At 38.7% G+C, this 54328-nt stretch overlaps 2 protein-coding genes and 1 pseudogene across 2 annotated transcripts; 1 reads left to right on the top strand and 2 right to left on the bottom strand.

Moving 5' to 3' along the window:
* The first annotated feature begins 13305 nt into the window (after positions 1–13305).
* On the top strand, positions 13306–14539 carry LOC101108485 (E3 ubiquitin-protein ligase RNF130-like; annotated as a pseudogene).
* Positions 14540–14633: 94 nt separating this feature from the next.
* On the bottom strand, positions 14634–19725 carry LOC101114017 (olfactory receptor 2C3). Its single transcript, XM_004009414.6, has one exon. The coding sequence runs from the start codon at positions 19723–19725 to the stop codon at positions 18766–18768; it is 960 nt and encodes a 319-aa protein (XP_004009463.3). The 3' UTR covers positions 14634–18765.
* A 12614-nt stretch (positions 19726–32339) lies between these two features.
* Positions 32340–37381, bottom strand: LOC101114270 (olfactory receptor 2C3-like; the record flags this gene model as incomplete). Its single annotated transcript, XM_012179236.3, is given in 3 exon segments — positions 32340–32362; positions 36513–37063; positions 37065–37381. Coding segments are annotated over 3 exon segments (891 nt in total), but the record flags the coding sequence as incomplete, so codon positions are not given.
* Between the last annotated feature and the right edge of the window lie 16947 nt (positions 37382–54328).

The raw sequence follows: 54328 nt of genomic DNA on the forward strand, positions 1-54328 counted from the left end.
GGACCTATTCTTTAACTTGTGAAATCTGACACTATCTCCTGGCAGATAGTGTCAGTTAAATTGTAAGGATATTCAACTTGTGTCAGAGAACTGGTTGATGTGAAAAAAACACCCACACAGAAATGCATCTCAGATCAGTTTCCTGATAGATGGAAGGGAAGCATCTCCACTGGCTTCCATCCTGTGGGAGAAGTGGCTTCATTTCCAGACTGTGCATGCTTGAGTAAGCATGTGAGGAGACCCTGCGGGAAAACTGGGGAGTTCACAAAGGGAGCTTGGGTTGACTCAGGGTCTGTTTGCTTGGGTGAGAGGGCATCAAAACCTGTGTGCAACTGTTGGCTACAAAAGGGGGCCAAGGTGACAAGGGTTGTCTTCTAGTCTCCACTAGAAGATTCTGATATATTGGGCAGGAAAGGCACATGATACAAAAAGATAAGTGGCTAGTTTCGAACAGGTCATGTAAGCATCTTTTTCCTTTTCACTGTAACTTAAGGACTTACTCTCAAATAGGACAGAAATTCACTCTATTTAGGAAGACGTTCCCTCACTATCCCTCTGGCTGCACTGCCTCCAGATGGTTCTATTTGTGGGTATGCGACACTTCTACTGGATGTGAGGCCAGAAATTGTGTAGAATCACTGGTGTCCTTTCAGTCTTGACTTCATTCTGAGGCAAAAAAATCACACTTCAACTGTATCTCTGGGTTCTGGGAGGATGTCTTCACTGTTAAGCATATGTAACAGAGAAAGAATTAACACTGTGTGGAAATTGCCTTTCTCATCCTTTAACCTAAGTATTCTTTTACTTCAGCCCTTCATGTTGAGTTAAACATTAGAAAAATGTTGCTTGTACTCAAATAACTCATTTAGTTTCCTTAAGAAAGTTCCCAAACCTCAGTTCCAGTTTAGTGATGACTATTATGTCTTGGGGCTTCCCATCTCCAAGACCAATGCCATGAAGGCTTTCCTTCATGTTTCTTCCAGGAGTTTCAGATTATAACATGTAAGCCTTTAATCTATTCTTAGTTTATTTACGTGTATGGTGTTAGCTAGGGCTTCAGTTTTATTCTTTTGCATGTGGATATTCAGTTTCCCCCAAACTGTTTACTTAAAACACTGCCCTTTTTACATCGTGTATTCTTGGTCTCTTTGTTGAAAATTGCTTGTCTATGAGCATGCATTTGGACTTCTCTGGTAGCTCAGCTGTTAAAGAATCCACCCACAATAGGGGAAACCCTTGTTCAAATCCTGGGTTGGGAAGATTCCCCTGGAGAAGGGATAGGCTACTTACTCCGGTGTTCTTGGGTTTCCCTGGTGGCTCAGACAATAAAGAATCTGCCTTCAGTGTGGGAGACCTGGGTTGGATCCCTGAGTTGGGAAGATCCCTTGGAGGAGGGTATGGCAACCCACTCCAGTATTCTTCCTTGGAGAATCCCCATGGACAGAGGAGCCTGGCAGGCCACAGTCTGGGATCACAAAGAGTCAGACACGACTGAACGACTAAGCGTAAGACAGCATTACTTCTTGTAGATAAATGCTCTTTTAGTCTAGAAACCTTGCAAATAGGAAGAGATAAGAAGGTCAAGTAAAATAACTGCCAATAACTTGAAGTTTCATAGGAGTCTTTTTAAAAATTATTTTGCTATTGAAGTATAATTGATTTACAATGCTGTGTTAGATTCTGCTATATAGCAAAGTGAGCCCATTATATATATGTATATATATTATATATATTTTAAAATTATTTTTTAGATTCTATTCCCTTTCAGTCACAGGAGTTTTTAAATTCAGGTTTGTGAACAACAAAGACTTGTTATTCACAAACAAATTCAGGTTTGTGAATAACAAAGAAAGATTATGCTTCCCTTGAAGGTCAGGCGGCAATACACCTGTACCCTTTAATCTTGGGTCCTCCTGCTTCTGTGTTTCTCATAGCATAGAAGAAGCCTGGATTCTACTCTGAGTTGAACTGGCTCTTTTGGGCACTAGGCCATAATCACATTTTGTTGGTTTTTTGAATAAAGTCTTATTCCTTGCACCAAAACCTTAAAAAATTTTTTTAATTTATTGTTTTAAATATAAGTATAATTGTTTTACAATGTTGTGTTAATTTCTGCTGTACAACAACTTGAACCAGCTATGCTGCTGCTAAGTCGCTTCAGTCGTGTCCGACTCTGTGCGACCCATAGACGGCAGCCCACCAGGCTCCTCCGTCCTTGGGATTCTCCAGGCAAGAACACTGGAGTGGTTGCCATGTCCTTCTCCCAATGCATGAAAGTGAAGAGTGAAAGTGAAGTCACTCAGCCGTGTCTGACTCTTAGCGACCCCATGGACTGCAGCCTATCAGCCTCCTCCACCCATGGGATTTTTCAGGCAAGAGTACTGGAGTGGGTCGCCATTGCCTTCTCCTGAACCAGCTATATTTACACATATATTCCCTCCATTCTGAGCCTCCCTCCCCACCCCACCCACCACCATGAGTTCCCTGTACTATACAACAGCTTGTCTCTAGCTATCTGTTTTACAAATGGTAGTGTATATATATGTCAATGCTACCCTCTCAATTTGTTGCACCCTCTCCTTACCCTATTGTGTCTAGAAGCCCATTCTCTATGCCTGCATCTCAATTCATGTCCTGAAATAGGTTCATTAGTACCATTTTTTAGTTTCCATATACATATATGAATAGATGAATATATGATATTTGCTTTTCTCTTCCTGACTTACTTCACACTCTGTATGACAGATTCTAAGTTCATCTACAAATGACCAAATTTGGTTCCTTTTTATGTGTTGAGTCTGGCTCGACAAGCAGGGTTTCTGAAAGTAAGATGTGGTGGGAGAATGAAAAACAAGACACAGTTCAGCTCAGTTCAGTTCAGTCGCTCAGTCGTGTCTGACTCTTTGCGACCCCATGAATTGCAGTACGCCAGGCCTCCCTGTGCATCACCAACTCCCAGAGTTCACTCAGACTCACGTCCATCAAGTCAGTGATGCCATTCAGCCATCTCATCCTCTGTCGTCCCCTTCTCCTCCTGCCCCCAATCCCTCCCAGAATCAGAGTCTTTTCCAATGAGTCAACTCTTCACATGAGGTGGCCAAATTACTGGAGTTTCAGCTTTAGCATCATTCCCTCCAAAGAACGCCCAGGACTGATCTCCTTCAGAATGGACAGGTTGGATCTCCTTGCAGTCCAAGGGACTCTCAAGAGTCTTCTCCAACACCACAGTTCAAATGCATCAATTCTTCGGTGCTCAGCCTTCTTCACAGTCCGACTCTCACATCCATACATCACCACAGGAAAAACCATAGCCTTGACTAGATGGACCTTAGTCGGCAAAGTAATGTCTCTGCTTTTGAATATGCTATCTAGGTTGGTTATAACTTTTCTTCCAAGGAGTAAGCGTCTTTTAATTTCATGGCTGCAGTCACCATCTTCAGTGATTTTGGAGCCCCCAAAAATAAAGTCTGACACTGTTTCCATTGTTTCTCCATCTATTTCTCATGAAGTGATGGGACTGGATGCCGTGATCTTTGTTTTCTGAATGTTGAGCTTTAAATCAACTTTTTCCAGTAAAAGATGAGGATCAGGGGACCATCACCACTCCAAGGTGAAGGTGCTGAAACTGAATCCGTGCCAGCTATATTATACTCTCAGCTGTGAAGGAAGGATTGTGCAGGGAGTTAAGCCATAACTCATGTGGCCTTCAGGGCCAAAGAACAAAGTGATCATTAACCACTGAGTAACCAAGAAACAGTAATCAATAACAAATCAGTAACTAAGACTAATATTCTTATTTATAGATTTTCCTCCAGATATGTAAAAAATGTGACTCTGAGACTCCAGTTGGAAAACAGTCTGGGGTCTGTTTTCCGACCCCAGGATCCTATCCTGTTTTCAAGATTATGAACTGTTCCCTCTGGACTTGTTCCAAGAGTCTCATGCCTTAAAACATCCAGTTTATCATTAATTATAAATTCCTTCTGCAGCCCTTGCCGGGGCCTGTTTTTCTTCTATTCTTCCTGTCTCCTACATTTATGTCTGAGTAACAGTCCATTATGTATTTGTGCCACAACTTCTTTATCAATTCCTCTATTGATAGACATCTAGATTGCTACCACATCGTCACTATTGTAGATAGTGCTGCAATGAACATTGGGATGCCTGTGTCTCTTTTCTTTAATTAATTTATTTTTAAATGAAGGATAATTGCTTTAAATAAGCATGTGTCTTTTTGAATTATGGTTTTCTCGGGGTATATGCCCAGTAATGGGATTACTGTCATATGGTAATTCTATTTTTAAGTTTTTAAGGACTCTCCATACTATTCTCCATAGTGTTTGTGTCCATTTGCCTTTCCACCAAGAGTGCAAGAGGATTTCCTTTTGTCTACATCCTCTCCAGCATTTACTGTTTGTAGATTTTTTGATAATTACCATTCTGATTGGTGTGAGTTGATAACTCATTTTAGCTTTGATTTGCATTTCTCTAATAATGAACAATGTTGAAATCTTTTCATGTGTTTGTCAGTCATCTCTATGTTTTCTTTGGAGAAATGTCTCTTTAGGTCTTTGGCCCAGTTTTTGAATGGGTTGCTTGTTTTTTGATTTTGAGCTGCATGAGCTACTTGTATATTTTGGAGATTAATTCTTTTCAGTTGCTTCATTTGCAAATATTTTCTCCCATTCTGAGGGTTGTATTTTCAACTTGTTTATGGTTTGCTTTGCTGTGCAAAAACTTTTAAGTTTAATTAGGTCTCATTTGTTTATTTTTGTTTTTATTTCTGTTTTTATTTTGTTTTTATTCTGTTTATTAGATGCAGATCTAATAGCATCTTGCTGTCATACATCACAGAGTGTTCTGCCTGTTTTCTTCTAAGAGATTTATAGATTCTAGCCTCACATTTAGGTATTTTAATCTATTTTGAGGTTATTTTTATGTATTGAGTTAGGAGATGTTCTAATTTCATTTTTTATACATATCGGTTCAGTTTCCCCAGTGCCACTTATTGAAGAGGTTGTTTTTTCTCCAATGTATATTTTTGCCCAATTTGTCAAAGATAAGATGCCCATAGGTATGTAGGGCTTTCTACATTGTTCAAAAAAAAAAATCCATGTTTCTATTTTTGGACCAGTACCCTACTGTTTTGTAATAAACAGCTTTGATTATAAAGCTATAGCCTTTTTGTATAATCTGAAGTCAGGGAGCCTGATTCCTCCAGCTCCATTTTTCTTTTCAAGATTGCTTTAGTCATTCAGGGTCTTTTGTGTTTCCACAAAAATTGTGAAATTTTTTTCTAGTTCTGTGAAAAATGCCGTTGGCAATTTGCTTGGGATTGTAGTGAATCTGTAGATTGTTTTGAGTAGCATGGTCATTTTCAAAATATTGATTATTCCAGTCCAGGAATCCTGAAAGATGCAGCTGTGAAAGTGCTGCACTCAATATGCCAGCAAATTTGGAAAACTCAGCAGTGGCCACAGGACCGGAAAAGGTCAGTTTTCATTCCAATTCCAAAGAAAGGCAATGCCAAAGAATGTTCAAACTATCCCACAATTGCACTCATCTCACACGCTAGCAAAGTAATGCTCAAAATTCTCCAAGCCAGGATTCAACAGTATGTGAACCATTAACTTCCCAATGTTCAAGCTGGATTTAGAAAAGGCAGAGGAACCAGAGGTCAAATTGCCAACATCTGCTGGATCATTGAAAAAGCAAGAGAGTTCCAGAAAAACATCTACTTCTGCTTTATTGACTATACCAAAGCCTTTGACTGTGTGGATAACAATAAACTGTGGCAAATTCTGAGAGATGGGAATACCAGACCACCTGACCCATCTCCTGAGAAATCCGTATGCAGGTTAGGAAGCAACAGTAAGAACTGGACATGGAACAATAGACTGGTTCCAAATCGGGAAAGGAGTACATCAAGACTGTACATTGTCACCCTGCTTATTTAACTTATACACAGAGCATATCATGTGAAATGCTGGGCTGGATGAAGCACAAGCTGGAATCAAGATCGCTGGGAGAAATATCAATAACTTCAGATATGCAGATGACACCACCCTTAGGGCAGAAAGTGAAGAAGAACTAAAGAGCCTCTTGATGAAAGTGCAAGAGGAGAGTGAAAAAGTTGGCTTAAAACTCAACATTCAGAAAACTAAGATCATGGCATCTAGTCCCATCACTTCATGGCAAGTAGATGGGGAAACAATGGAAACAGTGACAGACTTTAGTTTTTTTTTGGGGGGGGGCGGGGTGCAGACTCCAAAATCACAGCAGAAATTAAATTAGCCATGAAATTAGAAGACACTTGCTCCTTGGAAGAAAATCTATGACCAATCTAGACACTTTGCTGACACAGGTCTGTCTAGCCAAAGGTATGGTTTTTCTAGTGGTCATGTATGGATATGAGAGCTGGACTTTAAAGAAAGCTGAGTGCCGAAGAATTGATGCCATTGAACTGTGGTGTTGGAGAAGACTCTTGAGAGTCCCTTGGACTGCAAGGAGATCCATCAGTCCATCCTAAAGGAAATCGGTCCTGAATATTCATTGGAAGGACTGATGCTGGAGCTGAAGCTCCAATACTTTGACCACCTGATGGGAAGAATTGACTCATTGGAAAAGACCCTGATGCTGGGAAAGTTTGAAGGTGAGAGGAGGAGGGGATGACAGAAAATGATATGGTTGGAAGACATCACTGATTTGATGGACGTGAGTTTGTGTAAGATCCTGGAGTTGGTGATGGACAGTGAAGCCTGGCATGCCGCAGTCCACGGAATCTCAAAGAGTTGGACATGACTGAGCAACTGAACTGAACTGAATTCAGGAAAATAGTGCATTTCCCCTTCTGTTACGGTCATGTTTGCTTTCTTTTATCAGTGTCTTATAATTTTCTGCATACAGATCTTTTTTCTCATTAGGTAGACATTCCTAGGTATTTCATTCTTTTTGTTGCAATGGTGAATAGGGTTGTTTCTTTAATTTCTCTTTCTGATTTTTTATTATTAACTTATGGAATGCAAGAAATTTCTGTGTATTAATTTTCATCATGCATCTTTACTAAATCCATTAATTGGGTTAAGTAATTTTCTGGTGGCATCTTTAGGATTTTCTAAGTATGGTATCATGCCATTTGCAACCAGAGACAGTTTTACTTCTTTTCCAATCTGGATTACTTTTATATCTTTTTCTTCTCTGATTGCCATGGCTATCACTTCCAAAAACATGTTAAATAATAGTGGTGAGAGTGGACACTCTTGTCTTATTCCTGATCTTACAGCAAATGCTTTCAGGTTTTCACCATTAAGAGTTATGTTTGATGTGAGTTTTCATATATGGTCATATATGATCTTTATTATGTAGAGGGAGGTTCCTTCTATGCCCTTTTTCTGGAAAGTTTTTTTTTAATCATAAATGGCTTTTTAATTTTGTTGAAAGCTTTTTTGGTATCTATTGAGATTATCATATAGTTTTTAATCCTTTAATTTTTATATGGTGTATCATATTGGTTGATTTTTTTTAAATGGCCCTCAATCTTCAATAACTCCTTTCATGCCCTATATCCCAAGATACCTTTCATTTTTTAAAATATAAATTTATTTATTTTAATTGGAGGTTAATTACTTCACAATATTGTATTGGTTTTTATATTGAAGAATCTTTACATCCCTGGGATATATCCCACTTGATCATGGTATATGACTTTTTTTATTGTGTTGTTGGATTCTTCTACTATTTTGTTGAGGATTTTTGCATCTATGTTCATCAGTGATAACAGCATGTAATTTTCTTTCTTTCTTTCTTTCTTTTTTTTTTTTACTTTACAATAGTGTATTGGTTTTGCCACACATCAACATGAATCCACCATGGGTGTACACATGTTCCCAATCCCGAACACCCCTCCAACCTCCCCGCCCACACCATCCCTCTGGGTCATCCCAGTGCACCAGCCCCAAGCATCTTGCACCCTGCATCGAACCTAGACTGGCGATTCGTTTCTTATATGATATTATACATGCAGATGTCCATCAGCAGATGAATGGCTAAGAAAGCTGTGGTACATATACACAATGGAGTATTACTCAGCCATTAAAAAGAATACATTTGAATCAGATCTAATGAGGTGGATGAAACTGGAGCCGATTATACAGAGTGAAGTAAGCCAGAAAGAAAAACACCAATACAGTGTACTAATACATATATATGGAATTTAAAAAGATGGTAACAATAACCCTGTATGTGAGACAGCAAAAGAGACACAGATGTATAGAACAGTCTTTTGGACTCTGTGGGAGAGAGCGAGGGTGGGATGATTTGGGAGAATGGCATTAATTCTTTTTTTGTTATATCTTTTGTTTTGGTACCAGGGTGATGGTAGCCTCATAGAATGAATTTGGGAGTGCTCCTCTCTCTGCAAGTTTTGGAAGAGCTTGAGCAGTACAGATGTTAGCTCTTCTCTAAGCATTTGAGGGGATCCACCTGTGAAACCATATGGCCCTGAGCTTCTGTTTGTTGGAAGATTTTTAATAAGTTACAGTTTCGGTGCTTGTAATTGGTCTGTTCATATTTTCTATTTCTTCCTGGTTCAGTCTTAAAAGATTGTACTTTTCTAAAAATTTGTCCATTTCTTCCAGTTTATCCATTTCATTGGAATGTAGTTGTTTGTAGTAGTCTCTTATGATTCTTTCTATTTCTGCAGTGTCAGTTGCAACTTCTCTATTTTTATTTCTAATTTTATTGAGTTTTTTTTTTTGATGCGTCTGGTAAATGTTTATCAATTTTGCTTATCTTCTAAAAGAAACAGCTGTTACTGTCATTGATTTTTTTTTTTTACCATTGCTACCTTAATTTATTTTTCATTTATATCTGCTCTAATATATATGATTTCTTTCCTTCTACTAATTTTGTGGGCTTTTCTCCTTTCTTTCTTTCTTTTTTCTAACTGGTTTAGGTATAAGTTTAGGTTGTTGATTTGAAATGTCTCTTGTTTCTTAAGGTAGGATTATATTGCTATAAACTTCACTCTTACAGCTCCTTTTGTTACATCAAATAAGTTTTGGGTCATCAGCTCCAAACTGTACAGTGAGCAGTATGGACTTGAATTCAGTAGCACAGGTAGGTAGCAGTTGGGTTAGCAAATGACCTATCATCAGCCTGACCGTTTAAAACAACTGAAAGAAAGTGCTAGTAATTCTTATAATTCTTCTTTGTGCCAGAGATAGGCTAAGAGATGAGCAGAGTTCAATGCTGTCCTCCGTGGTTCTGGGGTGATGTGTTTGGTCAACTGTTTCTGAGTAAACTGAAGAATACCTGCACTACTGTCTTGAATTGGCATCCAGTCTTGAGATCAAGAGGATGATGCATGCTTGGGAAAATGGGTATCCCAGTGGGTACTTCTGTCCTGTTCCTTGCTTCTATGTTTGGAGGCTCTAAAATCTTGAGTACTAATTTTAAATTAAACCATGAACAGGCAAAGAAAATAATAGTACATTCAAATACCAGGAGATATTTTTTATTCATCTTTTCAAGGAGTCAGGAATATTTTTCAGTTTTCAGACTGACATCGTTCTACAGATCTTGAAAGTTTTCATCTAATGATTTTAAAATTATGATTTTCCACCATTCATTTTCATTTTTGGGTACTAAACAAGGTAAAAATTATCAGTGACTCCATTAACTCTTTTCCCAATTCATGTTACTTCTCTGGCTCCCTAGGTCACTACTGACCTACTTCTTTCTCTTACTGCCCTAAGCCCTCAAAATTTTTGTAATTTTCAACCAATTATCAATGGAGGAAAAAACAATCTATAATCTATTTATAGATTAATCTAAATTATACACAAGCAGTAGAAAAAATTGTCATTATTATGTCACAGCCCCCTCTGAGCATCCTGTAAGATAGTGGTATAGAGACATTTTATATCCCCACATTATAGATAGTGGGACGACTACAGGTAGTTCATCTGGCTCTTAATTTTCATGGAAGGAGATGTGCAACTGAGTTTGGATACACACTGATTTCTGGTCATTGCCTAACAGGCTGGTGCTTTGTTCAGGGATTTGACAAGAAAAGGGCTGGGAAGTTAATGACAGAAATCTGGAAACAGGCTGTAGATGAACTTCTTGAAAGAGGCACAGAACGTGATAACTATGTCCTACATAAATCTGCACTAAAGTACATCCACTGCAGAGCTGGATCTTGATAGTTGGTAGATAAAAAATCTTCCAGTAGATATTAGTCAGTCTCTTTTGCCAGTCTTGCTCCCAGGCCCAAGTAAAATTGAACACAGAAGCAGGGATGGAGGCAGTGAATTGCTTCAAATTTATAACATTTCTCTTATTAAGGCTGATCTCTTAATGGGCACATTCCCAGGGGACTAGGGAACCAACTAGTGGTGTGTTGATTACATTAGACTCCTTAGATCATAGAGTCAATAATGTTTATTTCTGTAGGAATAGAAAAATATTCTGGGTGACATTTTTTTCCCCTGCTCTACCACTTATTTTATTTTCTTGGGCTCCAAAATCTGCAGATGGTGACTGCAGCCATGAAATTAAAAGACACTTGCTCCTTGGAAGGAAAGCTATGACAAACCTAGATAGCATATCCAAAAGCAGAGACACTACTTTGCCAACAAAGGTCCATCTAGTCAAGGCTATGGTTTTTCCAGTAGTCATGTATGGATGTGAGAGCTGGACTATAAAGAAAGCTGAGCACCGAAGGATTGATGCTTTTGAATTTCGGTGTTGGAGAAGACTCTTGCAGGTTCCTTGGACTGCAAGGAGATCCAACCAGTCCATTCTAAAGGAGATCAATCCTGGGTGTTCATTGGAAGGACTGATGCTGAAGCTGAAACTCCAATACTTTGGCCACCTGATGTGAAAAGCTGACTCATTGGAAAAGACCCTGATGCTGGTAAAGATTGAAGGCGAGAGGAGAAGGGGACAACAGAAGATGAGATGGTTGGATGGCATCACCAACTTGATGTACTTGAATCTGAGCAAGCTCTGGAAGTTGGTGATGGATAGGGAAGCCTGGCGTGCTGCATTCTATGGGGTCGCAGAGTCAGACATGACTGAGTGACTGAACGGAACTAAATTCATATGAAGCATCTCTTCCAACCACATTGCTAGGAGATTAGTAAAAACACAAGCACATAGAGGCTTAACAATATACTACTGAACAGCCAATGGATCACTGAAGAAATCAAAGAGGAAATAAAAAAATACCTAGAGACAAATGAAAATGAAAGCACAGTGATCCAAAACCTATGGGATGCAGCAAAAGCAGTTCTAAGTGGGAAGATTATAGCAATACAGTCTTACCTCATGAAGCAAGAGAAATCTCAAATAAATAACCTAACCTTACACCTAAACTGACTGGAGAAGAAGAAAAAAAACAGCACCTAATGTCAATAGAAGGTAAGAAAACATACCATTCAGAGCACAAAAAATGAAACAGAGTTGAAGAATGACTAAAAGCTGGTTCTTTGAAAAAATAAACAAATTTGATAAACTTTTAGCCAGATTCATCAAGAAAAAAGGGAGAGGGCTCAAATCAATAAAATTAGAAATAAAGTGAAGTTACAGTTGACATCACAGAAATACAAAGGACATTAAGAAACTACTAAGAGGAACTGCATGCAAATAAAATGGATAACGTGGAATAAATGGAAATGTTCTTAGAAAGATACAATCTCCCAAGACTGAACCAACAAGAAATAAAAAATATGAACAGATCAATCACAACTAATGCATTTGAAATTGTGATTAAAAAACTTCCAACAAACTAAAGTACAGGACCAGATGGCTTCACAGGTGAATTTGATCAAATATTCAGGTGAGAGCTAACACCTATCTTTCTGAAACTGTTTCAAAAAGTTGCAGAGGAAGGAAATCTCCCAAACCCATTCTATGAGGTAAACATCATCCTGATCCCAAAACCAGACAAAGATACCACAAAAAACGAAACAAAGATCAATATCACTGATGAACATAGATACAAAATTCCTCAACACAATACTAGCAATCTGAATCCAACAATATGTTAAAAGGTTCATATACTATGATCAAGTGGAATTTATCCCAGGGATGCAAGGATTTTTCAGTATCTGCAAATAAGTCAGTGTGATACACCATATCAACACACTGAAGAATAAAAACCATCATCTCAATAAATGTAGGAAAAGCTTTGACAAAATTCAGCATCTAGTTACGATAAAAACTCTCCAGAAAGTGGGCATAGAGGGAAACTACTTTAACATAATAAAAGCCATATGTGACAAACCTACAGATAACATTATACTCAACAGTAAAAAGCTGAAAACATTTCCTCTAAGATCAGGAACAAGACAAGGATGTCCACCCTCTTCACTTTCATTCAACAATCTTTGGAAGTCCTAGCTACAGCAATCACAGAGAAAAAAAAAAAAAAAAAACCAAGTAAAAGGAATCCAAATTTGAAAAGAAGTAAAGCTGTCACTGTTTGCAAATGGAATGACAGTATACATTAAAAATCTAAAGATGCTTCCAGAAAACTGCTAGAGCACATCAGTGAAACCTGCTGCACACCTAAACACTAACAACAAAAAATCAGAAAGAGAAATTCAAGAAACAACCCCAATTACCATGGCATCAAAAAGAGTAAAATACCTAGGAATAAACCTACCTCTGGAGACAAAAGATTTGTACTCTGAAAACTCTAATACCCTGATGAAAGAAATCAAAGACAATAGGGGTGGAAAGCTGTACCTTGCTCTTGCATTGAAAGACGGATATTGTCAAAATGACTATACTACCCTAAGCAATCTACAGGTTTAATGCAATCGGTATCGTTACCAATGCTGTTTTTTTCCTTGGAACTAGAACGACAACAACAGTAACAACTTAAAATTTATATGGAGACACAAAAGACCACAAATAGCCAAAGCAATTTCCAGAAAGATAAATGGAGCTGGACAAATCAGGCTCCCTGACTTCAAACTGTACTCCAAAGCTAGTCGTCAAAATTGCAGGCATTATCAGTATTGCAGGCATTCTCCTGAGGAGCCCCCACTCAGCGGGACCGGCCACAGGGGATGGAGTGGGCCCGCAAACCAGGCCTTGGAGTGACCCAGAGGAGACGACCCGGCAAGTCCTGGAGGTTGGCCGAGCAGCGGTTCAGTGGCGCCGGCCCTCAGGAGTGCCGAATTTGGCACTGGTCTCAGGGCATGCGTCCGTGCTGCAGGGTCTGAGGCGCCGTCCCGCCTCTCCCAGCGGCCTGGGAGCCCCCTAGACGAGCGACCTTGGCGGCCCGGAGGGACTATGAGTGGTGCTGCGCTGGCGCGCCGCCTGGTTCGCCGCGCTCGCTCTGCTGACCAGCAGCCTGTGACCAGCGTGGTTGGACAATGCGAGCCAGGAGTGCTACACTGCGCTCATCAACGTGACGGTGCGGGAGCCCAGCCGCGGCACCCCTTTTTACACCCTGCATCCATCACGAGCGCTACGACCTTGCCCAAGGCCGTCAGTTCCCGGCACTGATGCCCATCCATGGAGTTGCTGATCATCTGGGCTGTGATCTTCAAACACGGTTCTTTGTCCCTCCTAACATCAAACCGTGGATTGCCTTGCTGCAGAGGGGAAATTGCACCTTTAAAGAGAAAATATCACTGCCTGCCTGTTTTCCACAATGCAGTTGCTCTAGTCATCTACAATAATATATCCAAAGAAGAGCCAGTCACCATGACTTATCCAGGCACTGGAGATATTATTATTGTCATGATTACAGAATTGAGAGGTAATGGTATTTTGAGTTATCTGGAGAAAAACATCTCTGTACAAATGACAATAGCTATAGGAACTCAGATGCCGCGGAAGAACTTCAGCCGTGGCTTTCTAGTCGTTGTGTCAATATCTTTCATTGTTTTGATGATTATTTCTTCAGCATGGCTTATGTTCTACTTCATTCAGAAGATCAGGTACACCAATGCCTGGGGGCAGGAACCAGCGTCCTTTTGGAGATGGAGACAAGAAAGCCACCAGCAAATAGACAAGCAGAACAGTGAAACAGGGTGGTAAGGAAACAGATCCAGACTTTGATCATTGTGCAGTCTGCATAGAAAGCTATAAACAGAATGATATTGTCCAGATTCTCCCCTGCAAGCATGTATTCTACAAATCCTGTGTGGATCCCTGACTTAGTGAACATTGTACCTGTACCATGCGCAGACTGAATATCTCGAAGGCCCTGGGAATTGTGCCAAATTTGCTGGCTACTGATTAAGTAGCATTTGATATGGAAACACTTACAGAGCCCAAGTAGTTAACTGAAAATCAGCCCTAGATGAGCTCTCCAGTGACAACTTGTTTGGCCTGGAGCCACAACTTGGGGATCTCACTTCTTCCTCAGGATGGGGAGCACACTCCTAGAACAAGAGAGATCAACATCATAGTAACAAAAGAACAATTTATTATTGACAGTTATGGCCTCCTCAGTGCTGTCACACTGCTACCTGATCATCAGAGCCACAGCTAGTTGAATGCTAATGAGGTAGAATAGTTTTGAAGAAGGAAAAACTGCTTTCTGACTGATTGCCTTGAAGGAAAAAAGAACCTATGTTTATGCATCATTTACCAATCATGCCACACAAGCATTTATTTTTAGTACATTTTATTTTTCATAAAACTGCTAATGCCAAAGCTTTGTATTAAAATAAATAAATAATAAAATTAAAATAATAACAGTATTGTTCTGGCACAAAAGTAGAAATATAGATCAGTGGAACAGCATGGAAAACCCAGAAATAAACCCATGTGTCTATAGTCAATTAATCAATAACAAAGGAGGCAGGACTACACAATGTTGGAAAGACAGTCTCTTCAGTAAATGGTGGTGGGAAAACTGAATAGTTACCTGTAAAAAAATGAAATTAGAATAGTCTTTAACATCATATACAAAATAAGCTCAAAATGGATTAAAGGCCTAAATGTGAGACCAGATATTATAAAACTCTTACAGGAGAACATAGGTAGAACACAGTTACATAAATCACAGTGATTCCTTTTTAAAATCTGTTTCCATTATCTGAGTAATGGAAATAAAAGCAAAAATAAATAAATGAGACCCACTTAAACTCAAAAACATTTTGTACAGTAAAGGAAACCCTAAAGAAAATTTACAGATAACCCACAGAATGGGAGAAAATATTTGCAAATGATATGATCGATAATGAATTAGTCTCTAAAATTTATAAACAGCTTAAGTGGCTTAATATCATCAAAACAAAATAAAAAATGGACAGAAAACCTAAAGAGACACTTCTCCAAAGAAGACATACAGATGGCTAAGAGACACATGAAAAGATGTTCAATATTGCTAATAATCAGAGAAATACAATTCAAAATCATGCTAATCAGAATGGTTACCATCAAAAAATCCACAAACAACAAATGCTGGAGAGGATGTTGAGAAAACAAAACCCTCCCACACTGTTGGTGGACATGTACATTGTACAGCCACTGAGGTGAACAGTATGGAGATGTCTTAAAAAACTAAAAATAGAGCTACCATATGACCCCCCAATCCCTCTCCTGGTCATATATCTGAAGAAAAAAGTTGTCCGAAAGGATATATTCACCCCAATGTTCATTGCAGCATTGTTTAGAATAGCCAAGAAATGGAAGTAACCTAAAAGTCCATCAACAGAGGAATGGATAAAGACAATGTTCAGTTCAGTTCAGTTCAGTTCAGTTGCTCAGTCATGTCCGACTCTTTGCGACCCCACGAATCGCAGTACGCCAGGCCTCCCTGTCCATCACCATCTCCCGGAGTTCACTCAGACTCACATCCATTGAGTCCGTGATGTCAGCCAGCCATCTCATCCTGGGTCGTCCCCTTCTCCTCCTGCCCTCAATCTCTCCCAGCATCAGAGTCTTTTCCAATGAGTCAACTCTTTGCATGAGGTGGCCAAAGTACTGGAGCTTCAGCTTTAGCATCATTCCTTCCAAAGAAATCCCAGGGTTGATCTCCTTCAGAATGCACTGGTTGGATCTCCTTGCAGTCCAAGGGACCCTCAAGAGTCTTCTCCAACACCACAGTTCAAACGCATCAATTCTTTGGCACTCAGCCTTCTTCACAGTCCAACTCTCACATCCATACATGACCACAGGAAAAACCATAGCCTTGACTAGGCAGACCTTAGTCAGCAAAGTAATGTCTCTGCTTTTGAATATACTATCTAGGTTGGTCATAACTTTCCTTCCAAGGAGTAAGCGTCTTTTAATTTCATGGCTGCAGTCACCATCTGCAGTGATTTTGGAGCCCCCCAAAATGTGGTGCATATATAAAAAGGAATATTATTCAGCCATTAAAAAGAATGAAATAATGTCATATACAGCAACATGGATGGACATAGAGATAGTCATACTGAGTGAAATAAATCAGGCAGAGAGACAAATACCATATGGTTTGTTAATATGCACAACCTACAGAAAATAATACAAAAGGACTTAATTACAAAGAAGAAACAGATTCAGACTTAGAGAATGAATTTATGATTACCAGGATAGAAGGGTAGGGGGAAGGATAGTTAGGGAGTTTGGGATTAACATGTACCCACTGCTATATTTAAAATAAATAGCCAGCAAGAACGTACTGTACAGCACAGGGAACTCTGTTCAATATTATGTGACAATCTAAGTGAGAAAAGTATTTGAAAAAGAATTAATACATGTATAACTGAATCACTTTGCTGCATACCTAGAACTAACACAGAATTATTAGTAAATATACTCCAATATGAAATAAAAGGTAAAAAATCAGTAAAATATCAAAAATTGTTTTTCTGTCTGATCAGCATTTTTCATCACAAAAATGTCAATATTATTAACTTTCCAACACTGTTTTGAGTTTTAAATCAAGTACTGTGATTGCTCTGTGAACTTGGTTCATCTTTTTAGAGCACCATTGTGTGCTAGTTTTCCTAACCTCCAGGAATAGATCTCATTTAAAGATCTCATTTTAAGAATGAGTAAATGCATGATTGGACATATGAAAAAAGTAAACATATTCTATTGAATGAAAAATAACTATATTTCTTGTAAACTGAAGGCATAGAGCTGAATACAAAAGTTGATATTTCTGTAATTAGAGATGAATCTGTATAGTATGTTATTGATGAAATATCTAATTGGCTGGATATCCAGCTAAAAGTTCTACTCTTGAGACATCTGCATCTTTATATTCCTCCTCCTGAAGCAGTATGAATTGCTTTTTGCTCAAAACATTTCTGGAACCAAATGTGTGAGATTATTCCACATCAATAACCAATATTCCAACTCTCCAAAAATCAACTGTATATCTGATAATTCAATTTAATTCTGACACTAAGTACACCTGAATTTAACACCAGACCCCACTGATTTAAGAGCAAAGTTCTGCACAGGACCCCTCCCCCTCACCCGACCCCAGTTCAAAAGTCAGTTGCAAGTTCTAGATTGCCACAAACCACCAACAGACTATAACCATAGATTGCCACGACCTGCCCTTTGTTCAGGTTAAGTGACTTCCTAGAATGACTTACAGAACTCAGGGAAACATTAAGTGTACTGGTTTATTATATAGAATATAAATGAAGAGGTACATGGGATGAGTCCTGAGCAAAGGAGCTTCTGTGTCTGTGTCTGCAAAGTTTGGTGTTCACTACCTTCTTGCCATATAGATTTATTCACCATCCTGGAGCTTTCCAAATCCCACTGTTTAAGGTTTTTATATAGGTCCACTGCATAGGCATGATTGATTAAGTAAAAACTGACCATTGGTGCCTTAATTTCTAGCTACTCCCCCTCCCCAGAGGTTGGATGTGGGGCTGCAAGTTCCAAACTTCTAATCATATGGTTGGGTCCTCTGACACCCAGACTCCATCCTGAAGCTATCTAAGGACTCTAGGTTGAGTTATTTCATTGTCATAAACTCAGGTATGGTTGAAATGGACTTGTTATGAATAATAAAAGTTGTTCTTCTCACTGATATCACTCAGAAAATTCCAAGGGTCCTAGAAGCTCAGTGCCAAGACTCAGGATAAGAAAAATATCTATTTCTTATTACATCACAGGGGATTATAAGAAAAATGGCAAAGATAACTATGGATAAATATGCTAGACTTATATATCAGCCTAAAATCTTGATTTGCTGTTCAGTCGCTCAGTTGTGTCCTACTTTCTCCATCCCCATGGACTGCAGCATGCCAGGCTTCCCTGTAGCATGCCAAGCTTCCTTGTTCTTCACTGTCACCAGAATTTGCTCAAACTCATGTCCATTGAGTCACTTTGTAATTCTCTAACTGCTATGAGGTCAATAATATCTACATCACTGAGTCACTACAAATATTGGGGGGAAAAGGCAAAGGACTTCACACAAATGAGGCACCCTTAGTGGCAGACATTCTATAAAATATTAACAAAATAATATAACAATTAACATGTGTAGCTACATAAAAAATTTACAATATCATAACCAGCATACATGTCATACATATAAAACTATATAAACAACCAAACAATATAATTATGAACGAAATATGAAAACAGAAAATACTTTATCTTGGCCTGAAAACAGTATGAGTACATCCAACTCAATTTGTCACCTAATTTGAACTCAAGAAATTTTGTACAGAGATGAAATCCCTAATATTCTGCCCCTCCAAATCATTTATTTCTTTTTCTCTCATTAAAAAAAAATAACTTTGATCCCTTTAAACCAGCTCCCTCCTCACAAGTGATGAGTTTCTAAATATCACCTCGTGTCCCTCCAGAACCACAATTCTCCAGTACAATGTGCCTAAGTGCCTTCTTCACAGTCTTGTTCCTTAGCGTGTAAATCAGGGGGTTCAGCATTGGGGTGACCACAGTGTAGAAGAGGGCTACAAGCTTACCTTCCTCACGAGAGTTTCTCCTGGCAGGCTGAAGATACATGAAAAGGATGCTCCCATAAAACAGAGCCACTACTGCTACATGGGACGAGCAGGTATTGAGTGCCTTTCTCCACCCTTCTGCTGACCTGATCTTCAACACAGCCCAGGCAATACGGCTGTAGGAGACCAAAATGAGACCCAGAGGCAAGACAACAAAGATAAAGCTGGCCACGTACATCTCTACTTCATTGAAGCTGGTATCCACACAAGCCAGTTGCATAATGAGGGGCATCTCACAGAAAAAGTGGTCAATGCGATTGTTCCCACAGAGAGGCAGGAGCATGGTGAGTGTGGAACCTACCATGCTGGTGGTCAGACCCCCAAGCCACGAGGCAAAAGCCAGGCTGCAGCAAAGCTTTGGATGCATGATGGCAGTGTAGTGGAGTGGCCTGCAGATGGCAGCATAGCGATCGTAGGCCATGACTGCCAGGAGGACACATTCAGTTGCCCCCAACCAGTGGGAGATATAGAACTGGATCACACACCCTCCATAGCTTATGGCTTTGTGTGGTCCCCAGAGATTGACCAGGAGTTGAGGGACGATGCTTGTGGTGAAGCTAATGTCCAGGAAGGAAAGGTTGACCAGAAAGAAGTACATAGGAGTGTGGAGATGCACATCCACGCAGGAGACCACAATGATGATGCCATTACCCAAGACAGACACCACATAAATCCCCAAGACAAAGATAAAAAGGATGGGTTCTAGAGATGGTCGTTCAGAGAAGCCCAGCAGTATAAAAACTTCTGGAAAACTTACATTGGCTATTTCCATCATACATACAGCTAGAAGTAGGGCAAATAAGTCCCCTGTAGATGAGTAGGGGGCACAGGGTATGAGGCATGTAGTGATTATATTAGTTAGCAAACTTTAAACATAAATTTATATCCTTTATTCCTGAAAGCATCCAATCAACTGCTCCATGGGTAATGGTCCATCAACTTCTTGAAGGTCAGCTTGGAGTGTGTGGCAAGTGACATGGAAATATGCATAGCCTGGGGAAAAATGGATGCATGCACAATTCTTGGCAATGAGTTTTTACTGAAATATTGCTTGTAGTAGCAGATGTGGGATCAACCTAAATTTTTAGAGATAAGGTTTTCATTGACTGGCGGATGACATTCCATGTGATGAAACACAGCACAAGTATTAAAATTGAGCCTGTGCTACTTCCGTCCTCAGTTAGTAGCCACATGAGTTCATCTGGACATTTCTCTCTCTGTCAAATCTCACAAACATTGGCAAATTTTTGTCTTATTATTAAATATAGCCAGCTTGTCTTCACTTCTTACCACCTCTGCTGCTTCTACCTTGGCCTTTGCTGTTATCATTTATCACCTGAACTGTTGCTGTAACATCCTAGCTTGTCTTCCTGCTTCCCTGTTACTTCCTTTCAAAGTATCCTCAACACAATATCCAGAAGATTATGTTAAAATGTAACATGGACATAATTGGTCCACTGCTTTCTTATCATAGAAAAAGGCTTGCAGTAGTTTTCCTCCAAGGTAGCCACATGCTCATATTCCTCTCTTCTTTAAGTCATCTTTTACTGAAGGTTTCCCTCACTGTGTTTTTAAAATTGAAAATAACGGCTCTCTTCCATCTCTCTTATCCCCTTTCCTGCTTAATTTCTTTTTGTCCTTAGTACTTATCTTCATAGAACAAATATTTTATTCTAATTTATTGTGTCTATTACCTGCCTCACTCCATTACAGTACAAATTCCATGGACATAGGGCTTTCTGTTACTTTATTTTTGAGTTCCCAGTGCTAACTCAGGGTCTGAAGCACAGAAGTTCCTTAATTGACAGTCATCAAATCAGCAAATTGTGAAGCAGTTTTGTTAAAATGTGTGAGCATGATAAAAGAAGAACTAAGGCAAAATAAAGGTATAGTTGAGGGACATGATGGAGAAGGGAATGGCAATCCACTCCAGTATTCTTGCCTGGAGAATTCTGTGGACAGAGGAGCTTGGTGGGCTGCTGTCTATGGGGTTGCACAGAGTCAGACACGACTGAAGCGACTTAGCAGTGGCGGTGGCGGCGGCAGAGGGACATGAAAGTGCAGCCTCAAGCAGTTCTGTCAAGAAGGAACACTTAAAGCTGTCAAAGTCATGCACAGCTGGCCCAGACCATGCCTTCCTTTTATAAATGTTGAATAAAACAAACCAGAACTGAGCACGGACAATGTGTGAAATCAGAAGCCCTCTTAAAGGGAAACAGACAAGCACTTTGCTTCAGGTATCTCTGAAAAGTTCTGGAACCTTTGTTTACAAACACATGAAATTTTTTCCCCCGGTTTTTGAAAGGAAAAATAAATGCATTATAATTAGAGTTCATTCAAGTGTGAGGATCTGAGCAGCTATAAACTCAAATATCAATGCTTTTAAAATTCCAGGGAGGGAAACTTATCCATTTCTATAACTGGAAGTTGACCAAGCAAAATAAATTGAACACAGGTATGTTTACAGTGTTTTATAATACATGTAGAATTTCCCCATGCATTTGTAGAGATGGGGTTCAGGGAGCTTCATGCCTTTCCCAAAATTCAGGCACAGAACTTGTACTGGTTTGGACTTTACTGAGCTAGAATGCTGAGAAAATCATCTGGTTACATATAGTTATATATATAGTACATATAGTTATATATAGTACAGCAGACAGTACTGAGCCTCTGAGAAAGCACCAGGAAGAGGATTCTGCACCCCTTCAAATTCTGTAAAAGTAAAGAGTGGCTTCATAATGTGAATGTGGGAGAGAAGAGGTGAATGAGGATGGTGCTGTGCAACTGATTCATGACACAATAAAATAATTGCCTTATATAAAGAGTCACCTCATATGAACTGATGAGTACATAGAAAAGTAAAAGGCTAAACTGAAGACTGCATTGTCTCTCATGGGCTTAAGTATCCTTACTGGAGATATGAAAATTTTATTAACACACATATGAATAAAATGTGTGACTGTCACCAAAAGATAAGGATCAGAAGTTCACAGTCATGAAGTAATAGTTTGGTAGAATTTTGGAGAAAATGGAGATCTTAGTGATAATTTGATTCATTTCTAGAAATGATCAGTGAAGTGAAAGTCACTCAGTCATGTCCAACTCTTTGCAACCCCATGGACTATACATTCTATGGAATTCTCCAGGCCAGAATGCTGGAGTGGGTAGCCATTCCCTTCTCCAGGAGATCTTCCCAATCCAGGAATCAAACTGGGGTCTCCTGAACTGCAGGTGGATTCTTTACCAGCTGAGCTGCCAACCTGGAGAATTCCACGGATTGTATAGTCCATGGGATCACAAAGAGTCGGACATGACTGAGTGATTTCACTTTCACTATGGAAATGATCAGTGGCTTACTCAAAGTTCAAGCCTTGTTCAGTGCAAGTACTGGAGCTACACTAAGCAACCAGATTCTTAGTAAAAAAAATAAAAAAATTCCAGTAAAGGAAGAGTTTTGCTCATTCAATGATTCACCAAAACATCGCAATAAAAAATCATTCTTGAAAATGTGACCCAGCCCCAAGTTCTGTGACATTGTGACAAAGAAAGATAGCATGGTGAGAGTTACAGGAATGAGTTCAAATTTTTTGAGTCAATTATGTCGTCACAAATTCTACCCCTGAATTTATCCAACCTGCTAATAAGCCAAAGACCCCCAAAAGAGCAAATCGACATGGTGCAGTGCTCTCAAACCTAATTAGAATGACCAGAAACTGTATGATTCCAGTTTATCTTAAATATCATCAATAACAAATAAATCTGAGAATATCACTTACTGATGGTAAGCTAGCAGTATCCTCTCTCTCTTTGCAGGGTGCAAATATTATATAACAAGTAGTATTTTATTTCAATAATTAATAAGATCCATTAATTCAATACACATGGCTTTGAAAAGTAGGAGAGTCGGCAAGGTATTTTGATGTTCTAAAATTGCTGGAAATCTCCAAGTCAGTGATGGTAGGTGTGCTAGATTCACTTCAAATGCATACGTAAGGGCAGTCTTAAGTTTTAAAATTAGAATAGGTTTAAATTAGAGAGAAACACTTATTTTTTCCTAAGAAAAGTGTAAGCAAAAGAAGTGAAAATGATTCACAGAATTTTCAGAAAGAGAAATATATGGCAGTCCCCAGAGATAAAGTGTGTCATAAAACAAATAAAATGACAAGACATTCATTTTATCCCCCAGAGCATTCAGGAAGGAGGCAGACTGTGATTACACCAGGGGAGTGAAGTTGGAGGAGAAAAAGCTTTGGGGATTTTCTTCCCTATTGAATAATTATAATTCTATTAGAATGTCTGTACACATAGAATTGTTCATATGTGTACAGAAGTGTGAGTTTGAATGCTATCTCAGTGTTATTTTAGGTTTTTATACTGCCAAACATTGATTGTCTACGCATCTATGCAATGGTGTCTGTATCTTGTGAAGAAAAGCATGAAATATTTGTTCACTACAGTAACTTCAGTACTTGTGTTACAGATTTTTTTTTCAAGATTCAATTATTCTATTATTGGAGTATAATACAATGATGAACTAATATACTGTAGTAAAATACATGTAACATAAATTTGTTACTGTAACCATTTAAAAATGTACAGATCAGTGGAATTGCACATTTACAAAATAGTACAACCATCACCCGTATCTAGTTCATGAACTTTTTTATAAACCCTACCAAACCCCTTTTTAGCAGTCACTTTCCATTTTTTCCTAGTCTTTAGAAAAATCTACTTTCTGTCTTTATGAGTTTGCCTATCTTGGATATTCCATGTAAATGAAATCATACTGTATGTGGGCTTTTATATTTGACTTCTTTCACTTAGGATGTTCTCAGGTTTTTCTATGTTGTAGTGTGTATCATTATTATATTTGCTTTTAGAGTTGAGTTATATTCTATTGTATGACTTTGACACATTATGTTTATCTAGTTATTTGTTGATGTCCATTGGAATCCTCCTGCAATGCAGGAGACCCTGGTTTGATTCCTGGGTTGGGAAGATCCCATGGAGAAGGAACAGGCTACCCATTCCAGTATTCTTGGGCTTCCTTGGTAGCTCGGATGGTAAAGAATCTGCCTGCAATGTGGGAGACCAGGGTTTGATCCCTGGGTTGGGAAGATCCCCTGAAGGAGGGCATGATGACCCACTTCAGTATTCTTGCCTGGAGAATCCTCATAGGCAGAGGAACCTGGTGGGCCATAGTCCATAGGGTGGCAAAGAGTTGGACAAGAATGAGCAACTAAGCACATTGGTTTATTTGTTGATGGATCTTTGTGTTATTTCCACTTTTCGCTATTGTGAATAGAGCTGCTAATGACATGTCTCTACAAATATTGTTTGAATATTTCAATTATTTTGGTGCACATCTAGGAGTGGAATTAATAGATCACATGGTAACTTTGTGATTAGAACTTATTTTGGGGACTTTCTTGGTGTGGTGGTGCAATGTATGAGAATTGACCTACAATGCAGGAGACCTGGGGTCAATCCCAGGGTCAGGAAGGTCCCCTGGAGAAGGTCATGGCAACCCACTCCAGTATTCTTACCTGGAGAATTCCATGGACAGAGGAGCCTGGCAGGCTACAGTCCATGGAGTCGCATAGTTGACATGACTGAGCAACTAACACTTTCACGCTTTCACACTATTATGTTTACTATGCTGTTGTTTTTCAGTGGCTAAGTCGTGTCTGACCATTTGTGGCCCCATGGACCTTAGCTTTCCAAGCTCTTCTGTCCATGGGGTTTTCCAGGAGAGAATACTGGTGTGGGATGCCATTTCCTTCTTTGGGGAATCTTCCTGACCCAGGGATTGAACCTGGGCTTCCCATGTCTCCTGCATTAGCAGATGAATTCCTTACCACTGAGCCATCGAGGAAGCCATAGTTTTGTATTACAGTTTGAGATCAGGAACTATGAGACTTCTGGTTTTGTTATTTTTCCTCAACCCCTTGGTTATTTGGAATCTTTTAAAGTTTCATCCAAATATTGTGATTACATTTTTTTTGGTTAAAAAATGACATTTTATTTTGATTGAGATTGCTGTGAAGCTACAGATGACTTTGGGTAGTATGGGCATTTTACCAAGATTAGTTCTTCTGATCCATGGACGTGGGCTCTTTCCATTTATTTGTGTTATTCCAAATTCTTCAAATTCTTATAGTTTTGAATATGCATATATTTTACCTCCTTGGTTAAGTTTATTCTTGAGTATATTATTATTTTGATGCTATTGTGAATGGGAAACAACCAAGCAACATATGCAGTGAAATATGTGCTCGACATAGTCTACAGCCTTACAATCCAATATGGGTCATTTTTACCAATAAATATTTTATCTTATTTTTGAGTGCAAATTATTCTTAATTTAACTCTGCAAAGAGCTATTATGAACCTCATTTTAAAGGTGAGGCAACTGAGGCTTTGAATGGGCAAATGACTTGCTCAAGGTCATGTGGCTACTAAATGGTGGAGAGATTTGCATTCATAAATATTTATTTCCTATCTCATATATTCCCTTAGTGACCTAATGTCGACTAATGGATTCAAATATTAACTAAATCCTGAAGACTCTTTGAATTGTATCCCTGGCCAGCAACTCAGTTCTACACGTCAGACTCAAACAACTCATTGTCTATGTTGCATGTTGATTTAAAGAGTGTTATGAAATGACTCTTTCCCCTAACCAGAATTCATATGTTGAGGCTATTAACCCGATTGTGACTGTGTTTGGATATGAGGGCTTTAAGGAATAACTAGGTTTATATGAGGGAGCTCATTTGTCACATTCTAATCCCACAGGATATGTGTCCTTATAAGAAGGCGGAAAATACCAGATCTGCATCTCTTTCTCCCTGTTTCTATCCCCCAGGGTGCAGAGAGGAAAGGCCATGTGAACACACAGTAAGAGCAAGGCAGTCTCCGAACCAGGAAGAGAGACCTTACCAGCAATTAACCTGATGACACCTTGGTGTAAGACTGATCTGTCTCACAGGTCCAATGTCTGACCTGTGAGAAAATATGTTATTGTTGTTTAAGCCATTCTACATGTAATATTAGTTCAAATTTAAATACAGATGGCTAATACACATTCTTAACGCTTCTGAAAATGAACCCTGTTTCCTACCAGACCCTCTCTAGCTTCAGGATCCCCATCTCACTTGATGACAACTCTATTCTAACTTGTTTCTCAGGATAGAAACCTCAAAGTCAACTTTGACCATTCCCTTTTCTCTTTCTGATGGTTGTCAACCACCTACAGAAGAGATGCACCTATATAAACTTTGTATCCTTTGAGTAACTATAATGATGTCAGTTATAGCAGTACATCTAGTGTAAATAGTAGGAAAAGAAAATTAGAAAATTTTATGAAGAAATAAAAGAATTATGTGCATAAAAAGGAACATAAACACTACTGAGTTTTTATATGTTTATCACCATGTTATTTCCCAGCCTCTCACTACTTATTGCTCCTTAACAACCATATGTGGTTGGTGCTGTTACACAGTTTTACAGATGAAGAGAAAGAAGCTCAGAGAGGAGAATTAATTGAATCAAGTCACATAGTCACTAAGTAAGGAACCAGGTCCTATAGCAAGTATGACTTGACCTCATACCAGATACCAAAACCCTGTGCTTCATGTCCTTTCCTTATTATCTACATAGAGGTCTTGGTCCTACAAAAATGTGAGTTCTTCTGACATTAATTTAAACTCTAGCTCACTACCAGAGTCCCAATAAGATACTGTTTTTGAGTAGCAGGAATGGAACTTATTGTGACATTTAAGATAGTAAAGTAAGTATAGGAACACCCAGGAAATTTCTGAATTTGAAAAACAGAAAGAATAATGATATATTCCTTGCTCTACTAGCTAAGAAAATATTCTATTAATCCACGGTTACTGAAAGTGCGCTGTGAAAGTCAAAGTGTTAGTCGTGTCCAACTCTGTGACCGCAGGGACTGTAGCCTGCCAGGCTCCTCTCTCCATGGGATTTCCCAGGCAAAAATACTGGAGTGGGTAGTCATTTCCTTCACCAAGGGATCTTTCTGACCCAGGGTTTGAACATATTTCCTGCACTGCAGACAGATTCTTTACTGTTTGAGCCACCATGGACGCATCATGCATAAATAAATATTAAAAGAACAGAATTTATATTCCCCAAATAAACTTATATACATAAGAAATTTAGTTTTTGGAAAATATATAATTTCAGGATAATAGTAGAAATACAGCTAATTGAAATATATTGTGGTGGGATCATTGAATAAAAATTTGAATATATTAAATATAATTCTTTCTTTGTCCTATCATGTACACACACACACACACACACACACACACACACAGACAGACATTGTAGAAAGGATTGAAAAGATAAGAATAAAATAGAAATCTATTAAACACAAAATAAACACAATTTTGTGGTTGGAGGACTATTTCTAAGCATATTTCAGGCATCAGGGCATAAAATAATTTGCTCTAACTTATTAAGATAGTCTGAAAACATTAAAGTCAACATTTGCCTGGGGTCTGGAAGATCCCTCAGCACCTGGATCTTAAGGATCTCTCAGATCTAAATTCCTATCACACTTTCCCTCACTCTCTTTCAGCCACCCCTGACAATTCCCCATCTGAAATTTTTTCTCCTCTAAAGCCTTCGCACCAGTTACTCTTTCTCCATGAAATTCCCTTCCACACTCATGTTTCGTATCTCCCTCCCCCATTTAATTATGAAGAGCTAAAATGGCAACTCAAGACCTCCTGTCAGTTTCTCCACTCTCACCCTATTGAATATTGGTCCTGTCTTGTCTACAGGACAAGACCTACATTCTCTATAGGCTTGCTTATTTGATAAGCTTGTATATCTGTGAAAGGGGGACATCATTTCTTTGTTCTTGCCTCTCCAGCACACAGAACAGGTTGCATATACAAAATAAGTTAAAATAATGTTTCATTTTGTTGAATGAAATAAGGACTATAAGAAGTTATAGTTACATGGTTGATGGAATTTAATACACAAAATTTAAAGTTTTTGTAACACAAAGGAAACAAAAAAAATCATATCAAAAGAATATACATCCCACTGGAAAGATTATCACTTCTAATAATGAAGGGAAATAGATTCATATATAAACTATTCCTTTAAAGCAATAAGAAAATGTAAAACAACAAGGACAACAATGAAAAAAAGGGGGAAAACAATTTAGTGCAGAAAGCATATAGTATCCAAAACATTTCAAAAGGTGTTAAAGCTTACTAGTGATCAGATAATTGACAAGGAAAGACTAAAATGATCTACAGAATCAATAGTGAAATTGTGAGACTATATGCCTTTCCACATGCTATTGGTAAGAGTATAAATGTATAGTTTCTTAACAATTTCAAATTTTATATTTCCATAAAATATAAACATGTGAACATTATTTGCTTCAGAATTCTGAGATCCATCTTCTACAACTAGTAGCCAAGTTTGCAAGAATTTCAATACATATGGATTTATTTTAATTTTGTATGTTATAATGAAACTGAGGAAAATGCTCATGGTAATTAAAATTTCAGAATACATATTCAGTTCAGTTGTGACCCCATGAACCACAGCACGCCAGGCCTCCCTGTCCATCACCAACTCCTGGAGTCCACCCAAACCCATGTCCATTGAGTTGGTGATGCCATCCAGCCATCTCATCCTCTGTCGTCCCCTTCTCCTCCTGCCCTCAATCTTTCCCAGCATCAGGGTCTTTTTTTTAAAATATATAAATTTCTTTATTTTAAGGAGGTTAATTACTTTACAATATTGTATTGGTTTTGCCATACATCAACATGAATCTGCCACAGGTATACACGTGTTCCCCATCCTGAACCCCTCTCCCTCCTCCCTCCCCGTACCATCCTCTGGGTCGTCTCCAGTGAGTCAGTTCTTCCCATCAGGTGGCCAAAGTATTGGAATTTCAGCTTCAACATCAGTCCTTCCAATGAACACCCAGGACTGATCTCCTTTAAGATAGACTGGTTGGATCTCCTTGCATTCCAAAGTACTCTCAAGAGTCTTCTCCAACACCAAAGTTCAAAAGCATCAATTCTTCTGCACTCAGCTTTCTTTATAGTCCCACTCTCACATCCATACATGACCACTGGAAAAACCATAGCCTTGACTAGATGGACCTTTGTTGACAAAGTGAGGTCTCTGCTTTTTAATATGCTGTCTAGGTTGGTCATAACTTTATTTCCAAGGAGTAAGCATCTTTTAATTTCATGGCTGCAGTCACCATCTGCAGTGATTTTGGAGCCCAGAAAAATAAAGTCAGCCACTGTTCATATATATATATATATATATATATATATATATATATATATATATATATAACATATTGATGTGAAAATATATCTATGAAATGTTTAGTGAAAAAGCTTGCCAGGAAGTCATGAGCTTGCTAATTTCTGGGTTGTTTTCTCATATCTGGCATTACAACCTTGGACCAAGAAGGTTGCCTGTTGAGTGTGTTTACAGTTTTAACCATATTTTTGATACCATCTGACTCCCTCTACTTCACACACTATCCCATACCAAGCTGAAAGACAAAGTGGAGTGTGCTGAGCTTGAAGAAATTACTTTCACTTTAGTCTGGGTGTCCCCAAGGCAAACTCTATGTCCAGGGCATCTGGTTTATAATGTCAAATAACAGTAGAGCAGGACAAAGGCAGAGGTGACTTTGGCCATGAGCAGGGGTAGCAGTACTCCATCTAGCAGAGATATGGGAGCTGTATGATATATATATATATATATATGTATATATATATATATAATAATTATATATATTATAATGTCTTAGATGACTAGACTGATAAGGACATCATTTGTTATAATATTTAAATTTTCTGAAATGTTTTTAGAGGAAAAAGGAGAAATGGTTATCATTTATAAATGATAAAAATCCCTTTCAACTATACTTGAGTTTGTGTTAATGGGGTGACTTTTGGAAAGTCTCTAGGTAACCACTGGGGCTTCCCAGGTGGCGCTAGTTGTAAAGCACTCGTCTGTCAATGCAGGAGACATAAGAGATATGGGTTCGATACTTGGGTCAGAAGATTGCCTGGAGAAGGGCATGGCAACCTACTTCAGTACTTTTGCCTGGAGAATCCCTGGAAAGAGCAGCTTGGCAGATTATGGTCCATTGGGTCGACTTACCATGCACTAGATAACCAGCAGACTGGGGCTGGTTGCCAGAGGAATCAACCAGGTGGTTATAGTGTTGAAACATTCAGTCCTGCCCCTTCCACCATACACCCAACTCCCTAACCTCAGAAGAGAGGAGAGAGGATGGAGGTCGAATCATTCACTAAAGGTCAATGATTAAGTCAACCATGTCTATGTCATGAAGCCTCAATAAAAACTCAGAAATGCAGGCTGTAGGGGGTTTCCATATTGGTGAACAAGAAAACATCTTCGTGTCATGAGAGTTGGACATTTCAAAATACATGGGAATAGAAGCTCCTGTTTTTAAGGCTCACCTGGATGCCACCCTATATATCTCTTTATCTGGGTATTTATTTGTAATCTTTAATATTCTTTGGAATGAGTGAATAATTAATTTAGTGAGAAAAATGTTCTCCTGAGTTCTGTAAGCCATTCTAACAAATTAATCAAACCTGAGGAGGGAGTCATGGAAACCTTCAATTTATAGTTGAGTTAATTAGAAGCACAGGTGACAAGCTAGACTTGTGACTGAGGCAACCCCATGAACTGCAGCCCACCAGGCTTCTCTGTCCATGGACTTCTTCAGGCAAGAACACGAGTGGGTAGCCATTCCCTCCTCCAGGGGAGCTTCCTGACCCAAGGATCAAACCTGGGTCTCCTGCATTGCAGGCAGATGCTTTACTAGCTGAGCCTCTGGGGAAGTCCCTATTTAGAAGCACAGCTGACAAGCTAGACTTGTGACTGGGGTCTGAAGTCAGTACAGTCTTGTGGGAACAAGTCTTTAAACTGGATATCTGATACTATTTTCAGGTAACTAGTGTCGTTAAATTCTAAGGATATCTAACATGTGTCAGAGAACTGATTTTTGTGGGAAAATACCCGTACAGATATGCATCTCAGATCAGTTTCCTGATGGAAGGAAGGGAAGTCATCCCATTGACTTCAATCCCTGTGGGAAGTGTGGCTTCATTTCCAGACTGTGCATACTTGAATTAAGCATGTGAGGAGACCCTGAGGGAAAGTTGTGGGGTATACAAAGGGGCCTGGGGTGGCTCAGGTTCGGTTTGCTTGGGTGAGAGAGCATCAAAACCTGTGTTCAAAAGCTTGCTGAAAAAAGGGGTAAGAGTGACAGGAGTAATCATGGAGATTCAAAGATTATTCTGTATTGGGCAAAAAAGATGCATAGGTGCATAATACAAAAGAGCAGGTGGCTAATTTCCAGGCTTCAACAGCATGTGAACTGTGAACTTCCAGATGTTCAAACTGAATTTAGAAAAATCAGAGGAACCAGAGATCAAATTGCCAACATCTGCCTGATCATCAAAAAAGCAACAGCATTCCAGAAAAATATCTACTTCTGCTTTATTGATAATGCCAAAGCCTTTGACTCTGTGGATCACAATAAACTGTGGAAAATTCTTTGAGATAAGAATACCTGACCTGCCTCTTGAGAAATCTGTATGCAGGTAAAGAAGCAACGTTTAGAACTGGACATGGAATAACAGACTGGTTCCAAGTAGGGGAAGGAGTACATCAAGGCTGTGTATTGTCACCCTGTTTATTTAACTTATATGCAGAGTACATCATGTGAAATGCTGGGCTGGATGAAGCACAAGTTGGAATCAAGATTGCTGGGAGAAATATCAATAACCTGAGATATACAGATGATACCACCCTATGGCAGAAAGCAAAGAACTAAAGAGTCTCCTGATGAAAGTGAAAGAGGAGAGTGAAAAAGTTGGCTTAAAACTCAGTATTCAGAAAATGAAGATCATGACATCTGGTCCCATCACTTCATGGCAAGTAGATAGGGAAACAATGGAAACAGTGACAGACTTTATTTTTTTGGGCTCCAAAATCACTACAGATGGTGATTGCAGACATGATATTAAAAGACGCTTACTCCTTGGAAGAAAAGCTATGACAAACCTAGACAGCATATTCAAAAGCCAAGACATTACTTTGTCAACAAAGGTCCATCTAGTGAAAGCTATTGTTTTTCCAGTCATGTATGGATGTGAGAGTTGGACTATAATGAAAGCTAAGGGCCAAAGAATTGATGCTTTTGAACTGTGGTGTTGAAGACTCTTGAGAGTCCCTTGGACTGTAAGGAGATCCAACCAGTCTATCCTAAAGAGAATCAGGTCTGAATATTCATTGGAAGGACTGATGTTGAAGTTGAAACTGCAATACCTTGGCCATCTGATGCGAAGAACCAACTCATTGGAAAAGACCCATGCCAGGAAAGATTGAATCGGAAGGAGAATGGGGATGACAGAGGATGAGATGGTTGGGTGGCATCACCGACTTGATGGACATGAGTTTGAGTAAGCTCCAGGAGCTGGTGATGGACAGGGAAGCCTGGCATGCTGCAGGCTACGGACTCACAAAGAGTCGGACACAACTGAGCAACTGAACTGAATTCAACTGAACTGAATTTCCAATAGGTCACGTAAGCATCTTTTCCCCTTTCACTGTGTCTTGCTGCTGCTGCTAAGTCAATTCAGTCGTGTCTGACTCTGTACGACCCCATAGACAGCAGCCCACCAGGCTGCCCCGTCCCTGGGATTCTCCAGGCAAGAACACTGGAGTGGGTTGCCATTTCCTTCTCCAAAGCATGAAAGTGAAAAGTGAAAGTGAATTCGCTCAGTCATGTCCGACCCTCAGCGACCCCATGGACAGCCTACCTGGCTCCTCCGTCCATGGAATTTTCCAGGCAAGAGTACTGGAGTGGGGTGCCATTGCCTTCTCCATTCACTGTGGCTTAAGGACTTGTAATACAAGCAGGATAAAAATTTACACTGTTTAGCAAGACCCTCCTTTACTCTCCCTCAGGCTGCACTGCTTCAGGATGGCTCTGTTGGTGGGTTTACATTACTTCTACTGGATGTGGGGCCAGAAATTGTGTAGAATCACTGTTGTCCTTTTAGTTGTTGACTTCATCATAAGCCACAAATCACACTTCAAATGAATTCCTTTAGGTTCTGAGGAGGATATCAAAGAACACCGTGTTGAAACTGCCTCCCTCATTCTTTAGCCTATGTATTCTATTACTTTAGCACTTTAGCTGCTGCTGCTGCTGCTAAGTCGCTTCAGTCATGTCCGACTAGCACTGCATGTCAAAAGTTACAGCATTAAACTGTGCTCTGCCGTGCTAAGTGGCTCCGTCATGTCTGACTCTTTGTAACCTTATGAACTTTAGACCACCAGGTTTATTCCATCCGTGGGATTCTCCAGGCAAGAATACTAGAGTGGGTTGCTGTGCCCTCTTCCAGGGGATCTTCCCGACCCAGGGATCAAACCAGTGTCTTTTGCATTAGCAGAAAGATTCTTTACCACTGCACCACCTGGGAAGCCCAGAAAAATGTTTCTTGTGCTCAAATAACTCACTAAGTTCCCTTAAGAAATTTCCCATCCTGCACTCCCAGATTAGTTATGGCTGTTACTTACTGTAGTTCTCTTTCAATCTAGAAACATTGCAAACAAGTGGAGATAAGAATGGTAAAATAAAATGACTGTTATTAGTTTAAAGTTTCACTGGAACCTTGTGATCTACTCTATGTGAACAAGCCAAAAAACAAGGTAAAGTTATGCTTCCCTTGAATGCTAGGTAGGTGCAAGACCCTTTAATCTTGAACCCTCCTGCCTCACCTTTTCTCTAAGCATAAAAGAAAACTGAATTCTACTCTAAGTTAAGATGGTTCTTTAGGAGATTGTTGTTTTTGTTCAGTCCCTAAGTCAAGTCCAACTCTTTTGGGACCCTGTGGTCTGCAGCATGCAGACTTCCCTGTCCTTCACTGTCTCCCAGTTTTTGCTCAGATTCATTTCCATTGAGTCAGTGATGCTATCTAACCATCTCATCCTCTACCACCCTCTTCTCTTTCTACCTTCAATCTTTCCCAGCATCAGGGTCTTTTCCAATGAGTCAGCTCTTCGCATCAGGTGATGAAAGTATTGGAGCTTCAATGGCAGCATCAGTCCTTCCAATGAGTATTCAGGGTTGATTTCCTAGAATGAAGGATTTTGATCTCCATGTTATCCAAGGAAATCTCAAGAATCTTCTCCAACACCAGTTCAAAAGCTTCAATTCTTTGGTGCTTAGCCTTCTTTATGGTCTTACTCTAACATCCATACATGACTACTGGAAAAACCATAGCCTAGACCTTTGTCTAAGCTCAGACCTTTGTCCACAAAGTGATGTCTTTGCTCTTTAATATGCTCTCTAGGTTTTTTGTAGCTTTACTCCAAGAAACAAACACAACATTGTAAGGCAACTATATCCCAATAAGATGAAATAAACTAAGGAATTCATAGTTGATAGTGTTGATAAGTTATCAACCTCAATACTCTATTTACTTTTACTTTATCTAAGATCTAAATCTCCCAATATCTGTTGGTATTATTCAAATGAGTAGTCTGAGAGTCAACTTGTGACATTTAGGGAGGTGTTGAATTTGAAAAGTGGGAGCAAAATTTCTAGAGACAGGGTTTTGGCCAAAGAAAGTCCAGAAAAACCTTTCAAAATATTGCTGAAAGTAAATGAGTTTGTGGTACTCCTACTTAATATGTTTGAAAGAAAAACATGAATGCTATTTTTTCTTTATATCAAATTTTTTCTCTGATCAGAATTTTCCCATCTCAAAAATGTAAATATTATTAACTTTACAACATGATTTTGAGTTTTACATCAACAAGTCCAGTGATTGCTCTTGAGCTTAATTCACTTTTTTTTAGTGCAGCTTTGTGTGCTAGTTTTCATAACCTCCAGAAATCATTCTTGGACATATGAATAGTACTGAGTGAATAAAAATATCTTACATATCCTGTACACAGAATATGTAGACTTGAATAGGGAAACTGATCCTTCTATTTTTACAGATATATCTGTGCAGCATGTTATTGAAGATATCTCTAATTTGCTGAAAATTCAACTCAAAATTCTACTTTTGAGGCATTTGCCCCTTTAGTTTCCTCCTCCTGAAAGTGCATGAATTGTATTTTGCTCACATCTTTTCTGACACCAAACATGTGAGATTTTTTTCACAACAATAACCAATATTCCAACTCTCCAAACACCAACAGGGCATCCTGTAATTCAATTTAACTTTGAGAGTAACGACCTAAATCTAGTACCAGATCCTGCCAATTTAAGAACAAAGTCCTCCACAAGACCACCCCTGGTTTAGAAGGCAGTTGCAAGCTCTAGATTGCCACCCATGTCTATGACCAACTAACGATAAATCAAGAGTTGCCATAACCCCTTCTTTAGATTTAGTGATTTGCAAGAGTGACTCATATAACTCAGGGAAACACTTTAGTGTACTGGTTTATTACAAATAATATAAAAGAAGAGATACATGGGATGAAGTTTGGAAAGGTCTTGAGCACAGGAACTTCTGTCTCGGCAGAGTTTAGGGCATCTACCTTCTTGTCACATAGATGCAGCCACCAACCTGGAAGTATCCAAACACTATTGTTTAAAGTTTTTGTGGAGGTTCATTGGATAGGCATGATTCATTTAGTTATTGGTCATTAATGACTTAACTTCCAGTAACTCCTTCCCAGACATTGGGTTAGGACTGAAAATCACAAGCTTCTAACCACATGGTCAGTTCCTCTGGTATCCAGGCATCCTCTGGAAGCTATCTAGGGACTCTTCTTTGAGTTAATTCATTGGCATAAACTTAGGTATGTTGAAATGTGCTTGTTATGAAAATAAAAGATACCTTTTCATCCATATTACTCAGAAAATTTCAAGCGTCCTAGAAGCTCAGTGCCAGAAGTCAGGACAAAACAAAAAAAGTATATATTTCTTATTACATCACAAGAGACTATAGCCAAAATGGCAAATATGTCCATGGATACAAAGAATAGACTTACATCTCAGCATAAAATCTTGATAACTTTGTAATTATCTAATCTTTGTGAGGTCAATAATATCTACCTCACTGAGTCATTACAAATATTAGAGGAGAAAAAGGTAAAGGATTTCATATATATTAGACACCCTTAGTGACAGACATTGCTTTAAAATGTTAACAAAATCATATAACAATTAGCATATGTAGCTACATAAACAATTTACAATATCATAATTAGCATGAATGTAATATATACAAAGCTATATAAATAATTAGCAAAATATACTTATTAATAAAAAATAAAAACAGAAAATAAGTTCTCTTTGCATTGGCCTGAAAAAAATATGTAAGTACATCCATTTCAGCTTGTCATTTACTTTGAACTTAAGAAATAGTGTATAGAAATGATATCCCCAATATCCTGATGCTCCAAATCAGTTTTGATCCCTTTAAATCTGCTTCCTCCTCACAAGTGATAAGTTTTTAAATATATGTGTTCCTCCAAAACCACAGTTCCTTAATACAATGTGCCTAAGTGCCTTCTTCACAGTCTTGTTCCTTAGCGTGTAAATCAGGGGGTTCAGCATTGGGGTGACCACAGTGTAGAAGAGGGCTACAAGCTTACCTTCCTCATGAGAGTTTCTCCTGGCAGGCTGGAGATACATGAAAAGGATGCTCCCATAAAACAGAGCCACTACTGCCACATGGGACGAGCAGGTATTGAGTGCCTTTCTCCACCCTTCTGCTGACCTGATCTTCAACACAGCCCAGGCAATACGGCTGTAGGAGACCAGAATGAGACCCAGAGGCAAGACAACAAAGATAAAGCTGGCCACGTACATCTCTACTTCACTGAAGCTGGTATCCACACAGGCCAGTTGCATAATGAGGGGCATCTCACAGAAAAAGTGGTCAATGCGATTGTTCCCACAGAGAGGCAGGAGCATGGTGAGTGTGGAACCTACCATGCTGGTGGTCAGACCCCCAAGCCACGAGGCAAAAGCCAGGCTGCAGCAAAGCTTTGGATGCATGATGGCAGTGTAGTGGAGTGGCCTGCACATAGCGATCGTAGGCCATGACTGCCAGGAGGACACATTCAGTTGCCCCCAACCAGTGGGAGATATAGAACTGGATCACACACCCTCCATAGCTTATGGCTTTCTGTGGTCCCCAGAGATTCGTCAGGAGTTGAGGGACGATGCTTGTGGTGAAGCTAATGTCCAGGAAGGAAAGGTTGACCAGAAAGAAGTACATAGGAGTGTGGAGATGCACATCCACGCAGGAGACCACAATGATGAGGATGGGTTCTAGAGAGGGTCGTTCAGAGAAGCCCAGCAGTATAAAAACTGGAAAACTTACACTGGCTATTTCCATCATACATACAGCTAAAGGTAGGGCAAACAGGTTGCCTGCAGGTGAGTGGGAAGGCACAGGATGTGAGGTATAAAGGGGATTATATCAGTGAGCAAACTTTAAATCTAGATGCATATCCATTGCTCCTGAAATTGTCCATTCAACTTCATTGTGGATGAGGTTGCATCATCTTCTTGAAGGCGAGTTTGGAATGTGTGCTAAATGACATGGAAATATGCATAGCCTGTGGAAAAATGGATGCGTGAAATATTTTTGCCAATGAGTTATTAACTGAAATATTACTTACAGAAGCAACATCCAGAATCAACCTAAGTGTTTAGTGATGAGTTATCGCTGGGTATGGTATTTCATATAATGAAATACTACACAGGCATTAAAATGAGCCTGTGCTAAAATTTGCTTAATGTTGTGTGGCAGCCTGGATGGGAGGGGAGCTGGGGGGTAATAGACACATTTACATATCTGGCCTTTGCTGTCCACCTGAACATTGTTAATCACTTATAGTCCAGTATAAAGTAAAATGTTAAAAAGTTGGGCCTGTGCTCCTTTGCCACTCAGCTAATAGCCACATGGAATCCATCTTGACATTTCTCTTCTCTCAAATCCCACAATAATTGGCAATTTTTTTGTTTTATTAAATGTATTATTAAATGTATCCAGATTCTCATGACTTCTCACTACCTCTAATGTTTCTACCCTGACCCTTGCTGTTATCATTTATCACCTGAACTGTTGATATAACATCCTAACTTGTCTTCCTGCTTCCTTATTACTTCCCTTCAAGTTATTCTCAACATAGTAGTTGGAAGATTATATTAAAATATAATATGGTCATATTGCTCCCCTGCTGAACACCCCCAGTTTCATGGAGCAAAGCTTGCAGTGATTTTCCTCCAAGACAGCCACATGCTCACATTTCTCACCTCCTTCAGTTTGTTTCTCAAAAGTCATATTTTACTGAGGGCCTCCCTCACTGTGTTATTTAATATTGAAAATTACAGCTTCCTCTCAGCTCCATTCTCCCCCTTTCCTGCTTTATTTTTATTCATAATATCTATTACCATAGAACAAATATTCTATTCCAATTTATTGTGTTTATTACCTACCTCAATCCATTAGAGTAAAAATTTCATGGAGTTATGGCTTTCTGTTACAGAAGTCCCTTAATCAATTATCACTGAATGAGCAAACTGTGAAGCAGTTTTTAGAATGGTGTATAATCATGGTGGAGGCAGAACTGAAGCAAAATGAAGGTTATAGTTGATAACCTCACAAAAGTATTTTTCAGAATGAACACTTAAAGCTGTCAAAGTCATGCGCCAGTGACCCAGACCATCTGTTCCTCTTATAAACGTTAAATAAACAACACAGGACCTAGCAGGAACAGTGTGTGAAGTCAGAAGCTCTTAGAAGAAAACAATCAGTCTGCCTCAGGTGTATCTGAAGAGTTCTGGGACTGTTCTTAACAAAAACATGAATTTTGTCTTTTCAGTCTTTTAAAAGGAAAAGTAAATTAATTATAATTGGAGTCCATGCATTGTGAAGAATAGAGCATTTATAAACTCAACTGTCAATTCTTTTAAAATCCCACAGCAGGGAACTTACCTATTTATATAACTGGAAGTTGACCAAATGAATAAATTGAACACTTATACATTCACAGTTTTAAAAATATATGTAGAGTTTCCCGATGAATTTGTAGAAATAGGACTCAGAGAGCTTCAGGAATTTGCCAAAATTCATACACAGAAGCTGTACTGCTGTGGTCTTCACTGCACCAGAATGATGAGACAATCCTCCAGCACACTAGAGCAGCACCTAATACTCTGAGAAGGCACCAGGGAGACATATTCTGACCCCATCCAAATTCAGGAAGCATGGAGAGTTGTCAGGAGTGGTTTCATAACGTGGATATGGGGGAGGATATGTGAATGAGTATATTGATGTGCAATAAAGAATAGTCATGATACAATAAAATAACTGCCCCCTGCAAAGAGTCACCACAGATGAGTTTATGATGACACAGAAAAGTCAAAGTCTAAACTGAGGACTGTGTTGTCATCTATGGGTTTAGTTGCCCCTCTGGAGATAAAGAAAATTTTGTTGACTCACATATGAAGAACACGTATGAATGTTCCCAACAGATGGGGACCAAAACATCAATCACAGCATGAAGTAATAGTTTGGTAGAATTTTTGAGGAAATGGAGATCTTAGTGATAATGTGATTCATTTCTAGAAATGTTCAGTGGCTTACACAAAGTACAAGAGTTGCTCAGTGCAAGTACTGGAGCTACGCTCATGACACCCAGATTCTTAGTAAAAAAAAAAAAAAGTCCTGTAAAGGAAGAGTTTTGCTCATCCAATGACTCACCAAAACCATTACAATAAAAATCACTCTTGAAAAATGTGACCCAGCCCCAAGTCCTGTGACATCATGACATAGAAAGCATGATGACAGTTACAGGAATGACAGTTACGTATTTTTAAAATCATTTATGCAGTCCCAAACTCTTCCCCTGACGGTAGGCAACCTACTAAAATACCAAGGACTTCAAAAAGAGAAAAATCCTATTACTCAAAGGTCAGTGCTCATCTTATTGGAATTACCAGAAACTCTGTGATACTGTTTTATCTTAAATATATACCATGAAAAAGCAAATAAACTGAAGAATATCACTTACTGATGACTATCTTTCAGCATCATCTCTCTGTAGTCAGGGTGCAAATGTTGCATAATGGGCAGTATTTTATTTCAATATTTGATAAGATTAACAAATTAAACGCAAGTGGCATTAAAAATAAGAGAGTATCCAAGGGATTTGGAAGCCTTAAAAATATTGGAAATCTTCATGTCAGTGGTGGCAGGTGTACTAAATTCTATTCTAATGCGTGTGTAAGGACACAGTCTTAATTTTTTTAATTGGAATAAGTTTAAATTACAGAGAAGCACTGATATTTTCCCTAAGAAAGTGGTTAGCAAAAAGAATGAGGATAATTCACAGTATTTTCAGACCAAGAAATATATGCCAACCCCCAAAGGACCAAATATGTCATAAAACTCTTAAAATCACAAGACACTCATGCTATTGCCAGAGCATTCAGGAATGAGACAGAGGGTGGTTACATCAGGGGAGTGAAGCTGGAACAGAAGAAGCTTTGGGAATTTTTTCCCTATTGAATAATTACAATTCTATTATAATTTCTGTATACACAGAAGTGATCATGTGTGTACAGAGTAATATTTTGAATGTTACTTCAATGTTATTTTAGGTTTCTATACTGCCAAACATTGATTGCAGAACACAAGATTTGTGTGTCTACACAAAAGTGTTTTCATGTAGTTGAGGAGAGAGCCTGAAATATTTGTTAGGCTTCCCTGGTGGCTCAGAGGTTAAAGCATCTGCCTGCAATGCAGGAGACCTGGGTTCAATCCCCGGGTTGCGAAGATCCCCTAGAGAAGGAAATGGCAACCCACTCCAGTATTCTTGCCTGGAGAATCTCATGGACAGAGGAGCCTGGTGGGCTACAGTCCATGCCACGGGGTTGCAAAGAGTCAGACACAACTGAGCGACTTTACTTTCACAGTAATTTTGGTACATGTCCTACAGATTTTTAAAAAATCTAGTTATTCTACTCAGAGTGTACAATACAGTAATAAACTAGTACTTTTCTTGATAGAACAAGCTTATTTTTACTGTAGTAAATATGTAACACATTTGGTAATATACATATTTTAATGCTATTCTCTCAAATCATCCCACCCTTGCCTTAATGCATTAATACATAGTATTTGTCTTTCTCTTTCTGACATATTTCACTCTGTATAATATGCTCCAAGTTCATCCACCTCATAAATTTGCCACTTTAATGATTTTAAAGTGTACAAATCAATTGAATTAAACTCATTCACAAAATAGTACAAGGGCTGTGTGAATATTGCATGAGAAGAAAGTGTAGTCTGCCATTTTCAGATGGAATGTCCTATAAATAACAATTATTAAATAAGTCTATACATTCTAATGTACCACTTAATGATTATGTTTTCTTTTTAATTTTCTATCTGGATGAGCTCCTTGTGTTATAAAGCAACTTCCCACCAGTTATTTTACAAGTGGTAATGTATATGTTTCAATGCTACTCTCTCAATCCATCCCATTCTCTCCTCCCTCTGCTGTGTCCAGAAGTCTGTTCTCTTATAGTTGTATTTCTATTCTTGCCTTGCAAATAGGTTCAACAGTACCATTCTTCTACATTCCATACATACATATAAATAAACAAAATTTTTTCTTTCTGACTCACTTCACTCTGCGTAACAACCTCTGGGTTCATCAGCCTCAGTTTAACTGACTCAAAGTCGTTCCTTTTGATGAGAGTAATGTTCCATTGCATATATGTACCACAACTTCTTTATCTATTCATCTGTTGATGAATATCAAGGCTGTTTCTATGTCTTGACTATTGCAAACAGTGTTGCAAGGAATATCCAGCTTCGTGCATCATTTTGAATGATGGTTTTCTCCAGTTACGTGCCTAGGAGGGGGATTGACTGGTCATGTGATAGCTCAATTTTTAGTTTTCTCAAGTACAGATCTTTTGCCTTCTTAGGTAGTTTTATTCCTAGGTATTTTATTCTTTTTCATATGATGATAAATGAGATTGTTTCCTTAATCTCTCTTTCTGAATTTTCATTGTTAGTGTATAGGAATGCAAGAGATATCTGAGTATTAAATTTGTATCCTGTGACTTTACTAAACTCATTGATGAACTCAAGTAGGTTTCTGGTAGCATCTTTAGAATTTTCTATGTATAGAAATATGTCATCGGTGAACAGTGATAGTTTTTTCTTCTTTTCCAATCTGGATTACTTTTATTACTTCTCTGATTGCCATGAGTAGGACTTCCAAAACTATATTGAATAATAGTGGTGAGAGTGGACTTCCTTGTCTTATTCTCATAGAATGAGACTGGTTGTGTTTATCCATTTGCAGTTTTTTGGATCAACTTTAGCAGGGTAGATGTTAGCTCTTCGCTAAATGTTTGATAGAATTGACTTGTTGAGCCCTCTGATCTTGGTCTTTGTTTGTTGCAAGAATTTTGATCACAGTTTCAACTTCAGTACTTGTGATTAGTCTGTTCATATTTTCTATTTCTTCCTGCTTCAGTCTTGGAAGGCTGTACTTTTCTAAGAATTTGTCCATTTCTTCCAGGTTGTCCATTTTATTGGCATATGGTTGCCTGCAGTAATCACTTATACTCCTTTGTATTTCTGTTATAACATCTCCTTTTTCATTTCTAATTTTATAGTTTTGAGTTCTCATCTATTTTTCTTGATGAATCTGGCAAATGTTTGTCATTTTTATTACCTCAAAGAAACTGATTTTAGTTTCATTGATCTTTGTTATTTTTTATCACTATTTTATCGAATTCTGCTCTGATCATTAAGATTTTTTTTTTCTTTCTAGTACTTTTGGGTTTTGTTTGCTCTTCATTCACTAGTCATTTTAGGTGCCAGTTTATATATGTTACCTCTCTATTGAGCCTCTCTCCCAGAAAACAACTTATCCCTCTCTCTCAATACACAGAACGAGTTGAGATCCCTCTGCTATACAGAAGCTTCCCACAAGTTACCTATTTTATACTTAGTAATGTATATGTCAATGCTACTCTCTCAGTTTGTCCCACCCTCTCCTTTCCCTCATATCCACAAACCCATTCTCTACGTCTGCATTTCTATTTCTGCCTGTAAATAGATTCATCAGTGTATTTTAGAAATTAATTATGCATGTGTTAATATATGATATTTGTTTTTTTCTTTCTGACTTACTGGACTCTGTATGACAAACTCTAGGTTCATCCACATCACTGCAAGTGACCACATTTCTTCCTTTTAAGAGCTGATAATATTTCATTTTATATATATATAGATAAAGAAGATGCATTATATATACATATGTATATGTATATATACATATATGTATACACATATACGTGTATATATATACATACACGTATATGTATATATGTACACACACATATACATATATACACATATGTATATGTATATATACATATATACACATATGTATATATACATATGTATGCCTATATATACACATATATACATATGGATAAAGAAGATGCATTATATATACACATATGTATACATATATACATACATGCACAGATATACATATGTATATACATGCATATACATATATGTACATTCATGTACATACACATATATGTATACATGTATATGTATATGTATGTATATATGTATATATATACACATGTATACATATGTATATATGTCTATATATGTATACATATATATATATGTATATATATAATGCATCTTCTTTATCCATTCAACTGTTGATGAACATCTAGGTTGCTTGCCTGTAATGATTATTGCAAATAATGCTGCACTGAATACTGAGGCACATGTAGCTTTTGACTTTCTCAGGGTAAATGCCCAGAGAAGTGGGATTGCTTGAGTCATGTCCGACTCTTTGCAACCCGGTGGACTATAGCCCACCAGGCTCTTCCATCCATGAAATTCTCCAGGGAAGAATACTGGAGTGGGTTGCCATTTCCTTCTCCAGAGGATCTTCCCGACCCAGGGATAGAACCCAGGTCTCCTGCATTGCAGGCAGACGCTTTAACGTCTGAGCCACCAGGGAAGCGCTGTTTTTTATTTATTGTTTATTTATTTTTTGATGATGGCCATTTTGATCAGTGTGAGGTGATACCTCATAGTACTTTTCATTAGCATGCTTCTAATAATAAGCAGTGTTGAGCTTCTTCTCTTGTGTTTGTTGGCTATCTATATGTCTTCTTTGGAGAAATATCTGTTTAGGTCTTCCAACCAAATTTTGATTGGATTGTTTGTTTCTCTGGTATTGAGCTTCATGAATTGCTTGCATATTTTGCAGACTAACCCTTTGTTGGTTGTTTCATTTCTATTATTTTCTCCCATTATAAGGGTTGCATTTATATCTTGTTTATAGTTTCCTTTGCTTTGCAAAAGCATTTAAGTTTAATCAGGTCCCACTTTTTTATTTTTGTTTTTATTTCCATTACTCTAAGAGGTGGGTCAAAGAAGATCTTGCTCGATTTATGTCAAAAAGTGTACTGCCTATGTTTTCCTCTAGTAGTTTTAAAGTTTTTGGCCTTACATTTAAGTCTTTAATTAATTTTCTATTTATTTTTGTGTGTGGTATTAGGAAGTGTTCTAGTTTCATTCTTTTACATGTAGCTGTCCAGTTTTCCCAGCACTACTTATTGAAGAGGCTGTGTTTTCTCCATTGTATTTTCTCTCCTCCTTTGCCGAAGACAACGTGCCCGTAGGGAACGTTTACCTCTGGGCTTTCTAGCTTGTTCAGTTGACCCATATTCCGGTTTTGTGCTAGCACTGCACTGCCTTGATGGTCTGAAGAAGGTTGATTCCTCCAGCTCCAGTTTTCTTTCTCAAGTTTGCTTTGGCTATTCAGTCATTTGTGTTTCCATACAAGTTGTAAATTTTTTTTACTCTTATTCTGTGAACAATGTCATTCATAATTTGATAAAGATTACATTGAATCTGTAGATTGCTTTGGGTAGTATAGTCACTTTATAAGACTGATTCTTCCAATCCAAGAACATGGCATATTTCTCCATCTGTTTGTGTCATCTTTGATTTCCTTCAACAGGTTCTGATAGTTTTATACATGCAGGTCTTTTGTCACGTTAGGTAAGTTCATTCTTAAACATTTTATTCTTTTGTTACAATGGTGAATAGAATTATTTCCTTAATTTCTTTTTCTGACTTTTTGTTGTTAGGGTATAGGGATGCTAGGGATTTCTGTGTATTAATTTTGTATTCTGTGACTTTACCAAATTCATTGCTTAGCTCTAGTAATTTTCTAGTGGCAGCTTTACAGCTTTCTGGAGAAGGCGATGGCACCCCACTCCAGTACATTTGCCTGGAAAATCCCATGGATGGAGGAGCCTGGTAGGCTGCAGTCCATGGGGTCGCTAAGAGTCAGACACGATTGAGCAACTTCACTTTCACTTTTCACTTTCATGCATTGGAGAAGGAAATGGCAACCCACTCTAGTGTTCTTGCCTGGAGAATCCCAGGGACGGGGGAGCCTGGTGGGCTGCTGTCTATGGGGTCTCACAGAGTCGGACATGACTGAAGTGACTTAGTAGTAGCAGTACATATAGTATCGGTCCTCTGCAAACAGTAAGAGTTATACTTCTTCTTTTTCAATCTGGATTTCTTTTATTTCCTTTTCTTTGCGATTGATGTGGCTAGGACTTCCAAAACTATGTTGAATAATAGTGATGAGAGTGGCACCCTTGTCTTGTTTCCGATGTTAAAGGAAATGCTTTCAGTTTTCCACCATTGAGAATGTTTGCTGTGGGTTTGCTGTATATGCCCTTTATTATATTGAGGTATGTTCCTTCTATGCCCATTTTCAGGAGTGTTCTTATCATAAATGGGTGTTGAATTTTGTGAAAAGCTTTTTATGCATCTAGAGATTATCATATGGTTTTTATTTTTCACCATCTTTAAATGGTATATACACTGGAGAATCCTTGCATCCCTGGGATTAAACCCCCATTTGATCATGATGTATGATCCTTTTAAGGTGTTGTTGGATTCTGTTTGCTAGTATTTTGTCGAATATTTTTTTAAAATTTTTTAATTGGAGGAAAATCACAATGGTTTGTTGATTTCTGCCATACAAAAATGCAAATCAGCTATAATTGTACATATGTCACTTCTCTCTTACACTTCCTACCATCCTCTTGTTGAGAATTTTTGCATCTACGTTTTTTCATCAGTAATATTGGCCTGTGATTTGTGTGTGTGTGTGTGTGTGTGTGTGTGTGTGTGTGTGTGATATTTTGTCAGGTTTAATATTAGGATGATGGTGGGGTCATAGAATGAGTTTGGGTGTGTTCCTCCCTGTGCAATTTTTTGGAATAGCTTGAGAGGGATAGTTGTTAGCTCTTTAGCTGTTTGATAGAATACACCTGTCAAGATATCTGGCCCTTTACTTTTGACTTTTGGAAGATTTTTGATCACAATTTTGATCAGCTTGTGATTCGGTTCAGTTCAGTCTCTCAGTCTTGTCTGATGCTTTGTGACCCCATGAGCCGCAGCACGCCAGGCCTCCCTGTCCGTCACCAACTCCCGGAGTCCACCCAAACCCATGTCCATTGAGTTGGTAATGCCATCCAACCATCTCATCCTCTGTCGTCCCCTTCTCCTCCTGCCCTCAATCTTTCCAAGCTTCAGGGTCTTTTCCAATGAGTCAGCTCTTCGCATCAGGTGGCCAAGATATTGTCATTTCAGCATCAACATCAGCCCTTCCAAAGAAATCCCAGGACTGATCTCCTTTAGGATGGACTGGTTGGATCTCCTTGCAGTCTAAGGGACTCTCAAGAGCCTTCTCCAACACCACAGTTCAAAAGCATCAATTCTTCAGCACTCAGCTTTCTTTATAGTCCAACTTTCACATTCACACATGACCACTGGACAAACCATAGCCTTAACCAGATGGGCCTTTGTTGGCAAAGTAATGTCTCTACTTTTGAATATGCTGTCTAGGTTGGTCGTAACTTTCCTTCCAAGGAGTAAGCGTCTTTTAATTTCCTGGCTGCAATCACCATCTGCAGTGCTTTTGGAGCCCAGAATAATAAAGTCAGCCGCTGTTTCTCCATCTATTTCCCATGAAGTGATGGGACCAGATGCCATGATCTTCGTTTTCTGAATGTTGAACTTTAAGCCAACTTTTTCACTCTCCTCTTTACTTTCATCAAGGGGCTTTTGAGTTCCTCTTCACTTTCTGCCATGAGGGTGGTGTCATCTGCATATCTGAGGTTATTGATATTTCTCCTGGCAATCTTGATTCCAGCTTGTGTTTCCTCCAGCCCAGCATTTCTCATGATGTACTCTGCATATAAGTTAAATAATCAGGATGACAATATACAGCCTTGACGTACTCCTTTTCCTATTTGGAACCAGTCTGTTGTTCCATGTCCAGTTCTAACTGTTGCTTCCTGACCTGCATACAGGTTTCTCAAGAGGCAGGTCAGGTGGTCTGGTATTCTCATCTCTTGAAGAATTTTCTACAGTTTATTGGGATCCACACAGTCAAAGGCTTTGGCATAGTCAATAAAGCAGAAATAAATGTTTTTTAGTCTGTTTATGTTTTCTATTTCTTCCTGGTTCAATCTTGAAAGGTTGTGCTTTTCTAAAAGTTTTTCCATTTCTTCAAGGTTGTCAAATTTATTGGCATTTAGTTGCTCATAGCAGTGTCTTTTGATCCTTTGTAGTTCCGCGTTGTCTGTTGCAACTTCTCCATTTTTGTTTCTTATTTTATTGATTTGAGTCTTCCTTTTTTTCCCTCAATGACTCTGGCTAATGGTTTGTCAATTTTGTTTATATTCTTAAAGAACCAGCTTTACGTTTATTGATCTTTGTTCTTGTTTTCTTAGTATTTTTTGTTTATTAATATTTCTTATCTGATTTTATGATTCCTTTCTTTCTACTAACTTTGGGGTTTTTGCTTTCTTTTTCCACTTGCTTTAGGTGTAAGTTTAGATTATTTATTTGATGTTTTTTTCATTTCTTAAAGTAGGCTTTTATTCCTTTAAACTTCCCTCATAGAAATTTTCCTGCATCCCGTGGGTTGTGAATCATCATGTTTTTACTGTCATTTGTTAGTAGGTATTTGTTTTTTTTTTTAAAATTTTCCCTTTGATTTCTTCAGGGACCTCTTGATTTTTAGAAATGTATTGTTTAGCCTCCATGTGTTTGTGTTTTTTTACACTTTTTTCCCCCCTATAATTGATACATAATCTCATAGTGTTGTGGCTCAGAAAAGATGCTTGATACAGTTTCAATTTTCCAAGATGTGATCTGTCCTGGAGAATGTTCCACGTGCACTTGAAAATAATGCGTATTTTGCTGTTTATGGATGGAATGTCCTGAAGAGATCAATTAAGCCCCTGTGATCTAATATGTCATTTAAGACTTGTGTTTCCCGTATTAATTTTCTGCCTGGATGATCTGTTCATTGGTCTATGTGGGGTGTTAAAGACCCCTTTTATTATTATGCTACTGTTGTTTCCATATTTATGGTTGTTAGCATTTTACTAACGTATTGAGGTGCACCTCTGAAAGTGAAAGTGAAATCGCTCAGTCATGTCTGACTCTTTGTGACCCCATGGACTGTAGCCCACCAGGCTCCTCCATACATGGGCTTCTCCAGGCAAGAATACTGGATTGGGTTGCCATTTCCTTCTCCAGGGGATCTTCCTGACCCAGGGATTGAACCCAGGTCTCCCACATTGCAGGTAGAAGCTTTAACCTCTGAGCCACCAGGGAAGCACATAAATATTTATAACTGTAATTTCTTCTTGGATTGATCCCTTTTAAATTATGCAGTGTCCTTCTTTATCTCTTAAACAGTTTTTATAAATTTTTTTAAAATATGAATATTGTTATTCCAGCTTTCTTTTGATTTCCATTTGCATGGAATATCTTTTTATATCCCCTCATTTTCAGTCTCTATGTGTCTTTAGGTCTTAAGTGGGTCTCTTGTAAGCAGCAGGTATATGGTTCTTATTTCTGTGTCCATACATCCAGTCTGTGTGTTTTGATAGGGGCATTTACCTCATTTACATTTGAGGTCATTAAGAATATGTACGTTCTTATTGCCATTTTTCTAAATTTTGGGCTTGATTTTGTGTGTCTTTTTCATTTCTTGTGTTTCTTGCCTACAGAAGTTTTTTTTTTTTTTAGCATTTGTTGTAGTGATGGTTTGGTGGTGCTGAATTCTCTTAGCTTTTGCTTGTCTGTAAAGTTTTTGATTTCTCCATAAAACTGAGTGACATCCTTGCTGGGTAGAGTCATTTTAGTTGTAGGTTTTTCTCTTTTATCACTTTTAATATATCCTGACACTTCCTTCTGGCCTATAGAATTTCTGGTTCTTTTATATGTTATATTTTGCTTTTCCATTGCTACTTTTCCTCCTTATATTTAGTTTTTGTTAGTTTGATTAATATGTGTCTTGGTGTCTTTCTCCTAGGATTTTCCTGTTTAGGACTCTCTGTGCTTCCTGTGGTTGGGTAGATATTTCCTGTCAGACGTTAGGGAAAATTTCAACTATCATCTCTCCAAATATTTTCAAAGACTCTTTCTCTTCTTCTTCTGAGACTTTATAATTCAAAAAAAGAAAGTAGTAGAACAATAAAAAAGAGTAATAAATGTAATAAATTTAGAATGCTAACAGATATCCTAGAAAAAATATTAATTTGTTTGAAACAGGCACTGTAGCATAAAACCAAACTCCAAAAACAAAGAAGAAGATAAAATAATAATAAAAACAAAAGGGAGTATAACAGGAACAAAGAATAAAAATAAAATGAACTTAGAAAATCAACAGACATATTAGAAAAAATATTTCTAATATATTAGAATAAACAATGCTATTATTGATGAAACAATCCCTGGAGGGTAAAGCTGTACTCCAATAGAAAAGAGAGAGAAAGAAAAGTATATATATATATATATATGTATGCTGTTGTTTAGTCATTAAGTTGTGTCTAATTCTGTGACCCCTTGGACTGTAGCCTGCCAAGCTCCTCTGTCCATGGGATTTCCCAGGCAAGCATACTGAAGTGGGTTGCCCTTTCCTTCTCCAGGGGATTTTCTGGACCCAGAATTTGAAGCCATGTCTACTACATTGAAAGTAGCTTTTTGATCACTGAACCACTTGGGAAGCCTCTCTCTCTCTATATATATGTATATAATAACATATGTGTATATATACATATAATAACATATATGTGTATATACACATATAGTAACATATATATGTGTATATATACACATATATAATGAAAAAAGAAGGAGCAGTACAATAATGGAGTGAAAAATTAAGTTTAGAAAATTAAAAAAGAATAATAGAAAACAGTTATATATGAAACAACTACTGGAGGGTAAAACCACACTCTACTGGCAAAGAGTGAAAAGAAAAGAAAAGAAAACAACAGAAACGCAGAAAATTTGAAAATTTCTTGGCTGTGAAGGCCAGTGCTTAGTTATGGAAGAGCCTAGGATGCGGTGGGATTTAGGGAGAGGTGTAGTTTACCCGGAAGTGAAGTCCTCATTCTGGATCCACAGCTCTGGATAATGTACTGGGCGGGGAAGGGGGGCAAGCTTGGGCTCTTTCCAGCTGAGGTGTCCTCTGGAGTGCCTCCAGTTTTGGGTGCCAAAGATTAAGCCCATGTCACCAGGAGGCTCTCTGGGCCTGAGTGGGTGGGGGAACACGAGGTGGTTCTCTGCTCTTCCACATCACAAGGTACCCTCCCCCCACCGACCTGGCTCCTTTTCCTCTACCTTGCTTCTTGTACCAGTAGCACCTATACAGGCAGAGAGTGCCCTGAGAGGGCACCCTGGAGGACAAAGAGGGGCCCTGGATGGTAGAGCCCTCAGTGAGGGCTTGGCCCCGAGGGCAGAGGGGAGCCCAGAGGATTGAGGACTACACCCCAGACGGTGGACAGCTGGGTCTGGAGGGTGGAAGGGGGCATCCGTAAGATGGAGTGGAACCACAAATGGTGGAGGGCTCAGCCTGGAGGGAGGAAGGGACTCAGAGGGAGGCGAACACTCTGGAGGATAGAAGGGGCCCTGGAGGGTGCAGGGATGGGCTCAGAGTGATCCCAGATGGGGGAGAGTGTCCTGGAAGTTGGTGGTCTCAGCTTGGGGTCAGAGGGCTCCTCAGGCCTAGTCAATGGGGGAATGGCAGGTGGTTCCCTGATCTTGAAGCCCCCGAGGAAGCCTCCACTAGCCTGGATTTTCCTCTTCCTTCTTCCCCCTCACCTCCCCAGGGCCTACCCAAGTGGAGGAAGCCCTGAAGAATGGAGTGTGCCTTGGAGGACTCTGCTGAGAGGGTGGAGATAGCCCTGGAGGACAGAGGGCCTCCAGAGCATGGAGGACCAGACTCTGGGCCCCAGAAAGATCCCCAGGGCCAAGTGTACAGGGAACTCCAGGGACTTCCTTCAATGGATCCTTCAATTCCCAAGGATTCCATCCCCCTCCCAGCTAAGGTGATGTGCTTTTCCTGGCTCCTAAACTGCTTGCCTTTCCACCAGCCACCTCTCAGTTGCACCAGTCCCCTCCACTTTGCATTGACCTCTCACCCTCTGCTCCCCACTACCTGGTACCTGATTGCCCAGGGGCTCCTCCCATGTGCTTGGCCATTGGAGGTCTCCCATCAGCATCTGGTGAGTACCTTAGGTATGAGAGACATGGGACTCCATGTCTTCCCTCTCCACAATCTTGGCTCCACCTTCTATTTTGCTTTATTAATAGTCATATATTTGAAACACTGAGAGTCAAACTTATTTTTGACAGTTACAATATTTACCATATTTACTGTATTGACAATTACAATATTTACTATAAACATCTTTTAGGTAAAATATACTGGAAGCAAAGAAAATAATTTCAAAAAATAACTTTTGCTTTATGGATAGTTACTGACCACAGTTATTGTACAAACCAGAGCAGTTAAGTTCAAATTCTACAGCTAAATGTCTGTACTTGACTTCCCTCATCTCAGGGTCTGATCAGGAACACAGCCAGCAGAGAGTGCCAGTCTGAATTTACTCAGCCTCATGGCTAGAATTAGTGTCCTTGAAAATTGAGGATATGTTACTCAAAGGATACAACCATGAAGTTGGAAGATGAATAAGTTCTGGGGACCTAATGCACAGCCTTGTGATTATAATTAACAATATTACATTATGTACCTAAAATTTGCTAAGTGACTAGATCTTAAATGTTCTCATCATGAAAAAAAAAAAGAAAGAAATGGTAATTATGTAATATAATGTGCTATGTCAACAATGTTAAATATGGCGGTACTTATATTTAATATATAAATGTATCAAATCAATACAACTTAGATTTACATGTTAGGTGTAACTTATAGCTTGATAAAAAGAAAAAAAATCCTAACAAAGCATCTGACATAGTTAAAATACAATGAGAGAGAAATGCTTCATACATGGGGGATTTAACCTATAAATCAGATAACTGTCTTCAGTATGGTGTGTCTATCAATTAGAAATACATAACAAGAAATGATGTTCGAAGTTATTATTGAGTATGGTTCAAAGAGCATTTGAATAATAGAGATTTTTATAGTTATTAAGATTACTAAACTATGTATGTTTAACCTTCTACTTTAAACAATCCAAACCATCTGCTTCTCTGCCAACTGACAATCCATCATGACATCAGTTTCTGCAACTTAACCTCTAATCTTACTAGGTTGTAAAAATATTAGAACTTCTAATATTTGCTAATTCTTAGTGCCAGTGCCTGTCAGGTCATTCAAGAAATCTGATTTTAGTAACTGCTAGGTAAAGGACCATAAACAACAACAAAAGGACCTTATGTCAGGGGAAAAGGTGCCATGCAATTTGTTGAAGGCATAGTTTCTGGTCGGTGATAGGGCATTCATGATGAGTATGCTAATGAAAGGTTGAACATTTGCATTCTGGATGGAGAGAATGAGGCCACAGATCTGTACACAGATTGTTAAGCCAAATTACATCATTCATTGTTCAGGAAAATGTTTTCAATTAGGTCTTGAATCTAAAAGAGATGTAAACAAGACCTCCTCAAGTTCTTACACTGTTAGCTTTGGCTCTTGTATCCTTCAGTGTTCCTGATTATTTCTGGACAGTAGCACTGGAAGAAAAACACTGAGTTGTAACATAAGTTGTAATTTATAGCTCAACAGTCAGAAAACTAAGATCATGGCATCTGGTCCCATCACTTTCATGGCAAATAGATGGGGAAACAGTGGCAGACCTTATTTTGGGGAGCTCCAAATTCACTGCAGATGGTGACTACAGCCATGAAATTAAAAGATGCTTACTCTTTGGAAGAAAAGTTATGGCCAAACTGGACAATACACTAAAAAGCAGAGACATAACTTTTCCAGCAAAGGTCCATCTAGTCAAGGTTTTGGTGTTTCTAGTAGTCATGTATGCATGTGAGAGTTGGACTATAAAGAAAGCTGAATGCTGAAGAATTGATGCTTTTGAGCTGTGGTGTTGAAGGCTCTTGAGAGTTCCTTGAACAGCAAGGAGATCCAACCAGTCCATCCTAAAGAAAATCAGTCCTGGGTGTTCATTGGAATGACTGATGCTGAAGCTGAAGCTCCAATACTTTGGCCACTTTAACTGAAGAACTGACTCATTTGAAAAGACCCTGATGCTGGGAAAGATTGAAGGCAGGAGGAGAAGGGGATGACAGAGGATGGTTGGATGGCATCACCAACTCAATGGACATGAGTTTGAGTAAACTCTGTGAGTTGGTGATGGACAGGGAGGCCTGGAGTGCTGCAGTTCTTGGGGTCGCAAAGAGTTGGACATGATTGAGTGACTGAACTGAACTGAACTGTAATATAGATATTTAGGCAAGTTATGTCATAAAGGGAAATTTTACTTCTATGTTTGAAAATATGTTGTGGCAACAAAGGTACACTTTCCACAAGTTTCAGATGAGGATCAGTTAAGACAGTTATAAGTTTCTTGAAATCATCATTATCATCATCATCATCATCATCATGTCAGGCAATTGTAATGGAGGAAATCTTTCCATCTGTCTCTCTCTACTAAAGCTTAGTGACTGAGGCCCTATAAATTAAACTGACAATAGATTAAGAGGAGGAAAGATATGCAAATTTATTAAATTTTAATTTTATATCTATGGGGGGCATTTTTTTGGAAAGTGAATATCCAAAGGAGAAGTGAGATATGAGAGCTTACATATCTTAACAGGAAAAAGGGAGAGAACAAACATTACTTGCTGCTGCTGCTGCTGCCAAGTCACTTCAGTCGTGTCTGACTCTGTGCGACCCCATAGATGGCAGCC

Source organism: Ovis aries, chromosome 5, assembly GCF_016772045.2.
Source record: "Ovis aries strain OAR_USU_Benz2616 breed Rambouillet chromosome 5, ARS-UI_Ramb_v3.0, whole genome shotgun sequence".
In the NCBI taxonomy this organism is placed as follows: Eukaryota; Metazoa; Chordata; class Mammalia; order Artiodactyla; family Bovidae; genus Ovis; species Ovis aries.

What these genes read in the sequence shown, in the direction of transcription:
- LOC101114017 (XM_004009414.6), bottom strand. Translation starts at nt 19,725, where the DNA reads ATGATGGAAATAGCCAATGTAAGTTTTCCAGAAGTTTTTATACTGCTG.